Source organism: Eucalyptus grandis, chromosome 2 (assembly GCF_016545825.1).
Source record: "Eucalyptus grandis isolate ANBG69807.140 chromosome 2, ASM1654582v1, whole genome shotgun sequence".
Classification (NCBI taxonomy): Eukaryota; Viridiplantae; Streptophyta; class Magnoliopsida; order Myrtales; family Myrtaceae; genus Eucalyptus; species Eucalyptus grandis.
The window spans coordinates 471,057-543,145 of NC_052613.1; the positions used below are offsets into that span (position 1 = coordinate 471,057).

General features: G+C 39.7%; 5 protein-coding genes and 1 pseudogene across 5 annotated transcripts; all 6 read left to right on the forward strand.

Annotated features, from left to right (window-relative positions):
• The first annotated feature begins 20,277 nt into the window (after window positions 1–20,277).
• Window positions 20,278–25,625, forward strand: LOC120289510 (annotated as a pseudogene).
• A 9,577-nt stretch (window positions 25,626–35,202) lies between these two features.
• On the forward strand, window positions 35,203–37,672 carry LOC104434221 (acetolactate synthase 3, chloroplastic). The gene is made up of 2 exons (XM_039305875.1): window positions 35,203–35,850; window positions 36,047–37,672. Exons 1-2 carry the CDS (start codon window positions 35,203–35,205, stop codon window positions 37,472–37,474), a joined length of 2,076 nt encoding a protein of 691 aa, XP_039161809.1. The 3' UTR covers window positions 37,475–37,672.
• Window positions 37,673–42,681: 5,009 nt separating this feature from the next.
• LOC104416874 (deoxycytidylate deaminase) lies at window positions 42,682–45,561 on the forward strand. Its single transcript, XM_010028214.3, has 9 exons — window positions 42,682–42,999; window positions 43,130–43,205; window positions 43,329–43,368; window positions 43,826–43,884; window positions 43,980–44,017; window positions 44,258–44,321; window positions 44,484–44,537; window positions 44,964–45,065; window positions 45,369–45,561. The coding sequence occupies exons 1-9, from the start codon at window positions 42,779–42,781 to the stop codon at window positions 45,429–45,431; spliced, it is 717 nt and encodes a 238-aa protein (XP_010026516.2). The 5' UTR covers window positions 42,682–42,778; the 3' UTR covers window positions 45,432–45,561.
• Window positions 45,562–47,118: 1,557 nt separating this feature from the next.
• On the forward strand, window positions 47,119–51,895 carry LOC104416891. Its single transcript, XM_010028227.3, has 6 exons — window positions 47,119–47,365; window positions 48,054–48,099; window positions 48,648–48,774; window positions 48,955–49,025; window positions 51,307–51,410; window positions 51,597–51,895. Exons 1-6 carry the CDS (start codon window positions 47,255–47,257, stop codon window positions 51,768–51,770), a joined length of 633 nt encoding a protein of 210 aa, XP_010026529.2. The 5' UTR covers window positions 47,119–47,254; the 3' UTR covers window positions 51,771–51,895.
• A 4,428-nt stretch (window positions 51,896–56,323) lies between these two features.
• LOC104434222 (cytochrome P450 94B3) lies at window positions 56,324–58,171 on the forward strand. Its single transcript, XM_010047195.3, has one exon. The coding sequence runs from the start codon at window positions 56,407–56,409 to the stop codon at window positions 57,961–57,963; it is 1,557 nt and encodes a 518-aa protein (XP_010045497.2). The 5' UTR covers window positions 56,324–56,406; the 3' UTR covers window positions 57,964–58,171.
• A 9,177-nt stretch (window positions 58,172–67,348) lies between these two features.
• LOC104434223 (cytochrome P450 94B3) lies at window positions 67,349–68,907 on the forward strand. The gene is given in 2 exon segments (XM_010047196.3): window positions 67,349–68,410; window positions 68,413–68,907. Coding segments are annotated over 2 exon segments (1,557 nt in total).
• The last annotated feature ends 3,182 nt before the right edge of the window (window positions 68,908–72,089 follow it).

Sequence of the window (72,089 nt, forward strand, 5' to 3'; positions counted from 1 at the left end):
GATTATACTGAGCATTAAAAAGCAGCCTAACAGTCAAAGTGGTAAAACATATATGTCATGAAATAGGATCTTCAACTATATTCATTATGTCAAAGAAATCAAACATTTGTTAAACTATTATCAAGATGTTAAGCAACTCATGCTTGACAGTTCAATAATAAAAGTAAAACCACTAAACCAACCACATTCGATAAAGTTTAAGAACCCGCTCCTTCTATCAAGAATTCAAACTCATTAGATACGGTAAAATGATAAAGGACTAGATGAGTAGAAAGATATAGTGCCATATTCTGAAAGAAAAGAATATCAAATCATATTATGTGGAAAGCATGATTTTGTCCAAAATGATTCCATGGAACCTCTAGGTTTCGAGAGGAAGAAGAGAGAGAAAGAGAATATCAAGTACCTATAACTCATTCAAGAAATAACAACACTGGCATAAAATGAAGAGAAACAACATCTCAGAATGACAGGCACAAGAAAAGGGAAAATATATGAAGGAGCCACAGTTTCAAAGCATAACAATGAATTGGAATGGTGGAAACTCATTTCACTTTATATGTAAAAGCTTATCACCTTCTTCTCTTGTTCGATTTGGAAAGTTGTTCATTCTCTGAATAGTTATACTTTAGCTACACATTATTCTTTGATGCCAAATGATGGTAGATTTTCTTAATCATTGATCTTAAAGAATGTGCAAGTTCTCAATCAATTCTTGGTCTCAGCTACAATATTTATTGCTTATCAACTTACAATATAGCAGCGAACTCTGCATAGTATGAATATCAATTAAGGGAAATGAGTTCCGTAGGTATTGATGATGTTTACCGTTATAGCACTAACGGTATGATTACTTATAAAAGTTAATAACGGTTTTGCCATTTCAAATAACTACCATTCGTTTTTATTGTAACGAATAACGATTTATGCATTGATCAATGTAAAATGCAATACACCCAAACAGTCACGAATATATTATCTATTCTTCCAATACATATTAGAAAAACCTATTGGCAATTTCAATTTTGTCATCCTTAAAAATCATATTCTTGTACACATACATATACAATCTGTATACCCATAAAACAGATCTGGATACAAAAAAATGTTAACATATATATTGAAATAATTATAAATGTAATTCGTTCTTTGTCAACAAAATATTTAGAATAGTTTAGACATTTTTCATGGTAAAATTCAACTAACAATTACTCGTTAGTTTCACTAAGTGTACAAACAATTAGATCTGCACACCTTTTGATAAGAAAATTAGATTTTAACATGACAAGATGTCCTAATCTATATAAAATTTGTCAAATCAATGCACAGATCTAGATGATAGATCATTTGTACCAACTCAACTCTAACCTCAATGTAAACCAAAAGAGAACCCGAGAGAGCATTGGAATTCTTTATCTTTCACCATTCATCACTTTTGATTTTTCTATTGCAAAAAATGCCTTAGAAAAAAAATCCATTTCTTTGTGGTTGAAGCACAAAATATATGGCCAATGACCCAGACGAAGGTTGATCGAGACTTACCTCACTCATTTTTGGGGGAGGAGCACCTGTTGAAGGAGATGACAGCACAAGTTGAGAAGATTCGTCCTGCGATTTCTCTTTGGAGAGGGAGGAAGAGTTTGCATCATAGGGTTTGCCGCTTCAAAGATCCCTTCGAGAGCTTACGCTTATTAGAAGCCGAAAGATATGTGGTATGTCAATTGAAAGAGAGAAGATGGTGTCTAAAGAGAAGAAAATGGTGCATATTTGAAACAACACGGTGAAATAAAGCCAAATAATTTTGCCCATTTATTGTCTTGGACCGATACGCGTACATCATTGCAAGTCTCTTGTATTTTGATAACCTAGGTTGGTAATGAAAAGAGCTAATTAGCCTTCCATTTTTTTGTTGTTGTAAAAGCTAAAAAGAATCTAACACAATTAGAATATATATATTTTTCCATAAATGTAAAAAGCCCATAAAATCATTGAGTACTGAACCTTAGGTATGTTAATATTACAAAGGAAACTTGAAATAAGTTGTGGCAAGTGAAATTTAGAAAAACAAATGATGCACTTTTTGCGCAATATACAATTACCTAAGACTAGTAGAGGATTCTGCTTTTATACTAAAAAAAGGAAAATAATGAATTCCAATCAAACTTAAGGAATGTTAGCTAGCACCAATACCATTTAGGCGGACAACTTATATGTCAAATAGGATGATGTGTGATTAGAAATACTATAAACAGGATAACAATCAAGGGATTAACAATTTTATAGATGTACCTATTAAAATATAAAAATGGGTTTTAGGAAATGAATTGATCCTTATCTCTTAGGTAAATTCAATCCAAAAATTAAATGCTCATTACCCTATAGCATTAAATGCCAGATTTTGAGTATTAGACTACCCTGAATGGGTTTTGTTTATTTTGAGGCATCATTTAATACAACCTGATTACATTAACCATATTGAATTATCGATTTAGCTTGATTATTTCATTCACTTAGCCATAACATCTTATAATAAAATGCAAATAACTCCCCCTGTAGCGCAAGAAAAGGAACAGGCGCTTGCTTCTGCAAGATCTGGCATATACATATCTAGAAATGCTAATAAGTAGGCATGCTGTTAATATGTACCTAGGAGGAACAAATAAATTGTTATACGGACATTTTCAGTCAAATTAATTACTACAAATGTTTGCTAATCACCATATCCATGTACATCAGGTAAGGCTCCATCAATTGAATGACATGTGTAGCACCCAAGTTTCTTTACGTATGCGACCTTATGATCTAAATGCGGGATTTGTCATATCTAAATCAAGAGCTTAACAATTCAATCACTCTTTGGGGATTGAATAAATAATCTTCAACTTTTTCCAAAACAATCTTACTCATCTAGTTAGATACCTAAAATATCCAATAACTCATGTGCTGATCCATGTATCACATCGCTTAATTAGTCTAAGGGTATTGACGGGCCTGTTCCATTAGGTTCCCACTTATACTTGACCCTTGTAGGACATGAATGTATATGTTTTTTTTTTTGTGATTCAATCTGAGGCTCCTTGCATAAAATCCGAGCTTAAAAAACGGGTGGAGTTGATTTTTTTTTTTTTCTGTTGCATAGTCATCCTAAATTATCTCGGCCCAAATTTTAGCATGGTTAATGCATATTTAGCTACACCGCACCATGGACCAATTTATGTGCTGAATTTTCACTTAGGAAACATACCATTTTAAGGAGTCTTCACAAACCCGCATAGATCCATGCCATTTAAGGAATTTTTATAAACAAATGTGCAGGCAGAAAAGACATATAAATATATACATGCATATAAATTTATAAGTTGCCAACAATAAAAGGAAAACAATAAAGATAGTACTTCTACTTTCTTCATTAATCGGCTGACAAAAAGGCCTAATGTCCGATTCCTCATTCTCACTACTTAGCTTCAAATATTTCTTTCTTCTTCACTTTCTTTAAAGACAAATCAAATAAATAAATTAGATATTAAGAGCTCATGTTTACATTTAAGCTATAAAGTTTGTTTCAAAAGAAAAAACCTTGTGCCACCCATCCGCTACCACAAATATTGTTGAGATTGTTATACGATTCCTCCAAAAAAATGTTCAATGGCGATTTTCTCTACAACAAATATTTTGAACGACTTGCATGGAGGAAATGTTTCTTTCTTTCTAGAAGATCTCTTTTTTTCCATGAACCTTTCTTTGCAGTAGCAAGACCTACTCCTAAATTATCACCCCAATGAAGTTACACACTAAAGCGCAAAGTAAAAATAACTTTAATTCACATTTACTTATTTAGAGTTTTTATAACTTACATGTAGAGAATTACTCCAAATCAAAACCTCCATTATAAACTCAACAATCTCGACAGTAGAGAACGAAACATCCTTCTTGACTGTCCATGATGATAATTTTGCAAAGATAATAGATTTTGATTGTCTTCATTACCATCTAACAATTTTAATCATGTGCAAAGCTTTACTCATCCATAGTTGTAAAAAAAAAATTTCATTGCACTTAATAATAAAATAGCCAATAAGGTGAAACTAAGTTTTTATTACTCCTTTCGCTAATATACATCACTATGATCCATTTCATCTTCTTGTAATATTTATAGAAATCAAATTAGTTGAATTTGCATGACTTCTTTCAAATTGTCGATCTTATTAAGGAAAACAGTAGCAATGGAGTTTCTTGAATATACAGTTACCATGTCCAATTTTTTTATTTACACGTTGCTTGCATGCAAGATGCTACCCTCAGAGCCTCTCTTCCAATGAAGATTGATGGTGGATGTTCTACAATCAATAAATAATAGTCACACCATATAAGTGAAAACTATTAGACAATTAGATGTACATAATGCAATATTTATTTGCATTCAACATAAAAGTAAAAAGAAGAAATTCAAGAAGCCACATTATCCAAGTCTGCTAGACAATTTTGGGGAATACGAAAGATATTGTTTCTTCCCTAGAAGTGTAGTTTTGGCCCTTAGTCTTGACTTCCACTAATAAAGATGGGTTTGTCTCTCGCTTAAAATTTGATCATTTGTCATTTGTAGTGAGCATTGGTTACAAATTCTTACTTATAAAAATTATGCATTAATAAGAATAAAATATGAAATTTTGACTGTTAATCACCATACACTTTAACTCAAGAAATGTTTTCCGGAATGCATATATGGACAAAGGTACAAATAAATCATTGAAAAAAATATTACCTTAAAGTTTGAGGCATTTCTCCTTGCATTATTTTGAGGTAATCGATATAATATTGGATCCAAGTCTAGCATACGATCTAAAATACTTTTTCTCAATTGAAAAAAAGTTTTTGCAATCGCAAAATTATCAATGCTAATATACCTTATAATTAAAGCATGGATTATTCTAAATTATTGTCAAAATCAAAAGAATTAGAATATATGTATTCTATTTATATATCGCTTGTGTAGTGTAACACCTTATAGATGAAGTTTAGTAGTACTTTTATATATACATTCAAGCTTATTAAATATGCTTCAAGAATCGAAACAACGAAATCGAGTGCCTCACAATGCAATTTTGTGGATCATTCATCTTATGTGTTTCTATCAATCTTCTCATGAAAATACCAAAATCCGAAAACTAAGGGTTGAACCTCACAAAAGTGAATTAATCTATAATGGTAAAATTTTATTTATGTCATGATCTATCTCACGAAATATTACAAAACAATTACATCAATTACATCTATCGAGGTAAACTTGACAAAGAGTTAATTTGCATTACATTGACTATCATTCTTAGTGATGTAAACTATACTATACAATGGTAAATTGAGTTTATGTCATGATCTACCTCACCAAGTTTCAAATGACATAAACTGGTATTGGCTTTATATGTCTTAAGAAACATAATAGCAACTTAACTTACAATTACTTGTGCATTAAGTGATGTATACAATCGATCATGATGTCCTTCATTAGGAATGTCTAGCTTCTTCAAACCACACGGTTCATTCACTGCCGTTAAAACATGAGAGTTGTCTAGAGTTGAGGTGACCTATTGATCTACAAAGATGAAAGAGAGAGAGAAGGAAAGACAAGAGTAAAGAGAATAATTATACATAGACGATCATATTCATCATTAAATGCTTCCAACTGATTAGAAAAAGAGAAAACATGTATGCCACCAAATAGGATCTTCAACTATATTCATGATATCAAAGAAATGAACATTTTGTACATATTGATAGTGCTCACCATAATAACATTAACGGTTTGATTACCTATAAAAGTTAATAATGATTTTACCATTTCATACAACCCCGTTAGTTTATTGTCCAACAAATCACTATTCATGCATTGATCTATGTAAAAGCAATACATCCAAACCCTCAACCCTCGAACAATGTTATCTCTATTTCCAATGTTTATTAGAAACCTATAAGCAATTTAAATTTTGTCGTCCTCGAAAATCATATTCTTGTACCCATACATTTATTATTCTACATGCCCATTCATACAAAGATATAAACATATATAAATACATATGTAATTTGCTATTTGTCAACAAAAGATTTAAGAATATTTCAGACATATTATACAATGTAAAATTCAATCAACAATAATTCGTAGTTTCACAAAGTGTATAAACAATTAAATCTACACACACTTAGACAACAAAAATATATTTAACATGATAGATGTTCCAACTGTATAACATTTGTAGAATCAATATGTAGATCTAAATGATGGATCATTTCAAGAATGCAACCCTTAACCCTAATGTAAACCAAACAAGAACCCTAGAGAGCATTAAATGTTTATCTTGTCTTTCATCATTTATCACTTTTGATTTTTTTTTAGATAACCTCGTAGGAAATCCATTTCTTTGTACCTTTTTTTCGGGTCAAATTTTTTGTACTTGAATTGCAAAATACATGGCTGTTAACCCCGCATGAAGCATGAAGGTCAATCGAGACTTACCTCACTCATTTTCAAAGGACCTACACTTGTCAAGGGAGAAGATTACACAGGCTAAGACAATCCATCATGCACCTCTCTTAGTGAGAGAGGAAGGTTAGGGTTTGCCATTTCAAAGGTCACTTTGAGAGCTGATACTTATCGCAAGGCAAAAGATGTGGTACACTAATTGAAATGGAGAAGATGTGTGCTCGATGCAAACACCATGAGTGCCAAAACTTAGTACATGGGGACATTTAAGTGTCAAAAAGTCCAAAAGATACAATTAAATGCCAAAATCGGAGAAAAAATGAATACTTAAATGTCAACTAAGAAATTCGATCAAATTGTTGACATGGCATTTTTTCGGCAAGATAAATGCAAAACGACGTCGTTTTTGGTGTTTAATGTGGCTGAATCAGTCCAAAGCAAACGCCATTTTGGTGCCAATGTTGTCTTAAAATTTAATATTAATATAAATATTAATTAAAATAAATTTAAAGAAGAAAAGATCTACAGCAGCATTCAACAAGGGCTTGCATGGCCCTCAAGTTGCCATTGACGACAATGGGGCAAGGTTTGGCCAGATCACCACCCCTAGGCAATGGCTAGTGACCTTGGCTGTAACCATTGCACTGTACGACCATCCCCAATGCTAAGTGGATAAGGGGTTAAGACCCTCATTGAACGTGTTTGCCATTTTATATTATTATATTATCTTTATTTTTATTTAAATAATTTAGTTTTTAACTTATTTTTAATTAATATTAAATTCATAAATTCTAGAGTAAAACTATTTCGTTTTGCACCTATCAGAGTTGGCTTTCAATGAGCTGCATAGACCACATATATTATTAAAAAAAAAAATTCCACGTCAAATTTCTTGCTACTCAATTGACTTAACACTAGTGTCTTAATTTTAAAAAAGTGGTACTTAAGTATGTTGATACCGATTTTTAATGACACATTATTAAAAAAAGTAAAAAATCAAGATTTAGATTTTTGATCATGATGAAGCCCTATCTCTCACCAAAAAGTGTCATTTTCATTTATTTCTTTTTTCATTGTCGCTTTTAAGTAGATTTTAGCTCATTTTCAAGAAAACCGTAATGCTAAACTAGTTAATCCTGCTGACTTTTTTACCAATTTTTTTTCACTAACTTTAATTTCACTTTTATCAAATCAATTTCTTGAAAATTCAAAGATTTGACAAAAATCGACATTTTAGAAAAGTCAACTAAATGATTGACTATTGGTCAAACTTTTCACCTAAAATAAAATAAAAATGCACAAATACATTTCTTTTAATGCCAATTTGACTTTGTGTCAAAAAAATTCACAAAATTCGATTAAGAACCTTGATATTTGAATTTTTCAGTTTTAGGTTCTAAATTGACAAAAATAAAATTACTTTTATTCTAGTCATAATTAGGTGCGCTCTTTTCGATATCTCTGCTTGGGACTGTTTGAAACTGTGTGCACATCCAATTTCACGATTTATTGAATTGAAATGCGAATTGTCGTTTTGAGCCCTAATTAGGGGACCGAAATCAATTTCTTCATGACTTATGAACGGACGACGCATTTCACTCATTTTTAGATAAGTCCAATTCCGGGGTCAATTTTTGAGATTCACTTGGGCACATTCTAGTTTGGTCGATTTGACTTATTCAATGGTTAGAAAACTAGCTAAGATGCTTCAATTGATATAATTTGACTTGGCCCATTCTAGACTAGATGTAATTGAAATAATTGAGCTTCAATTTGGCCAATTGAGGTTCAATTAAAAATATGAGTTTAGCTTGTGACCTCACTTCAATAGGAATTCGATGGATTTAAATATTTTGCATAAATAGTCGATTTGAGATAGCCCATTGATCTCATTTGATCCGATTCATGTAGAAATATTTGATTTTGTTTAAATTGGGTAAAACCAGAAAATCAATAAAATTCAAACAAAAAATTCAACCCTGGCCAACCTAATGTTGACCATCGTTGACCGTCATTGACCAGATTGGACAAGTGTTGACCGCAATTCTTCTAGGTCTTGGCCTAAACCACCCTAAGCTAACCCACTTCATGGTCAATGCATTTATGCCCTTAATTTTCAAGTTTCAAATTTTCCCGCATTTATGAAATTTGCAAATTTGCCCCCAAGTTTGATTAAATTACAAAAGGACCCCAACTAATCCCTTACCTCAAGATTAGATCATCACCGTCCATTGAGAATGCCTCGTGACCATTCAATTTAGACATGTGATGGATTTGGGTGTCACTTTCATAGAGCTATTAAATTTATTAAGAAGAAATATAGCATCATAACCTCTTGATCGATCCAAGGGCTAAGATGGCCTCTCTCATGCACAAATAATATCATTTCTCCTAAAAATTTGAGAGGGCATTTTTTCAGATCTGTTTTCTCTCACTAAAAACTCTCTCTCTCCCCATCGACTTTCTCCCTCTCATCTTTTGCACGCATTTTTTTCCTTTGGCGCACCACCCTCGCCGGTGCATTCAACCTCTCGCCGGCGATCTCTTCCTAGTGCTGCTAACCACCACAACGTCCTCCGCCCTTCCTCGAGTTCCAAGTAGTCGCTAGTGGCTCATGCCCAATCTAATGGATGTTTTGTCCAGCAGCAAATTAGAGCAAATTTGGCATTGTCTTGAGCATCTCCAGCGATCTCGGCCCTCTAAGACAAGTCATTACATTCCCAGTGTCACGGTGGCTCTGATAGTTCACGGAGTTCGTTTCATGCGAAAACATTAAGAGGTAGCAGCTATTGGCCTCGAGCTCAATGAAGCAAGGTCTCAATAGGAGATCGGGGCTAGAGTTCATCTTAAGGATTGATTTGTGAGGTCTATGATGACTTGATGATATTTAGGATATATTGGGAAGGAAGTAGATGGCTGCGATGATGATAATATGTTTGATTGCTTGGATATCATTATTCTGCAATTTTGGATCCATGCCGATCTCTTTGTGCATATGCTTGGAAACGAGCTAGTAGATGTGCTTTTTTTGTGCTCGATGCCTTTTGTGAGAGTCAAAGATGACTTGATTAGCTTTCCAATGAGCTATAGCACATCCCGATCTGATGTCGTTTATATGAAATCTGTTTGCTTGGATTTCTAATTTTTCTATTTTTATTATTGATTTTTGGTTGAGTTGGAATAACTTTTCTTCATTAAAGTTCTCGTGACAGGTGTTGTGCATGTCCTGTATTTTTTTTTCAAAATTTTTAGACATGTTTAGCTAGGTCAAAATTGCCTAAATCAGAACATAGGTCATATCTTGCATTTGTCTGAGATTTGTTTTGATGAAATTGAGTCCATAAATGCACATATTTGGTCACAAATCCTTCATAAAAGTTGGAATACATGATATATATATATATATTATATGTTCAATTGATGCATGACATTGGCAAAGTGAGTTAATTGTGTGCACTAAAATAAAGGTAATTTGTAGCAATGCAAAGGACATATAGTTTGTTTGTTTTTCCATTTTTGCCATGACTCATCATCTTAATTGAGTTTCGACATCTTAATGAGAAATCTTCATCATCGTATGCTCTGTATGTGAGATTTTGGTAGGATTTATAATGTTTTGAGGATGGCTAAAATCATGTTTATTCTATAAACTTAATGCTGAAATAAACATTGTCATATACACATTTTCCATGCTTGTTTGAGTCATCTAGGATCAAATCTTTACATCATGCCCCTGATGATTGAACTGCATGTTGCAAGGTTTGCATACATGTTTAAGTCATGTCATTTGAGTTGCATCTTGCACATTAAATTTGTCTCACAAAAAGTGTTCATCACACTTAGAATTCTCAAGCATACCATTAGGAATCATGAATCATCTCATAATGTCATTTAAATTGTAAGACATTTTGCATACCGATTTAGGATTAGATGACTATCCAAACTTTCCATGCATCCAATCCTATGTCCCATGTGATATTTTCATGCCGTTTGTGCATTCTTTGAGTAATTTTAAGGTTTTCTAATAAATGATTATGTTTGTTTTCTTTGTTACTGATGCGCACACTTTTAGAGATCTTAATTTTAGGATACCAAATTGACCTAGTTTGGACTTGAGCTCTTCTAGGAAGACATAGGACACACTAAGAAGTTTCTAATGCCATTGCTTTCATGCCATTTGCTTATCGTTCGACTATTTTCCATTTTTCAAAGCCAAAATACAATCCAGCAATGGATCAAATTGACCATGTTCTAACCCATGTTTGGACAGACCGTTGATATTTTTGTTTCATTTTTTTTATTTGGAATTTGAACTTGACCTCTTAATGAAAATTTCTTGTTATCATGTTAACTATGATGTAAATTTGATGATTTTTAGACATGTTTTGATAGAAAAATCCTTATGACATTAGCTGAATGTCCAGTTGTTTTGACAAATTTCTGATGTGTTGTTGCTTGTTGTTTGATTTTTGTAAAATCATGTGTAGATTGTTTAAGAATTATTTTTTCATGAAAGTTGTTCATCATCACGTCGTCCATGTTAAGGGATTTTTTTTCATTGCAAATTGTCATTAGGTATTGCCTAATTTTGTTGTCCTTACACCATTGTTCAGAAATTTCTTTGATATAAACATGATTGTGATTGTTTAGTTATACATTTTAGGTTAGTTTGTGCATAAATTTAGAACATGCCATCTTCATGAAAATTGTTCTAAATGTTTTGATCTTTGTTGGCAGATTCTACTCGGTCCAAATTTGGTAATATCATTTGTAGAATTAGGTAATTATCATATCTAAATTTGATTTAGATATTTTATTGCCTAAAACATGCTTTTCAATATCTTATGTGTATATTTGAATTATATGTGTATTCCCAATTATGATTTATTATCCAATCCGCAACCACACGCCAATTTTTTATTTCATTTATAAGGCTTTAGATGAAATAATTAATCACACGAGAATAAAGTTGATATCTTGATCTTTAAGACTTAAGATCAATTTATCGATCTTATTAGCAAAATAATCAAGTTTGATTAGATATCATTTCCAAATTCGAATGATGGATAATATCTTTAATAACCGTGAATGATTTGGTGTTTATCTTTTAATTGATTTATTTATCCCAAAAATACAAAAAAAAAAAAAGATTGCATTTGCATATCATGTAAATTGGAGTTGATTTCCTAGATAGAATTGCATGATAGAATAGTTAGATTCTTCATTAAATGCATGTTTAGATGGTATCTAGGTTAGATAATTTCTTTAAATCAAATTGCATGTTGAGATAAATTTCTAAGCTAAGATAGGATTCGGATTAGTCTATTTCCTAACTTAATATGGATAATATTTCACTTTAGTTAGATTTTTATTTTTAGCAATTTTTAATTTAGAATTTTAATAAAAATACAAAAAATCATGTGCATGTCATATAGAATTAGGTTCATAAAATGCATATCATTTAGTGATTGTTGCTGGGTCCATTCAATTAGAAATTGGCCGTCATTAGAATTAGGTCATTTGATCAAATTGTATTGCACATTAGCTTAGATTTCATTGAACAAGATAAAATCCTAAAAAATTGAGTCACTGCGTATTAATTAGAAATCATATCTAGAGCTGTTGATATGAATTTCAAGCTAACATTGTAGATACTTTCGTTGCTACAAGGTAAGTCTTGCAATTTATTCACTGCTTTATCTGGGTGTTGAATTGGTGGTTTGCGTACTCACATGATCACCTCACATGTTAGAGAAGCAAATTAAAATCAATTCAAGTTGCCTGCAAAATATTTTTTCAAAATAAAAAAGAAATGTACCAAAAGGGAGTTAGAGAAATCTAACGTAATCAAGTCTCCAAACTCACAATCTCTAGTTCGCATGAGTAAAGTAAATCTCTCGTTATTTTACTTGGGTTTCTAATCAACCCACCAAAAATAAATTAGTGGCGACTCCTAATTTAAAAATCATTTGCACATTAAGAAGTTGAACCTAAGTTGAAAATTGATATGGGCTTAGGAGAGCCCGAGCTAAGTTTAGACTTAGTAGTCTATTAGCCTAATTCTAAGTGGTATAGCAGCAAGCAGAACTAGAAGAATCAAAGGAAACAAATGATCAACAGAATGTCAAAACAAATTACAATTGGAAGCATAAATCAAGTCATCACAAAGAACTCATTATTGGCAAATTAGATGAAGGAATCCGCACCAGATCCAAAGGAAAAGAAGAATCCACCAATAGCACTTATTTCTGAAATAGAACCAAAAGAAGTAGAAGAAGAATCGTTTGACAAAAGCTGGTTAGAAATTATGCAGGAAGAACTCAGATAGCATTAATGATGTATGAGAGCTAATTCCTAAGCCAAAAGGCAAATCTGTAATTGGAACAAAGTGGGTATTTAGAAACAAGATAGATGAAAAAGGTAAAGTAATCAGAAACAAAGCAAGGCTTGTGGCAAAATGATACACACAAGAAGAAGAGATAGACTACAATGAGACTTATGCACCTGTAGCAAGGTTAGAAGCAATTAGATTATTACTTGTTTTTGCCTGTTTTCAAAATTTCAGGTTATTCCAAATGGATGTCAAAAGCGCTTTCCTCAATGGACTCATACAAGCAGAAATCTATGTGGAATAATTACCAGGATTTGAAGATCTAAGAAAACCAAACTCTATCTACAGACTAAAGAATGCATTGTATGGTCAAGCACCTCGAGCTTAGTATGAAAGGTTGAGTAAGTTTTTAACAGATAATGGCTTTGAGAAATGAAAAGTTGATACAACTTTGTTTATAAAAAGAGAAGAAAAAGATTTTTTGCTCATACAAATTTATGTTGATGATATAGTCTTTGGATCTCCTAATGAAAATCTTTGCAAGAAATTTTCAAAATCTATGCAAAAAGAATTTGAAATGAACATGATGGGTGAATTGACATTCTTTCTAAGATTGCAAGTTAGACAATCAAATGAATGAATATTCATTCATCAGGAGAAATATGCGAAAAATATTATCAAGAAGTTTGAAATGGAGAATTGCAAGAAAACAGAAACTCTCATGTCAAGCTCATCAAAACTTGACAATGATGAAGGAGGAAATAAAGTAGATCAAAAGCTATACATAAGCATGATTGGTTCTCTTCTTTATCTCACTGTCTCTAGACCTAACATTCTATTTAGTGTGTGTATATGTGCTAGATTTCAATCAGATCCAAAAGAATCACATCTAAGTGTTGTTAAACGCATCATCAAATATATTGTGACTTTTCCAAAGTTAGGTCTGTGGTATCCAAAAAAATGAGACTTTACTTTACTTTGTTATTCCAATGCTGATCTAGCCAGTTTTAGAGTCGACAAAAAGAGTACATTTGGTACATGTCAATTGTTGGGATAAATGCTGATATCATGGTTCTCAAGAAAACAAAGTATAGTGGCACTATCTACAATAGAAGCAGAATATGTTGCTCTTGAAAGTTACTACTCACAAATTCTGTGCATTAGACAACAACTAAGAGATTTCGGAATAGAAGAATCCTGCACAAAAATTAGATGCGACAATACAAGTGCTATCAACCTTACCAGAAATCCAATTCTTCACTCAAGAGCAAAGCATATCAAGATTCATCACCATTTTATAAGAGATCATGTACAAAATGGCGAGATTAATGTTCAATTTATTGATTCAAAGAATCAACTGGCAGATGTATTTACAAAACCATTCGTGAAAAGCTTATTTGAATCAATTCGTAACAAGCTGAATATCATCTCACCTCTCGACTAAAGTTTACGGTTGATCAGACTCAACATTTCAATTTAAGGAAGTTACTTCAGTATGGAAATCTCTACAATCCAAGTATTTTATTTTTGGCATGTAAAAACTGAATAGGTATGATTATCTTTGAATCATTACTTGTCTCTTCTTTTTTTTTAGAAATTACAATTTTATTGTTGATTTTTCGTATTACATTTCAAATTTTTGACAATTACCTTTTTAAATTGTTTTCCAAAAAGGCATTTTTCTTTGTGATGATTCCTTTGCCCCATTTCAATTTCTTTAAATCCTTTAGACTATTTCCTTTGAGCACAATGTCTTCAAAACCCTAATTCTTGAACTCTTTCTCTCTCGACTTTTCTCACAAAACTTCTCTGCAAACTTCTTTCTCTCTTCCAGCTTGAACATGTCGTCGAAGTCCTCCAAATGTGCATCAATGTTGTTCCACAGGAAATCTTCTTGTATCGCAAGTCGTGGACCTCGTAATCTGCCTGAAGGACAAACTCATTTTGATCTGACTGGAGAAGATTCTCCCAAGAGTTCTCCTCGTCACTCTGCAGATGAGGAAGTTGCACAAGAGGCGACTCCTATTTTAGTTATGAGGCTTGAGGTGCTTTTCAAACATTATACATTTTTAAAACATGGTGGAAGTTCTATGGACTTTATCTCTAGCTTTCTGAAAGACCATGGATACGAAAATGAAACTCTGTGGTTTAGAACGATGGAAAGGTTAGGATTGGCGCCAAAAGGAATAACAGAGAAGGAATTTTTGAATTTTCCTTTGATCCTCACTTTGAATCAGAAAATCAGCCTAGAGAATAAAGATGATGAAAAGAATCTTTATAAATTTCCAACTAAGGATGGGTGTGATGGCTGAGATTACTGGAGAAAGAAAGAACGAAACTTTTTCGTTCAAAAGAGCATAAAAGGGTTTATGCTCAAATGTTCAATAGAGGAGTGATAAACCTACCCATAATAGATTTTGATTTTCTAGATTCTATAAAGGTTAACTTGAGGGAGGAGTTAGCAAATCTTCAACTTGAAAAATTTTGTGTATAGACATCTAAAGCATATCCTAAATTAACGGCATATTTTTTGTCACGCCCCGATCCTCCGAGCGTACACCCATCCTTACTTGGTCGATTAATAACGGCGTTTCAGGACGCGTCGCCGACCCATTCTTTTTAAAGTGCATGTGGAAACAGATAATAATCCCCAAACAACAATCAGATGTGATAGAAACGTAGAGCCTCAAATTTTTCAAACCAAAACAAACCCTCTTATAAATAAATGGGTTCATATACAAGATCAGGCTGTTTACAAAAATGTTGGCTTAACAAAAAGGGGACTGTCCTAACACCCACTAGTCAGACCCATTTGTCGATTCTTCAGCCTCTACCTTCCAAACCCCAGGCTTCCGGTCCTCCACGACTGCCATCTAGGGACCTAAAATTGTTATCCCACAATGGAATAAGATGATGTCTCAACAAGTTCTACTCTCTAAGACTCAATTATGAAGAAAATACACTCAAAGGGCTACCTAAGCACAATTACGAGTCAAAAGGCTTACCTTGGCCTCAATTTCTTCTTGTAAGTCAATTTAATTCATAACTACTGACAAACCACATCATCCAGATCAATTCGAATCAACTCAGCGATCAATCGACTCAGTCGATTACATGTCATCGAGACCATTCCTCGGTCATATCACTTACTCAACCCCAACGCTGAATTATGGCTCAGTGAGCACGGCCTACTAAATTTTTGGCGATAATGTTGAATTACGGCTTAGCGAGCACAATCAATTCCAAATTCAGTGGTAGATTATGGTCCAGTGGACACAACCATACTTTGGTGGAAATGCTAAATTACAGCTCAGCAGCACAACCGATTCCAAGTTCGATGGTAATGCTAAATTACAGTTCAACTACACGATCGATTCCAAATTTGGTGGCAATATTGGTCTAACTCACAACAACATGCCCAACAACTCTCAAGTGCCCCACAATCACACAAAGCGACATTCAATCGAACAATCAACAACAAATTGCATAAACCGCCCAATTCACAAATACCACATGCAATTTCACCACTCAACATCTAATGACCAAACCAACTTTTAGTTGCATAATTCAACTAATTCACAATTACCACGCAATTACACAAATCATCACTCAGCTTCACAAAACAACATTCAATTACAAAAACTAAACTCATCACCGTGATCAACTCGAAATTCTATCGAGCAGTTCTCCGGGTATAATTTTCAAAAAATATTAATTAATAATTAAATAAATTCCAAAAATTATTTTAATTTAAATAATTAATTAAATTCTAAGCATGATTAACATTAATCTAATTAGACTAATTAATTCAACCCTTAATCTAATCATGCACATAATTTAATTAACATTTAACTAAGCAAATCTAACCACCTAAACATACTTAGACTAATTTAAACACCCCTTAAACGTCATTAACCTACTAAGCGAGAATTAGTTAGCTAAACTCACCAAATTTGCGAACTGGTGAGTCCACGGCGACCACGACGCGGAGGTGAGCAACAATCCTCCAAGCGGCGACACCAATGAAGTCCAGAAGGGCTCGGAGACGGGCCATGAAGCTTTAAGACCTTTGCTGGTTTCTGCCTCTATTCTTGTTGGACTACAAAGAGAAAACCAGTGGCTTCAACGGCAAAAACGGGTCGATCGAAGCTCTGACAAGCGTGTGGTCGGCAACCGATGGCTCCTAGAGGTCTTGAGGGTCTTATTGGAGGTTGGGATGGGCAAAAGAAGGAATTGAATGGGAGAAAAATGAAGAAAAACGCGAAACAATGTAGGTAGGCAACAGACCGACGGACCAGCAATCAATTTCTTCTTGCCAGCGTATCGAACGGCCAGCGACTCCGTTCTGGGTGAGGTCAGGCTCCTTGGAACGGTTTGGATGTGCTGGTCACGGTGATGGGTGGATCGTTGGCTAATTTGACTGGGAAGTCCACTTTCAACTTAGATCTTTGGCGAAAAGTCAGTTAGAGTAGAAACTGGAAGAGAGGAAAACAAAGAGGAAAATGGGGTCCGACGGTGGCTTTGCGTGCGTGCGATGAAGCTACGATTTCTCTAGTTTCTAAGGTCTCTCAAGCCTCAACAATGGAGAAAGCAAGGGGACAAAGGAGGAAGAAGCTTCAGCTGAAGAGGGGGACCCCCAAAGGCCTTCCTAGGCTTCCAACACTTGCCCATTGCACTTGAGAGTTGCCCCCACCACTTCAGCCCTATCCTCAGCCCTTTCTCTCTCCTCAAAGCTTCCTCAACACATCATTGAAGTAGTCCAAATATTTCCCCTATGGCATATGAATTTGTGACTTTTGTTCCTTAAATTCCATCAAATCTTTTCAATACTCCCTCAATTGAGTCCAATTGAGCTCCATTTGATTTACATGAATCCAAGCAAAGTGTCATTATCTCAACCCACATTTTTCCTCACCATCCCAAAAGCGCGATCGAAAACAAGCCTACGAACTTCTCGATCCAAACTACCCTTACTTTGAATTTTTCGACAAAAATCTAAGTTTGTAGAAAAATTTTCTAAAGATGAGTCAACGTTCCTAAAATGAATTGTGATATGACATAACTTTCAATTTCTGAAATTGAGTTCAAATTCACGGTTAATTTTAATCTGGTGCGATTTAAGCGCGTCCTAACCTACCGGTTAGCTTTTAGGAACTTTTCGTGCAATTGACATATGGTTAATTATTTTCAAGTCACAAAGTACATTTTCGACACATTGGCGACTCTCGGTTGTCGTGAAAATCTCGATATTTCAAATACGAACACAGGGTACTAAAGTGACAGAGAAATCAGTCTAGTGCTGATCGATAAGAATTTTGTAATTAAGTGGAATCACTCACACTTAATCACATGGTTCTGTCGAATTGACCTATCTCCGGTCTCTAATCGATATGTGTCGTAATGACCCTTACAGATTGGCACGGTCGAACAATTGATTCCCGGTTGAATTCTCAAGTCTATTGTGTTTAAATTCCTTAACAGCTTCACCTGATAGGCTAGTTATCTCGTGAGTAGCCAACTCAAAGAAAATAGTTATAGGCGCGAAGATGAAATGCCCGACTTATTCAATTGAAAATAGAATTGGCAAATTCAGGATGTCACATTTTTACGCGAATCTATCATTTCTGGATTAAACTCATATTCAGTTTACTATATGTGATAGAGTGTTTCATGTAGATGTAGATATTTTGGCTGACATTTTGGGTGTAGAACGGAGTGGTTTTCTACTCATAACCGTATCTATCATTCAAGCTACTAGATTTCTCGTGAAAGACAGATTGCTGAGTGGGAGTATTACTTACTCTCATATGCCAGCGCCAAACATTATGTTGCATAAGATAGTGATCAATGGCATTAGACCCGAGGCTGCCTCCAAGATTGATGTTTCGAGATTTAAGGCAAATATAATGTGGGCAATTTGCAATGGAGTTCATTTTTCCCTTCCACATACTATTTTTTTGCATATGTATAGAACCATGATGAAGGAAAAAGGGCAATTGCCCTACTCTGCCTTGATAACTCGATTATTCAAACACTTTCAGATTCAATTACCTTCTCAACTTTGATTAAGGGCTCTCACTCCTATGGAAATATGAATGAAGATGATTTCCAAAATGAGGCTAAATGATCCATCTAAGGCTCTGAACCTTTTGAAGAATGAATCATCTAGCAGAATCAAAGAATGACCTGTTGCTGCAAAGAAGCGCAAGGGAAAGGATGTTGTCTGGAAGACATCAAAGAAAAAGAAATCTATTTTTCTGCAAGATGAAGAGGAGGAAGATGAAGATCTGACAATATCTGCCATCACTTTGCGCAATCTTCAAGGTTATGTTGATTATGAAGAGATAGAAGAAAAATAAGGTGAAAAGGAAGAAGAAAGTCAACACCAGTTTTGGGTAGACAGTTTGGCTCTTTTTCTCTTTTGCATTTCCTGATGACATTGTGACGTCGATCGTGTTTGAGACTTTTTGACGGAGACTTGTAGCTTGTATTCTTATTCTCTAATTTGCTATGCAAACATAAAGCTGAAAAAGTGGGAACATTTTACTTGGTTTTGTGTGGTCAACTGGACAAATATTATGTGGAGGCTGAGTGTCCACATTGTCTTTTCCTACTCTCTCAATGTACTTACATTTTGTTGAACTAGCATCTTTGAAAGATTGCCCTTTTCTTCATTTGTCATTATATTCGATGCGATAGTACATCTTTCGTTATTTGGTCGACTCAAGACCCACAAAATCTTAGGGTTTGCATCTTTCCAGCGTCCACTCACTGTTACTTATATCCAAGAAAAACGGTTCTTGTGCCATTGTATAACATGCTTCAAGTTAGACATACTCTCCAATCTCTGGATGTTATCAGTATAGGAGTTTTAACAAATCAAAGAGAACCAAAAAACTGAATGAAACCTATTGAAATGGACTGGTGTGTGAGGACTGATGTATCTACCAGCACCATTGCCTAGTGGCGGTTCAATTACACCATGTCTCAAGTGGTTCTAAGGTATGATACCACCTTTTCCTGTCCCTTTACTGTCTATCAGATAGATTACTGCTAATATGTCATTCCTTATCTCAGACCATTTTTCATGGGCCAGGTCTTGGACCAAGCTTAGGACTAGAAATGATGGAGGTATTTTACCCATAAGTCACAGTGTGCCATTAGATGTTTGATTTAGAGCATCACCCAATTCAACCATAGGCCAACGGTAGCTTAGGAGAGCACTTATGGGCTCTCATGTGGACCATGAGCTCTTGCCTGGACTTGGATCCATCATGGGTCAGGTCTCGCACCGTACTCGAAAAATGTCCACCCGACCTGCATAGGGTGGAGACCGGGTAAAAGCACTGACCATTTGACCAGATCAGTGTGGCATCATTCGACAGCCCAACTTGAAGTCAATCAAACACGTCTCCCCTGCATCATCTCTCTCTCTCTCTCTCTCTCTCTCTCTCTCGTCGGGAACAGAAGAATGGACGCCGTGGATTCGGTGGTCGATCCTCTCCGAGACTTCGCCAAGGACAACATCCACCTCGTCAAGCATTGCCACAAGCCCGACCGCAAAGGTGACCGCTTCTCGTTTGTGCATGCAAAATGCATTCTGTAAAAGAACTGAGGAATTTTGGAATGAGAATTATGTAGTTCATTGACACAAAAATGCAACATATATATAAGAAGATACAGCTATCAAACAATCTCCTAATTAGGCTAAACTACCAAAAATACAAGGACAGCGCAATAAAAAAGATATGTACACAAAACTTCCTAAGTAAACGGTCTAAATAAAAACATATCACAACTGCCTTTCCAATATATTTCAATACCCCCCTCAAGTTGGAGCATGGAGATCTCGAATGCCCAACTTGCGAAGAAGAAAGTTAAATTGATCCTTTCCCAATGTCTTTGTGAAGATATCAGCTAGCTGCATTGAACTACATACATAATTTGTTTGAATGTTACCATTAAGCATCTCATTACAAATAAAATAACAATCTACTTCAATATGCTTGGTATGCTCATGATAAATAGGATTGGCGGCTATATGTAAAGCTGCCCGACTATGCAATACAACTACATAGGTTGAGAACGTTCCACACCAAGAAAATCCAATAATCCTTTCAACTACTTAAGTTCACAGACTATAGTACTTATAGACCAGTATTCAGCTTCAACGGATGAGCAAGACACTGTCTGTTGCTTCTTAGTCTTCCACAAGATAGGTGATTCTCCCAAAAAAACAAAGTAACCGGTCAAAGATCGTCTCATCAAAGGACAACTAGCCCAATCAAAATCGCAGTAAGCATACAATTTGAGGTCACAATTGGTACGCAACATAATACCCTAACCTATATTTCCTTTCAAATAACGCATAACTCTCACAGTTGCCTCCCAATGAGCTTTCTTTGGCCGCTGCATGAACTGTGCAAGAATATGTACACATTAAGACAATTCATGTCGTGTTATTGTTAGATAAATAAACCGACCCACTAGGCGCCTATACTGAGTAGGGTTGTCTACATCATCACTCTTAGTGAGGACCAACTTGTGATTTTGTTCAAAAAGGGTTTTAGTCAGCTTGGAACCGAGCAATCCGACCTCAGAAATCATATCCAACACATACTTACATTGACACAAGAAAATACCATCTGAGTTTCTCGCCACTTCATCCCCAAGAAAAATTTCAGCTTCCCCAAGTCTTTCATATGAAAACGACGACTTAAATAGTTCTTGAACTTTTGCACAGCGGAAATATCATTATTGGAGATAATGAGATCATCAACATAAATAAGCACATTCAATTGAGCAGTCCCAACTCAAAAAGTGAACAAGGGGTAATCTGAATACGATTGTTGAAATCCATAAGCTTTCAAAGATGCTGCCAATTTCGCAAACCAACATCTAGGTGCTTGCCGCAAACTGTATAGAGATTTCCAAAGTCTTCATACCTTCCTTGACGATTGAGAGGCAAATCCAGGCGACATCTTCATGTAAACCTCTTCCTTTAAATCGCCATGTAAGAAAACATTTTGAACATCCATCTGATGAAGTTCCCAATTCTTTGCAACCGCAACGACAAGAAAGGTGCATACAGTGCACATTTTTGTTGTAGGAGCAAAAATCTCCTGATAATCTATGCCTTCAACTTGTTTATTTCCTAGTATCAGTAACCGCACCTTGTATCAATCAACGCTTCCATCAAAATTGTACTTAATTTTATACACCCACTTCCCAATTGCTTTCTTCCCAGGTGGCAAATTTCCGATTGTCCATGTGCCATTATCTTCTAAAGCCTGTATTTCTTTAATCATGGTCTCTCTCCACCGTTCATCTTTAATTGCTTATGCATAAGAGTTTGGTTCATGTTCTATAGTAATTGCTGCCAAGAAACACCGGTGTTGCGCAGAAAATTTTTTATAACTCACATAACGTGCTATAGAATAAGGCATACCTAAGGAATCAGATCGGGCAAATAAGCATGTGGAGGGGCTTATTTTGATGGCATTTGTCACATAATCTTTCAAACAAATAGACGGTTGCTTGACCCTTTGTCCCCTGCCTAGTTGCCCTTCATCAACTTCACTTCTTTCCACATCCTCATTGTTTGTGTGGATCAATTCCTCCATTTCATGATTCACCTCATTTTCTCTATCTACACTTTCGGCATGCTCCTCTCTCAAGTCACTTTTTAAATCATCAACTTCATCACCCAACTCCATAACTCTATTTTTAATGAGTTCATCACTTACTGTTTTCTCATCAGCATATGGAAATTCTGTTTTGCAAACACTACATCTCTCGATACAAAGTATCACCAGCTTCTAAATCATACAATCTCCACCCATTCTTTCCCAATGGATAACCAACAAAAACACATTGACGACTTCTACTAGCAAATTTATATTTATCCCGATTCTAATTATGCGCATAGCACAAACAACCAAAAATCCGAATATGTTTGTAAGAAGGAGGTTGGCCAAAAATAATCTCATATGGGGTTTTTCCATTCAATAATATAATGGAGTCCTGTTAATCAAATATCCAGCTACAAGTACACATTTTCCCCAAAATTCTATAGGCAAATTTGCTTGGAAATGCAAAGCTCTTGCAACATTAAGGATATGGCGATGCTTTCTTTCTACTCGGCCATTTTGTTGAGGTGTTCCAACACAAGAAGTCTGCAATATCCCATGTTCATCAAAATATTCTTTCAAACACAAAAATTTACTTTCATTATCACTTCTAACAATTTTCACATTTTTCTCAAATTGGCATCTAACCATCGCAATAAACTTCCTAAGAACACAAGCCACTTCATTTTTTTCCATTCAGCAAATGTATCCACACAGCACAAGAGTAATCATCAACAATTATCAAGAAATAAATTGCTCCACATGAAGCTAGCACTCTATAAGGTCCCCACAAATCACAATGTATTAATTCAAAACAATCTTTAGCTTTATTGTCACTAGAAAAAGAAGATCTCTCTTGTTTGTTTTGCTCTAAAACAAACCTCACAAGTTTTATTGGTTTTCCTAACCATTTTGCCAGCTTCTGGAATTAACTCCACTACCTTGGAAGAAGGATGACCCATTCTTTTATGCCAAAGCTCAAAGGATTCCATATCAGCCACCATGCAAGCATGTACTTAAGTCACTCCCTTGAGAAAGTAAAGCCCCTCGCATTGCTCACCCGCGCCAATCAAGTTCCTCGAATTTAAGTCCTGTATAGCACATATTTTGTTAGTTAGTTGAATAACCAAATTTGAATCATTAAGAAGTTGTGATACATAAATCAGATTACATTTCAAATTGGGCACAAAAAGAACCCGTCACAATTTCAAGTCTCCTCCAAGAAACACAGTTCCTTCTTTCATTGCCATGGTCTTTTCTCCATCAGGTAACTCAACTAAGCATGGCACAATGTCACGCAATTCTCTCAAAACTGCCAACATTCCTATCATACGGTGGGAAGCTCCTATGTCAATAATCCAGGAAAAACACTTTGTTTACTAGTCAGCCTCTCATGGGGACCATTCTGATGAGAACTTAACATTCCCAATAAAGTTGCCCAGTGCTCATCATTCAATCCACTAAGACCCTTTCGATCTGAATCCGTCACAACTCCTCGCCCACCATCAACTCTAGTTACCTGTGAGACGTTGGCATGAGCACCACCTCCCTTTGTACGTCCACCTCTATTACTACGCTTTTGACCACTACCTTGTCTAGCAAAGGTTCCACGTGGTCTATTACCCCACCATTCTGGATATCCTATTAGCTGGAAACAACTTTCAGCATCATGTCCCTCTCGGTTGCAATTAGAACAAAACAAGATTTTATCTTTATCCCCCCTTGAATTTTGACCACCTGCTTGGATTGCAAAACTCATGGGATTGTCTCTTTCATCCTTGGTTCGTGTCATAGTTCGCACTTGCTTTTGCTGAACAACCATAGCATAGACACGATTTAGATTAGGCAAAGGTTCAGTGCTCAAAATATTAGCGCACACTGTTCCATATCCTTCTTCATCTAAGCCCATCAAAAACTGATGAACACTCTCTTCTTCACGCTTTCTTTCCAATTCAATGGTTATATTGCATCTATAACCTATACAAATACACATCGGTATATGATCATAGTTATTTATTTCATCCCACAAGATTTTAAGTTTACTGAAATAGGATGGGTTGACCATCCTAACTACAATTGGCCAAATCCGATCTCAGTTGCTGCATCCGTGGACCATTCCCAGTTGAGAATCTTTGTTTGATATCCTCCCACAAATCTTTCACGTTCTCCATGTGAGAGATAGTTGAGTGAAGTGTTGGTTCAATGGTATTAAACACCTAAGAAACCAACATGGAATCAATCTTCAAGTTCCAACGAATTATCTGCTGGTTGCTTGACAGATCCATCAATAAAACCATATTTCTTCTTGGCTCGTAATGCAGTCCGCATAGCTCGCGCCCATTCTTCATAATTCTCACCCTTCAACCGAACTTGGATAATCAAGTTACCCGGGTTGTCATTCGAATTTAGTGTGTAAGGGCTAGAGGCTTTCTTGTCTGTTCCAAAACTCTCCTCACTTTTTTTTCCATTAGCCATGGCTCTGATACCATGTAAAAGAACTAAGGAATTTTGGAATGAGAGTTCTGTAGTTCATTGCCACATAAACGCAACATATATACAAGAAGATATAGCTATCAAACAATCTCCTAGTTAGGCTAAACTACCAAAAATACAAGGACAACATAATAAAAAAGATATGTTTACAAAACTTCCTAAGTAAACGGCCTAAATAAAAGGCCTAAATAAAAACATATCACAACTATCTTTCCAATATATTTCAATGCATTCTTGCCACGTCATCTCCCAAACTTTCTTGATCGATCGGTTTCGGTTCCGTCTTTCCCCTGTAGAGTTCACCAAGGTCACCTTTTTGCACCGCCATTGGATTCGTGGTCGTGGGTTTTGTTGGGTTCTTCGTGAAGCTCATCTTCATCCCCATCAACAACATCATCGTCGGGTCCGGTTAGGAGGTAATTGCACGCCCTGCTTCTTGTTTTGTGTGTGTGTGTGTTTTCTTGCTTTTGTAGATCTCCCAATGCTCGACCGCGGCTCTTTGCTATCGGGTTGTCTTCTGTCTAGATTCTCAATCTCTAAGGTAGATCTTGTGCCCTTCTGTTCTTATGAAAGAAAGGTGCTTCCTTTGGCTAGCGCGGAGGCTCTTTGTGAAAGCTGCATATAGTTCTTTAGGGTAACGGATTCATCACTTGAACTTGTTGTGGATGTTTATCCTGTCGTTTGTAAAGATCTGCATATTGTTTGATGTGGCCACCTACATATGAATTATTTTAAATTTAAAATGTATCAGTAGGCCTAGCCTACAAATCTATTTGAACTATCAACGAATTCCTAGAATTTTAGGCATGATGGGATTGTAATTCTTTCTACTTCTTGAGGTATAATGACAGACCGAGAGGCTCGACTAGAAGGAATCGGCAGAGAAATTTTGTGTTATAAATGGTAATCTTTTTGTTCTGATATCTGAATTGGATCCACAATTTTCCTATTTGCCCTCCGAAGAGTCCTCCAAATATTATTTTGGTCTTGGATTAGTGATCCATTTTGATATCTTTTTGGAGGAATATGAATAGGGAAGAGAGGATAGGCTCATTACATTAAAAAAAAACAATAAAAAAAAGATATGAGAATTTTACATAAGTGATTGAGCGTGAGAGCCAAATGAATTGAAGGATTCATGTTTGGTTCAGGAAGGGATTGTGGAAGTTTTGAAATGAATGGAAAGATAATCTACTTTCATTAAGTGATTTATTAGATAATTGAAAAAAGAGGATCTTGAATACTATTCGAAATTAAGAAGAATTATGTGGCAGGGCCATTGAATAGCTGGAAAAAGCTTGGGCCCGTTTTTGGAAAGTGGAAATGGAAGCGGAGCAGTTTTGAGTGAATGGATGCGAGGATGGGAATTTATGATATGAAAAGACAATTTCTATTTCTAATAAATATGGAAAAAAAATGTAGAACCTAGAAAAGAAAGAAAAATTTATTGGAATTACTAGTCTTAGAATCGAGTTGGACGAAAATAGAAGGTGCACAGGTTGTGAACTTCTTTTCCCAGAGAAGAAGCAATGAAAGTATCTAGGGAATAAGCATCGACTAACTCTGTGCCAGCAACTGTGGTAATATAGAGGATGCAAGCGTCTTCCGGGATGATTGGGCGTAAAGCATATGTATGTGGTGCGACGCTATCACTAATTCAGAGCGAACCTTCGTGATGGGAGAGATGGAAAGCTGCTGATCGATTGGACATGCATTCATTATTGAGAGTCTATCAGAAGGATTCATTTGCAGATTGTAAATAGATCGATTTTAGTTTCAGGGGCCCTCTTTCAGTTACCGCTTTTCGGCTTTGCAAAGCCATTGTGATAATTGGGTTTTATTTTAAATCAAACTTATCTTACTGTTTTTCTGTTGTTTTTAACCTTCTTGAAACTACTGTTCAATCCATGAAGTTACCAAACACATGCTTTTTAGTGGTGGCAAAATTTTTCTAGGTGCAGTTCTCACTTTTAATGATTCTTAACACAGCAGACATGCAATTCGTAGTCCTAGATGTATACAAATAAATGTTACCTCTGCCCTATAGAAAGCACGATGGCCCTTTTGTGTACCTTCTGTCGTGATACTGGAAAAGATCTAGCCTTACGGAAATGCCGGAGTCATTGATGCTAATCCTTTTCTGCACTATTGTGAGTTACTTTTTCACTGAATCCATGGCAGTGTCCCAATTAGATATCAAATTAAGTTTCCCGACTGATGTTTCGTGTGGGTTCCGCATGTATCTGATTATAATTGAATTCAATGCGAAACTTGAAAGCTTGTTACTTCTCCTAGTAAGATCAATAACGAGTAAATCTATTAACCTACCTATTCAATGCATCTTCAGAAATGTCCACACTGTAGTAGCATGCTCTGAGAAGGGAGATGATTTTATTTAGTTATTTGCCAAGTGGATTGTGTTTTGAATTTTCTGGTGCATAGATGTAACGTTGGTTCAAAAAGCTCTCCACTATAATTGACTGATAACCTGGTTTTCTTAGAGATCATTATTGACGGTTAATTTGATTTCAAGTATGATATTCTTTAAGTTGAATATATGAGTTTCCTTTCAAGAGAACTGGAAACTGAAACGAACAGCTCTCTTTGCTTATAAATTGGATGATGCTTTTCTGCATTGGCTTCCCAATTGTTGGATGGGTCATTTAGGATGACACCATATCCGTTGAGTATATAATCAGTGTTTGGTTGATAGTCACGAGCAGTTCTAAGAATTCTTGGTGGTTACCTCGGAAAATATGATGATATGAACATTGTATCTCATTTTCGGCAACGTAAATCTTTTTTTTTTTTTTTTTTACTGCAGAAGCTTTTAAGTGGATTATTCGGTGGCTTTTATCCCTATTCAGCCGATACCTTCTATTCTGTATGGTGTCGGATAGGTGCTGAGTATGTGCACTGCTCATATAGGAGAGACGCTTTATGACTGTTTTCTCTTGGCGAAAGACTCGCATTGCTTGCATAGTCTCTGGTTTCTCATTCTGAAAGCATGGGTGGTCGGGTCACCGGCATCAGAATTGTCTATCTTCTGTCTTTTGATCGGAAAAACTTTATAATTATCGGCTGCAGGCGGACCTCGTAAGAAAGAAAGATGGGGATATCTGCAGAAGAACAAGTCGGGAGCAATTTTGGTTTCTTTTCAGAGTAGCATGTTAACAATGGATAGTGTAATGGTTTAAACTTCTAGGAACTGTCACCTACATGTTGAGAAAAAAAAAAAAAAAACATGTTTCGGTCGCTGCTTACATTTCTATTAATCAGTGAGTACTTTTTAAGAAGGTTGTGTTCTATCTCCACAATTCAATCGACGGGGACTTGCAGACTAAGTAGTACCGACCTACGAAGAACAGACACATTATCGGAGCTTCCGTGCCGTGTCTATCTTACCGACCTCCGAAGTGTTGGAGAAATCTTTATTTTGAAGCTGACAAAACATTTCTATCAGTCTAGTCTGGATATCGACAGTTTAAAGTCTCAAGACTTTGTAATCTCAAGACTCAAGACTCAAGACTCAAGACTATTCTCACTGACAGTCTTTCTAATCCAATGATGAAGGAAATCCAAAGCCGAAGTATATGGTTGAGGATTCGATCCTATCCTCTGGAAAAGATCCCTTGGTTGGATAATCATTTCGGATTCTTTGATTCTTATCTAAGATCAATTGAAGATCCGATGATCGACGAAACATTCTTGGAATGTTCTATTCTTGGAAACCAAGATCCTGATTGTATGGGCGAACAGGGATTGATGGGCTATCATCGATTCCTTAAATAGCTCGAATGATCTTCTTAATTGATTCCGTCCAACGGGTAGATTGGAGGAATTCCTTTGGTAAGTGCCAACGGCTATGATGGTATAAAGGAGTATAAAAGGAAGACATTCTAGTTGTTTTAAGTGTGTGATTGATAGAAAAATTCCAGTCTCGAAGAACCTTGATTGTTAGTCGATACGCTTCGAGCAAAATTGTCTACACAGAGTGTGTATACTTGGTGACACCTTGAGCGAGTGTAGTAGATCATCTACATCGAGAAATCAAGGAAGATCAACACCGTAACATCTCTTTGTTCATAGTGGAATCCAGCCAATTGGCTGTCGGTGCGAAGAGTGGACGTAGGCTTGAATCAAGCCGAACCACTATAAACCGCGTGTTCAATTCTCTCTTTCCTTTACTCAGTCTTACGATTGATTTTTTAATTATTGCAAATCCTTCATCTGTCTAAGTATTGTGCAATCTTCAAGAAAAATTTTATAAACCTATTCACCCCCCTCTAGGTACTCATACTAGCAATATCACGAAGCACAGACATGTTACTGGAGTTTCCGTGTGTCCGTCTTTGAATTTGACTGGACGTCTCTTCTCTTCACCATGCGATCGCACGCGAGGGTCCCACGAATCCTCGCCCGATCATGTCAGGAGATAGTTGAATTTTCTCTCTTCCCTTGTTCTGTCAATCACCCCACCCCCGCACTTCCCCGCCCCCTCGGTTTCTTCCCCCACCCCAAAAAGCACCCGTCATTTCCCCGATATTTCTCTCTCCCACCCCACGCCACCCCCATCCACCCCCTCTCCACCCCGATTTATTTTCGCCATCCCCATCACCCTCCCTCTCTTCTTCCTAAAACCCTCCTTAACCGCGGCCTCTTCCTCCTCCTCACCACACAATCCTCTCAGCTCTCTCTCACTCGCCGCCTCGCCTCTGGCCCTTCTTCCTTTGCAGCTGTAGTCTCGCCATCGGCCCTCCATCGTAGTGTTGTAGTCATGGCTCTCTAAATTGCCTCGGTCTATGCTCTTCCTCTAGCCCTCCCTTGCTATCGTGGCCTCGCCTCCACTCTCCATCGTCTTCTTCAGCAATCCTCACTCTTGGACATGCATATCGGAACGTGTCGAGAAAAGTTGACCAAGTGTCGGAATTTTCCAACACGTGTTAACCGTGTGTGTCGAACGTGTCCGAGCGGGACACGACACGGAAGCTCCGGTAACATGTCCATGCTTCGTAATTCTAATTTGAGTGACATGGATGAGTGAGTGAGTGCGAGCATTCTCGCGCTGGTCCTGGTGAAAAGTAGTGGACTTTAGTAACGTTGATAAAGCCATTTTAGCTCTCTGTCCACTTGTAATGTGACATCCAGAATTTTCAGTATTGTTTTCTATTAAATTAATCGGGCATTTCATTGACGTGTCTATAGGGTTGTTCTCAGAGCTGATCACTCTCGAGATAACTAGACTAGCTGGGTAAGCCATTAAAGAATATTAAGGCAATAGACTTGAGAATTCGACCAGGAAGCGGCTTCTCGACCGTGTCCATCTTTAGAGGTCATTACTGCACAGTTAAAGATCGAACTGAGATCAGAGATAGGTCGGTTCGACTGAGATGTGTGGCCGATCGTGGGTGACTCCACTAAATTGGAAAATTCTCGTCGACCGGCACTAATTTGATTTTCGTCGTTTTTTGGTACCCTGTGTTGGTAATCGAGCCCTCGAGATTTTCACGACAATTGAGAGTCGCCAATGTGTCGAGTGGGTTCATTGTGGCTCGAAGAAAATCGACCACGAGTCAATTGCCCTAAAAAGTTCTGAAAACTACCCGGTAGTCTAGGTCACACTAAAAGCACGCCGGAGTGAAATTAACCGTCGATTTGAGTCAGATTTCAGAAATCGAAAGTTCAGTGATGTCACAAGCTATTTTAGGAGCATCGACTCAGTCTCAGAAGATTTTCGGAGGTCCCGAGATTTTTACGGAAATTGGGTTCGGACGTCGTGGAAGTTTGGCCGAAGTTCGGATTGGCTAAATTAATGGGAAATTTGACTTTCGGGTTGAGCCGTTGTGTGTCGGGGAATTATAGAAAATCATTTGGGATTTTTCTACATCAAAATTTGACCTCAATTTGGAGAGTTTGGAATTGAAATTTAGTTTGCACTTAGTTAAAAACCGAATCTTAAGATGGGGGTGTGTAACATTGGTATCAATTCGGATTTTTGGTGGATTCTTGAGTGAGGAAAAATGCCGAAGTAATTGATGGATGACCAATTGATTTTGTGAGGGCCAATTGAAATGAAATTTGGATGGGATGAATGTCCAATTGAAGCTGAGATTTTTAAAATTCGTAGCCCCCACCTAGCCACAACATTTGGACCATTTTGGCTTCTAGAAGAGTTCTTGAGAGGTCCATTGTGAGCCAAGGAAATTATGCTTGGCTGAGAATTGTTTTTGGAGATATTCTTGCAAAATATCAAGCTAAGGCCCACCTCTCCCTCATCCTCTCCAAATTGTTGCCGTGAGATGCTTCCCTTCCATCATTCCCATTTCATGCGACTGCTCCCTCCATCTCTACCTCTCGTCCGCGTGAATTCCATCGTAAGAAGATAGAGGCAGCAGCCACGCCAACTGCACATCTTCAGTTCAACGGACGGAGGTCAGCAAGCGGTGAAGCCCCCATCCCCATGGACGTCACCCGACCGCACGCCACCGCTCCATCTCCACGCTGCCACCCGCCGCTCCTCCTTTTTGCTTCGGTCAACAAGCAAACCACCGAATCCCCGGTGGACCGACTCCCACGAAGACTCAAATTGAAGCTACCGCCGTTCATTGCTTCTCCAGCGAAGATCCCCGCAGCAGTTCCACCGAATTCTCCCCACAAGCTGCCAAGCGTCTTCTATTTCTTCGGTCAAGCCTTTCTTCAATTTTTCTGCCGTTGAAACCCACCGAAATCCCACCATCGTTCCTCTCTCTTCTGCCACGAATCAAACCCCACCGAGATTTCCATCCTGTTGACTATAGAAACCCCATCATCCGAAGACCAAAGCTGTGTTGTCCGCTTCTTCCGCTCGGCCACTCGTCCACGTAAATTAAGCAGCGATTGAAGCCGCTTCCCATCCCCACGGATGTTCATCGCGCCTTGCACGAAGCCGAGCCACAAGCTCGGCCTTCAGCCCAGCAAAATTCGGTCCAATTGAGGGCCATTTCAAGCCCAACGAAGCCAGCAATCTTGGCCCAAATTTTCAGTCTTCATGCCAGCGAATTTTAGTCTAGCTGGGCCCAATCACCCAGCAGCTCAGCTTGCAAAATTCCAGCCCAAGTGATCAGCATCGCTTGGCCCAAGTTCAAGCCCAGTCCGAGTCCATGTGAGTTAATTGGCCAAGCCCAATTTCCAGCAAAGAAATTTGAAGCCCAAGTGAAGTCAGTCCAGAAATTTCAGCAGGCCCAATTCAATTTGGGTCTGGCCCAAAAGCAAGAAACAAATCTCAGTTGGGCTGAGATTTGTTGGGGCCAAGTCCAAGGCCCGGTCCAAGTACGCCGGTGTCGTCGAAAATCCGATTTCGGCCGCCGTCGCGTCGCCGTCGCGGTGTTCCGATACCGCTTTTGATCAAGTGAGTTTTACTCACTAAAGCTTTATTAGTTTGCTAATTATGCCTTAGGGTTGGTTAGATTTAATTAATTGCAATTAGGTGGTTAGATTAGGTTAGAACAATTAAATTAGTGACTTGAGGATGCATGTTAGGTGGTTAGACTTAGCTATTAGCAAGTAGAAATGTTTGGTTATTTATTGAATGCATCTCGGGATTTTTCCCGACCCGTTTGGCTCCAATAAGGCAATATAAGCCTAAATTGGATTTTTAATGTTTATTTATTTATTTTCGAAATTTATTTATTTAATTAATTATTTGTCCGGAAATTCAACCGGGATGGCCGATGACCGGAATTTCGTGCCGATTGTCGTGGTGCAGTCCGTTTATTTATTTGAGCTCTACGTTGTGTGGAATTGAATTTATTGTGGAATTTTAGGAATTGTCCTAAATTGTTTGTTATTGAGTATTTGATTGGTAATGGCTAAGCTTGGATATATAGCGCCAGTACGTTGATGGGCTATATAGTAGGGAGAATGGTGAGACCAATCAGGTACGATATTATTGGACATACGTGGTTCGGTGATTGGAAGTATCACCGGCGAAAACGGCGCCTTAAAGAACGCACGTAAATGACTTATAGACACACGTGGTTCGGTGATTATGGGAATATCACTGGTGAAAACGGCGCCTTAAAGAACGCACGATGTTGTCTATAGCCGATGTCACCTTGGCGAAAACGGCGCCCTTGAGAAGACACGTGGTTCGGTGATCAAGGTTATCACTGGTGAAAACGGCGCCTTAAAGAACGCACGGTGTCGGTGATCGGTATGTCATTGGCGAAAACGACGCCCGAGAAACACATGTGATTTGGTGAATGAGTACACCACTGAGAAAGCGTGGTACGAGTGGGAATGACCGAGAGAGGGTCTAATTGACATGTAATCGACTTAGTCGATTGGCCAATGTTTGATCGTATGTCGTGAATTGTTTGAATATCTGTGTTTAACCTTGAATTGCAGGTTGGAACTGAGGCTAAGGTAAGTCCTCTGACTCGTGTTGTGCTTAGGCAACCGGATGGCGTATTAGTTTATTAATCGAGTCTTAGTGGGTAGGACTCGCTGAGACGTGGTCTCATTGGTTATTGAATAACCATTTCAGGACCCTGAGGAAAAGCTGAGGAAGGAGAAGCTGAGGAAGGAGAAAGTATTTTGAAGTAGAAGATGATCCAGAGAGGGATCTTGAATATAACCCGGATGTGGATTGAGATCCCATCCCTTTTGTGCACCTTGTCTTAGTGTAGATAGGTGTGAGACTTTTATGCTGTAAATAATATTGTAATTATACCATGAGTGGTGATGTTAATGAAAGTGTGGTTGTGAATTTCAATATGAAAAATATGGCCTACTTTCCTATCCCATTGTTTTATTGTCTAGGGATTTATAACTGCTTCCGCATGTGCTTAATAAAAAGAAAGGGTCGGCGATACATAGTCCTGGGATATCGCATTCTAAAATCGACCAAGTAGAAGGATGTGCACGCATCCGAGGATCGGGGCGTGACATGTAAGAAGCTCGAAGTTTGCTTCCCTCCTACAAGTTTCGAGACCCTTTACTTTTTGACTGTCGAAACCCAAATTTGGGACCTTATCCATCCGGTGGACGCCAAAGTTGCGTCGGCGTCCACCGGACCGTACCCTTTGTTAAAAGAAATAGACGAACCAAGGGAGAATCGAGGGAGAGGAAGAAAATGGTGGAGCGGCGAGTGGGTTCTCCATGTTTTTCATTAAAATGGCAAGAAACCAATGTCGTCTTTCGCTCGGTTTGGACAGGGGGATTGCATGGAAAGTCTTGCCCTTCTCGTCGTCTTATCTCTGTCGTTCGGGTCTACTCCCTCCCTCATTTTGGTTCTGTTCTTATCACTCGAGTCTGCGAGAGGGGGCTAAGCCCAGATCCACCAACAACCGTAGCAGCAGCCCCTATCTATCCAAATCCCAAATAAATTTTCCACTTTTAAAATGTTTAGGGGCCGCGGAGTTCATTTGTTACTTTAAAGGCCATCGAGAAATGATGCGAGAGATGCCAAGTTCCGTACAGAATCACATCTTTTTGCAATAATAATAATAATAATAATAATAATAATAATATCGGACCTGAGCAGGTCATAAAACTGCTCAATGGAGATAAAGGCGGGAGAACCGCCCTGGGGTGAGAGACCTCGTACTTACCTCCCCGTCCTCTTGGTTAGTTGGAAAAATATAGACTAGGAATTTGGGGGTCCATAGGCAATGAAGGTAGATAACCAATCTTAGAAACACTGTGTCTGTGGAAAACACAAGCTACGACTGGACTGGCATGGGGTAACCAATCCCTGTCCTCGCCCGGCGTGATATGGAGTAGGCGAGAATCTTACGGCTGATTGACCATGCCTTCGGCACAGTTCAATAACCAACTGGGTCAAACAGTCCCCCGGTTATTGAACTATGCCGCAACTTTGGCGACGATTCATACACACACGCCCGTTCTCCTTTTTGGGAATGCTCTGCAGGTATTATCCTCATTATGATGCATCAATCAAGATTCGAGTCGCGAATCAGTTCATGTCATTTTGGACATTCGTAGTGGAGAGGAGACCCACCTTGTAGGCTTGACCGAAAATGGCGATGATACTAAGTTTTTTTTTTTTTTTTTTTTGAACGGAGGCAATGATACTAAGTTAAAAACAGGAATTTGCGAGGAAAACTTGATACCTTTTCACAAATCCTACTAGGGACCACCGGAAAAAGAAAAACAGAGAGGGAGAGAGAGAGGCACCCAAAATTAGCAGTTACCAAACACAAAAAGTAGGGGCAATTCCATAATTCCGGTGAGGGCGACATGCAGCAGAGGCGGGAAATTTAAAGGAGGACCGAATGGTCACCGACTCACCACTCGCCGCCGCCTCCTCCTCGTCCTCTGTCTCCCTCCCCTGTCTTCTTCCTCCCTTCCTCCGGAATAGCAGGTCCACAAGAACAATGGCGACCACCGCAGCCCCCACCCCCTCCGCCGCCTTCCTCTCCTCCAAATCTCTCCCCTTTCTCCCAAAGTTCTCTCCTTTCCCCTCCAAACCCACCGCCAGGCCCTCCCCTGCCGCCCTCCGCATCTCCAGTTCCCTCGGCCACGCCTCCAAAGCCGCCACCGCCGCCGCCGCTACCGCCCCAGTCACCGCACCCTCCTCCCCGGAGACCGAGGCCTTCGCCTCGCGATTCGGCCCCGACGAGCCCCGCATGGGCAGCGACGTCATCGTGGAGGCCCTGGAGCGGCAGGGGGTGACCAACGTCTTCGCCTACCCCGGCGGCGCCACCTTGGAGGTCCACCAGGCCCTCACTCGCTCTGCCATCATCAAGAACCTCCTCCCCCGCCACGAGCAGGGTGGCATTTTCGCCGCCGAGGGGTACGCGCGTGCCTCCGGCCGCCCCGGCGTCTGCATCACCACCTCTGGCCCTGGGGCCACCAACATCATCAGCGGCCTCGCCGACGCCATGCTCGACAGCATCCCCATTGTCGCCATCACCGGCCAGGTTCCGTCGATGACCCGTGCTTTGTTTGCTGCTGTTCTAGTCCCACATATCTGCACTGTTTTATTCGATAGCTTTAGTCCATTAGCTCGTGCCTTTGAGATCTGGACTTATTGGGTGCAAAGCTTTGAAACTACGGCTTTTCAGTTTCATTCATTGCCCACCGTCTTGACGAAAGAATTAAAAAGTCGATCTTTAGGTGCCGCGAAGAATGATTGGCACGGATGCGTTTCAAGAGACCCCTATTGTTGAGGTCACCCGGTCCATAACGAAGCACAACTATCCGGTTCTTGACGTGGAAGATATACCGATGATCATCAGCGAGGCGTTCTATCTAGCGACTTCAGGGAGGCCAGGTCCGGTTCTCATTGATATACCTAAGGATATACAACAGCAGCTTGTGGTTCCAAAGTGGGACATGCCTGTGAGGTTGCCAGGATACACGTCGAGGTTGCCTAAGCCGCCTCAGGAGGCGCTCCTGGAACAGATTGTGAGGTTGATCGCCGAATCAAAGAAGCCAGTCTTGTATGTGGGCGGTGGGTGTTTGAATTCGAGTGAGGAGTTGATCAGGTTTGTAGAACTTACAGGGATCCCTGTGGCGAGTACTTTGATGGGTCTAGGGTCGTTCCCGTGCACGGATGATTTGTCGCTTCATATGCTTGGGATGCATGGGACTGTATATGCAAACTATGCAGTGGACAAAAGTGATCTGTTGCTCGCCTTTGGAGTTCGGTTTGATGATCGTGTGACGGGCAAGCTGGAAGCTTTTGCTAGCCGAGCTAAGATCGTTCACATTGATATCGACTCGGCCGAGATCGGAAAGAACAAGCAACCTCACATATCTGTTTGTGGGGATATGAAATTGGCCCTGCAAGGGATTAACAGGTTGTTAGAAGGGACAGCATCAAAGCTTAAATTTGACTTTTCTGCTTGGCGGGTGGAGCTTGATGAGCAGAAACAGAAGTACCCATTAAGTTTCAAGACATTTGGGGATTGCATACCTCCTCAGTACGCGATTCAGGTTCTTGATGAGTTGACCGATGGAAACGCAATCATAAGTACAGGTGTCGGGCAGCATCAAATGTGGGCTGCACAGTTTTACAATTATAGGAGGCCTCGGCAGTGGTTGACATCCGGAGGATTAGGGGCTATGGGTTTTGGGTTGCCAGCTGCTATTGGAGCTGCTGTTGCAAAGCCTGATGCCATTGTCGTGGACATTGATGGAGATGGGAGCTTTATCATGAATGTCCAGGAGTTGGCTACTATCAGAGTGGAGAACCTTCCGGTTAAAATTCTTCTATTGAACAATCAATACCTGGGCATGGTTGTCCAATGGGAGGATCGCTTCTACAAGGCCAATAGGGCAGACTCTTACTTAGGAGATCCGTCGAGAGAGTCTGAGATATTCCCAGACGTGTTGAAGTTTGCTGAAGCTTGTGGAATACCTGGTGCTCGGGTGACCAAGAAAGCAGATGTTAGAGCTGCAATTCAGACAATGCTGGATACTCCTGGGCCATACCTGCTAGACGTGATTTTTCCCCATCAAGAGCACGTCTTGCCTATGATTCCAATTGGTGGGGCTTTTAAAGATGTGATAGTCGAGGGTGATGGACGATCAACATACTGATGTCCCGAATGATCTTGTATGTTGCTGCGGCCTTATCATGAGAGTTGTGGCACTTCCTTCCCTTTTAGTTTTTAACTCGTGCTAATGCATGGGAAGATCTTTAGTTGTTTCACTTGTAATGGCACAAAGTAGTTTGTAGTTAGGTCATATCAGAGCATGTGAAGGTTGATTTAGTTATCATCACTGGTTCACTGAGAAGGACAAATAAATTGTGGTTTAGTGATCGTGTTCCATTTTTTATGGTGAAAATCTCATAATACTATGTCTTGTTTATGTTGAATTTGTTCTGGTTTAAATCTTGTAGTTACAGCCTGGTACGGTAATGTTGAAGTGACGATTTCGTACCAAGATGAATGCCTTGTTAGTTGCAATCGGAGTCGGGTTACATGTTATTGGATGTTTTGTGTGTGGCATGAGGGCACTGCAGCTTCTTTAGTTTCCTTTTGAAAGTCGAGTCACTGCTTGCATTGCTTCCATCAGGGCTTTGCATTCTATTGATACTTCCATTGCCCTCTCCAAGGGTGATTAGTTTGCTCATCGAGAATGGACATCTTTACTTGGGTGCGTGAAATATCTACGTTTATGACAACCGAACGTGTTAAACCTTTAAACGGGTTGTTCTGGTGATGATTTACCTACTCCGACTCTCATGCTACTGATGTTCTGCAAGTGGTAGATTGATGGGCAAGTGTTCTTCCAATGCTTTTAATTCTCTCCATGTAATACTAGTTTGGAAAGTACACCATGTGTCATTCACTTTTTCAGGTATGGTAGCGCATGCTTTGTTCAATTACCGAGTTGATAAGCATCGGGACACAAGCTCAGGGTCCTTGCGCTTGCTGGGATCGCACGAGTGGGTTGTCCTTCACGGTTGGCGCGAGTGCAGGGTTTGAGCACTTTGAAGTAGGTCTGCTTCAAGATTTTGAGTTGAAGTTTCAGGGGTCGTCATTCTCGTTTTATATGCTAGGATGGAGAAGAGGCATGTACAATTCAGTCCATTGCCAATTGAATTCCAGTTTCGGAAATTAGTGCCATATGTCATTCCTCAACCGGAATGATCTCTTCTCATGTCTTGTTGCAAAAGGCGAGCGATCGAACAATAATATAGACAAAAGAAGAAAAATAAATTGAACACCGGATTTACGTAATTCGGTCATAAAAATCTACGTCTACGGGGAGATTAACAGCAAATTTCACTATAAATTAAGTAATACAAGGAGATTACATGAGTCAATCGAACACCCTCTCGGTGTTTCTCAAGTCCCAATTATACCCAATAACGCACGTAGTGTTTAGCCCCAAAATTCCTCAAAAAATAATTTCTCAATTTCACGAAAAAATTATACGCAAATCTTACGATTTAATTAGCTACAAACATTAAATCTTATTGGATGTAATTCACGAACAAGAACGACAAAAAAAATCTCTCCCAAGCACTCGACGACAAGATGGCGCTTCAAGACCAATTTTTCATGATTAAGCTTCTTTCTACCCACGGCCACAAGTCTATATATATATATATAAGTTAAACCCTTATTATTTTGCCAACTTCTCATAGAATTCTATTTCCTATCTTAAACGATTTTATCCAAAACATATCTCTATATATTTTAAACAAAATCCAAATCCAAGTGAAAATTGGATTTTCCTATTTCAGCAGCTAGACTCTCCAACTCAGATTCAAATTTGGGAAGTTGATCTTCGGATCTTCTTTGTTCGATTTGAAACGTCCGCAATATATCCAATTCGGAATATATAGAATCTCACATTTGGCTCAAACTTGAGACATATTTTAACAATCTCCACATTTGTTCGATATTTGAGCCAACTTGCAATCGCTTCGCCGAAATTCAAACTCTACTACTACTCTCTCATAGGCCCCGATAGGCTCAATCGCCACAAATATTATCCAAGTCTAAGCCTTGCTTGAATTTCACCATAACCAAGGACCTCATCAAAATACCAACTCCATATGCACCTTTAACTACTCTACAAGAATTTTCCGACACAACATCCTCAATCGTAGATAAAGTAAAACCATTGTTGCATCCATATGTACCTTATTAATTTCAGTAGTTATTGCAACCATTAGCTCTATAAGCTCCACCTCGCTACAAGCACTATCTGTATCGATTACTTTGCTAATACCCGTATACCTCAAGAGTTTATGGTCGCAACTTCACCTCAAGTTGAAGACCATTCAAATCCGTTTGAACATTACTACAAACATTTCTAGCCAGAAGTATCGGAAACTCATTAAGGGTAATTTCTCTACTGTTAACAAATAAATTTATATCTAGGCACCACAACCAATCGCCCCGCTCATCTTATGCATAATTATGGAATATGCACATTGCTCTCCAATTGAGCATACCATCACTCACTCCAAAATAACATGGACAACCAAAAATTTTAATAATAAAATAAATAGTAACATTACCTAACCACGCTTCTTCAGAAATCTGCCATTCAATAGTAGTTGATGGGGATCTATTCACCAGGCATCAATTAGGATTCTTCTTGCAACACTAGCACTAGAGATCATTTTTTCGAACCGTCCCTAGTAATATTCTACTAATCAATTATGCGAATTGTTGTGATTTACTGGCACTAAAGTGGTGCTTCACTATGCCCTCTTTCATGCATAATTTATTTGCCAACTCCGAGTAGAACTACATGCTATTGTCAATTCGCACATGCTTGATCGACTTACCAGTCTCTGTCTCGATCAAAGCTTTCAACCATGTGATCCTAATATTAGCATCAAACTTGTGCATTGACACAAACACCCAGGTCTTTCCTCAAGCAATCAAAAGACTCTTAAACAGATGCATCCGACATCTCCGTAGCAAAATTTGTCACTGTCTCACTTTGAAGTTTATACAAGCCTCCATGTTTGAATCATTTCATTATCACCAAGGCACCTTGAACAACTTTTAGAACTCCACCTTCTGAAGAATACTTGTAACTAGCTGAATTAAGTTATTTTTCAATTTTGGAACGTGTCTTACTCTAGTTAATATCCTCACGATGACATCATGCATTCTAATTTTAACATCACCAACACCTACAACATCACACTCAGCGTTGTTCCCTAACCAGATTTTACCAGTACCCGTGCACTGATAAGTGATAAACCAGTTTCCATTTGGTGTGACATGAAAAGAACAATCATAATCAATAATCCATCCATTAAACGATGAATAATCAATGACAGATAAGAAATAATCGACATTATTTGCTATAGCTGCAACATTATCTACAGAATTTACTATAATTTATTTACCCTTTTCATTCTTCAGCATAAGGCAATTTCTTCTAAAATGCCCCCTCTTGCCATAGCTCGAACAGACAACATCAACGGTCTTAGATTGACTATGCTTGTTCATATTAGTATTACTCTTACCCACACGTATTCTAGATCTTCCTTTATTTTCACCTACTAAAGCAGCAGATACAAGTTCGTCAGATTCTTTTCTATGAACATCCTCACTCAAAATTAAATCTCAAACCCCATCAAACGTCAAACTTGTTGACCTAAAGGAATTAGTAACAGTAGTATTCTAACTATCAAGCAATGAGGATAATAGAATCAAAGCATGTACCTCATCTTTAAAGTCAATTTTAACTGAACTCAATTGACTAACAATCACATTAAATTCATTGATATGATTTGCAACTGACGCACCTTTACTCATCTTCAAATTAAATAGACGTCGCATCAAATAGATCTCGTTGATCACAGAGGGTTTCTCGTACATATCTGATAAGGCTTGCATCAAATCAACAGTGGTCTTCTCCTTCAAGATGTTAAACGTGACGTAATGTGCCAAAGTCAGCCAAATAACACTTATAGCTCGTCTATCCAGCAAATCTCAATCAACTTGCTTCATCAACTCTGGTTTCTTCCCAAATAAGGGCAAGTGCAATTTTATCTAATAAAGATAATCTTTAATCTACATTTTCCAGAAACTAAAATAATTCACATCAAATTTGTCGATTCTCATTTTACTTCATCTGTTGCCATCAATTCACTTTAATTTAGCCAAACTTAGCTCTGATACCAATTGTTGCGAAAAGTGAGTGATCGAACAATAATATAAACAGAACAAGAAAAATAAATTGGACATCGAATTTACATGATTCAGTCGTAAAAACCTATGTTCATGGGGAGAGCATAATCGAATTTCACTATAGATCAATCAATACAAGAAGATTATACACTCGAGTCACTCAAACACTATATTGGTGTTTCCCAAGCCCCAATTATACCTAATAACGTACGCAGTGTTTAGTCCCGAAATTTCTCAAAAAATAATCTCTTAATCTCACGAAGGAATTATACGCAAATCTTACCACAAGATTTAATTGGCTATAAATACTAAATCTTCTTGGGTGTAATTCATGAACAAGAACAATAAAAAAATCTCTCTTAAGCACTCGACGACGAGATGGCGCTTCAAGACCAATTCTTCATGATCAACCTTCTTTTCATCAATGACCACAAGTCTATATATATATATAAGTGAAATTCTTATTTTTTTGTTAACTTCTCATAAGATTTTGTTTCCCATCTTAAACGATTTTATCCAAAATATATCTCTATATATTTTAAACAAAATCCAAATCCAAGTGAAAGTTGGACTTTTCTATTTCAGTGGCCAAACTCTCCAACACAGATTAAAATTTAGGAAGTTTATATTTGAATTTTCTTTACTCGATTTTGAATATCCTTAATATATCCATTTCTGAATATTTGAAATCTCGTATTTGGCTCAAACTCGAGACATATTTTAACATGTCTAACGATCTCTCCAAATAACTCGAGTAAGTGGTATTGAGTATTAACTCAAAAGACGATATGGAGGATCATATTCAAACACTCAAAAATAGAAATCTTTGCAAAGAAGATCAGACGCGCAAAAACATAAGAGAGTCACAAATGATTCCTACGATTGATAAATTGAGGATCGGAAGTCTGGATGAATTTGAGTAAAAGCCATTGTGAAGAATGATTTCTTTACTCTTCTGGACAAAATGAAGAAAGGAAGACAGCGGAAGAGGTGTGGAGAGTGGGATTTGAACCCACGCCCTTTCGGACCAAAACCTGAATCTGGCGCCTCAGACCAACTCGGCCATCTCACGGAACAAGAAGCCAGAAGACATAGTACTAGTAGTTAAACAAGTGACATTCTGCCAACCACTCCTGCTCCTGTTCGGTTTCCCGCTAATTTTTCCTCCCATCGCCATCCCCAATCTCTCCATCTCGCCGTCGTAGATTCTTCCCTCCCCTCTCGGATTCCGATGAACGGCCGGGAGGTGAGCCTAGTGACCTCCGCCACTCTCTTCGGGGCGCTCGCCTCCGCCGTCGCTCTCGGCTTCCTCTTCACCTTCGACCCCCTGAAGAAGACGAAGAACAAGAACAAGTACAGCAGCAGCAGCAGCAGCAGTAATCAGCACGAACGCTCCTCCTCTCCTCCTCCCCTCAGCAAGCCCTGTCCTTTCGATCCCTCCAAGCGCCATGGGTTACGTTCTTCACCACCTTCTTCCAAATTCCTCTTTTTTCCAGCTGTCTAGGGTTCCTGAGAGTCCCCTCTCTCTCCCCCTCTCTTTCTTGAATTCGTTGTTGTTGTTGTTCTTCTTCTTCCTCCTTAGGTACCTGTCTTGGGATGACTACTTCATGGCCATCGCCTTCCTGTCCGCCGAAAGATCCAAGGACCCCAACAGGCAGGTCATGCTTCGCATCTCTCGGCTTTGCTCTGACTGCCGTGTCCCTTCTCCGCTTTTGCCGATTTCGTTCTAATTTCAATAGCTAGTGTTGAATTCTTCTTGGTTGTTTGTGTCCATGCTGCAGGTTGGCGCGTGCTTGGTGAGTCAGAATGGGATTATACTTGGTTAGTCCGTCTACTATGTCATAAGCTTCCTGTCTTTTTGGTAGAATCACTCCGATTCTACTATGTCATAAGCTTCCCGTCTTTTTGGTAGAATCACTCCGATTCACTTAATATAGCTGATTCAATTAGAATTCCATCTGTTTCTGGAACAAAGTATAAATGTCGCCATACCAACATTGAGTGATTTACATGGTTGTGAGAAATGCACGACCTTCCTTTTTCACTGTCTAGTGTAAATTACGAAGAAGGATGTAACAGTATATGTGAGTGACATGTAAAGTTATTTGACTCGATTCTGTTCAATTCTCCCCCTGCTTTTCTACTTCATACTGTGGTATTGCATATATAGTTATGGATTCTTGGGAACTCTGTTCTGGCTTTGTGCATAACCAGCATCTCTGATAGGATAGCCCCAGAAAACTGTTGCCACGAGTTCCTCACGACTGTCCTCCGACAGGGATTGGCTACAATGGATTTCCCAGAGGTTGTTCTGATGACAAGCTTCCTTGGGCCAAGGTATCTGCATGAAACAAAGAATTTCTCTGATATTGTCAATGTATGAATGGTCTCAATCTGTCCCCTCCTTTATTATGCCCTCTTTTTCCTCACAGAAATCCAAATCTGGAGATCCTTTGGAGACAAAATACCCGTAAGTGTTGGGCAGTTCTCCTCCTACCTTCACTTGTCTACTTATATTGACAGCGATTCTCAAGGGCGGATCATGTGCTAAATATAGTTTTCTGCCCAAATGTTGAATAAACAGAAACGATTATCCAGCTCAAAACTTGTGCTTGATCAGACCTTTGACCAGGAGTTATCCAACACCCTTCTGATGACTTTGTAGACATGTCTTGGTTTTCACTACGACCCTCTTTGTCATCTTTTGTAGATATGTGTGTCATGCTGAGGTCAATGCTATCCTCAACACAAACCACGCTTCTGCTGCTGGACAGGTTATCACATTTTCTGAATTATTGTAATGTTATGTGTGGGCAATTATTCTCAGGAAGATTGATCAACTAGAACTTCCATATTTTTCTTTTACAATCCTTGTGACCATGTCTGAAATTTTGTGCTGAAAATGGCTAAGGTGGTTTTTGACTGTTGACTTGTAGAAGCTTTATGTGACGATGTTTCCTTGCAATGAATGTGCAAAGATTATTATTCAGGTAATTACCATATTCAAGCTAGTACGTCTCACTGTAATGTTCCTCAACTTTTTATCTTACTTCTGAAGAAAGTTTATTGGTGCCAAATTAGTGTTAGACCGTAGCCGTATTTCATGCTCTTCACATGCAGCTTTGATGTCAGAAGCTACAGTAGAATGTCCAATGATAATCTCTTTTAGGGTGACAAATTGGACAAGGTTTTGCTCGGATTCAATTTGCTTTCTGGGAGCTAAATGCTCCTCTTTTAGGCTAAATGATTTCTTGAAAGGTTTTTGAAGTAGCCCGACCTATGTAATCAACCTTCCTTTTAATGAGAGCAGACTTCTTGCATATGAATCTATCATTAGCAATTTCCCATCCCTGGCCTTCTAGGAGATTTTGGGATATCTGAAAGTGAAGTTCCATGGATCTTTTCCAATGTTGCAGTCAGGAGTTTCTGAAGTTATATATTTCGTGGAGAAGAGGCTCAACAATTCACAGGTCGAATATATTGCATCTCACAAACTTCTGTCAATGGCTGGTGTGAGAGTAAGCCTCCTTGGAAACCTTGTTTATTTTCCTTTTCCTCCACTTATAGTTTGCTTTCATTGTGATTTAACTGATACTCGATCTCATGGAGGAGCGCTAGTGGTGTTAGAGGGCTCGTGGGGCAAATTGCTTGGCTTTCATGTTAAATACCCACCATAGCCATACACATCCACACCTCTGAATGGATCAATAATGCAGATGATTATTTTCTACTTAATGTTCGTCAAATCTTGAGCAATGACTTTGGTTATTTCAATATATCGTGTTGACCAAATATATTTTGCCATCTTCTCTTTACTGCAGGTAAGAAAACATAGGCCACAAAAGGAACAAATTTTGATCAATTTTGAGGAGGCCATCGTGTAGCATTACCCTACATCTGCTAATTAATTTTCATAATTTGTTTGGTGTGCCAGTATTTCAGTAATTGTACCGCTTCATTGCAATACATATGGCTTATGCATGCAATATGGTCAAATTTTCGGCCCTTTCGTCATCTTCATTCTGGATCCTGATTTATATTGAGATGAAGTTAAAAGGGTTTTGTTTTCTTCTATCAAGTTTCTGGTAGAAATGAAGTGTTTCAGTTAAAAGGCTTCGCTCCTATTCTATTGAAGGGTGGCAGGTCCTTTCCTATTATCCGAATATGGAATTGGGCTGCAATAGGTGCATGCAAGAATATTCATCTACATAACTTGGAAGAAGTCTAACATCAAAAATACAAACGGTTTTGATCCGTTGATGCAATTTAAGAAGAACAAGTATGTTTGTTTGTTCTGAGAATACCTCTTCCATGTGTTTCACGAATGAAATCTAGATAGCTTTGTTTGCACTAAAGCCAACTGGTTCTGAGGGAGTGCATCTCTGCTGCTACAAGCAATGGAAAAGCGCCCGCAACATGTTTCAGGTAAGAATATTTGACAGCCTGCTTTGTTCTAAAGCCAACTTCTCCTAAGGGAGTGTTATCATTTTCCATCGCTCTCTGATGACGCACTACCCAACAACAGGTAAACGCAGATGGCAATAATTCACGACCAAAGTTCGTTAGATACAACCGGGGTGAAGTACTAGATTGATCAGTCTAGATATCATTGGATGCGCGTAATTAGCAATTCTCTTTGGCTAACACTGCAAGCGAGCTCTTCTGGGAAAAGCTCATTAGCACCCTTTGTTCCGAAAATAATCCCGTTCTATAAGCAAAGTGCCGATGATGTAGCTTGCCTTCATTGTGTTTTGGTGGTTTGAAGTTTGGAAAGGAGACCGAAGGAAATGAAGGGAAACCAAACGATACGAAAGTTGTAATGTCCCTCCCTTATTTATATGGACATCAAAGAGGGTCGATAAAAGAGTTAATTGACAATCTTAAATCTTGTCCTACCTTATCATTCATCTTATCTATTTATCATTAAGGGCAATTTTCAAATCGGTAAGAGAATGAGGACGATTGCCATCGAGAACGTCGTCATCCAAATGATGACTGTTTTGACCAAATTAGGAGAGATGCTATGCATACATCTCGGCATTCGATAAAATAAGATGTTTGCTCGTTCAATACCTTCCCAATATATTCACTAACTTGAACCATTTACAATAATTCAAAAGTAATGTAAATGACGATAAAAATGAGCACGAGAGTAAGGATGCTCAAAATTATTAATGACATGGTATAAGATTTGAGATGGTGACAAGAAACATCATATTGAATATAAACCCAATCGATAGATGAATAATTAAAGGAGGAAATTGGATAGACTTATCATGCAAATGCCAATTCAATATTCAATAATTTTATGCTCTACCAATTCAGTTCCTTAAACCTTTGAGTAAAATTCTAACACGGTCTTTCTGATCAATTTTCTTCTAATTCATCAATGCGACATTCAATTATCATCAACAGTCTTATATGATATAATGTCATATCACTGATTTCTAGGAAAAATTGGCCGGAAGGACCGTGTCTAGGACTAAATTAGCATAACATTAAAATGCTGAGCACTAAATTGGCTAGGACTGGCTGCATAAATTTTCAGGTGATCAGCCACCCTTTGGTAATATTTCTCGGGATCAAAGGAGCAGTTTTGGTCTTGTGTTTCCTTGCTCCTCATTGACTCGCGTCGCCTCTCTCTCTCTCTCTTCTCTCAATTCTGTAGCGCGCATCCGGCGGCGAGGGGGCGGGCCCTCCGGCGGCCATGGAAGGCAGCTCCAGCCACCTCTCCCCTCCGAATCCGACGGCGTCCAAGCTCCTCTCCAACCTCCCCTCCCGCGGCCTCTTCTCCTCCACCGTCCTCTCCTCCAATCCGGTGATCCCTTCCTCTCTCTCTCTCTCTCTCTCTCTCTCTCTCTTCACTGACCGTCTATTGTTTTCGCCGGAACCCTAGTCTTTCGGTTCAACCCTCGTGTTTTTTCCCGCGCTGCTAGCTCCCTTTGCGATCAAGTCGGTGTTTTGAGAAGTTCCGGTAGAGCGGAATCTTTCATCCGGCATTTTAGCTTTACTGGAATTTTTACTGCCTGCGGACTGGACCCGTTTCGATGCTTGTTTCCGACTCCCGGGGAAGGGAGTTGGGTACTGGGCATTGCTCCAGTAGACCCCTCAAATTTGTTCTTCTTTCGTGACTTGCGTTCTCGTGCACTGCGTGCGTTGGGGGATTTCGGTGGGATGGAATTTCGATTCCAAATTGGGATTTTGGTGGAAGGGGATTTTGCGTTCTTTTTATTGCGCTTGCTTGCTAGAAAACGGTGCTTTGGGAGTTCTCCAGGTCTATGTTAGGCGCATTTGACCCGGAAGTGATCCTTGGCTTTAAAGGTTTAATTATCGTGATAGTCTCGAATCTGAGCATGTTTTGCATCCCGGTTAATTGTTCCTGAAAGTGTCTTCCCCCGAGTAAAGATGATTTCTTTCGCCCATCCAGGTTGATTTGCCCTCTCCCCGAGCATCCAGGGAATAATTGGTTTGTCTTTGAACTGAAATTTCGAGAATTTTTTGTGCAGGGTGGGATGCGAGTTTACGTTTGTGAGCATGACACTTCACCACCAGGTTTTCACCTGACTTCCGCATATTCTTAGATTTCTGCTAGCGTTCATCAGGTAGTTGATTGTTTGGAAAAGGGGGGAAAGAAAAGAGAAGATAGTGTCTTGTTCAATCTTATTAGAAGCTCTACTGAAAACTTAGTGGGCTGTACTCTTTGCATTACCAACACTTATACTTAGATATGGAGCATCATGGTTGCTACAGCTACTAATGTTTGTGTTTGATGCTTTTCTTTAATAGTGAAATTCAAAGAAAATATTTCCTTCTGGAATTTTGGTGGGTTGTACTCTGTCCACTTCCAATGCTTGTTTCATGATCCTAGTAATTGTGTAGTGTAGATTCCGCTGCTCTCTTATCATGCATACTGATGTTCATCTTCCAAGAAATGGAGAGGAGGGGAAAACTTAGGTGAATTTGCTAATGGCCTCGTTTACTATGTAACGGCATCTGTTTGTGTTCACTCATGTTTACTATTACATGTCATCCATCCAGTTGTTGTCAAAGCACTTAATTAGCTCTGGAATGTAAGGAACTGACCTCCCTTTCACATACAGAGGGGCAAGTAATAAAGACAAACCAACAAAATATACTGATAAGAGCACTCACGATCAGGAAACAGAGGGGAGAGCCTAGCTCGAGGACTGCAAAGGGTGTGGCAATAGCTGAAGGTTCTAGGAAGAGGTATTCAATATTCAATTGTCAGATATGTGGCTTTGCTTGCATTTGTAGCAACTGTAAACAGTCTGATTAGTGATGGGTTTCAAATTTACTTTAAAACAACTATTTTCTAGGGACCAGATTTTTACCAGTTATCTTTCTTCTTGTTTCATGATTATGGGGGCAATCATTTTGCTTTTGCAGAGCATCTGAGAGACTTTTGGACAGTGGGACGTCATCTAAGAGACCTGCTGGTCAAGCTGGTTCTCGACAAGGTAAGACATTGCCTTTTTCATCTTTTATGGTTGTCGTACAATTTGCGCACCATATTCTTTACAACCAAAAATGTGAGAGAAATTTATTCACTGATTGGATGAGAATGGATGAAGGGCATCTATTTCTTCTTACGCTTGCAGTGATTTCCTTATCTTTGTTTGAAATGAGAAAATCTTTCATGGTTTGATTTTTTGCATAATAATGGCAAAACTTTTCATTGATCATATCAATATATTGTCATTGAAGGGTTTTCTTCTAAGTTATGGTGTTGGTTAGGGGTGAGCATGGTTCTAGGATAGAATCCGGAACCCGATAACCGAACCGGTGGAACCTAGAGGTTCTAGATTTCAAGGTATGCAGAGTAGGTTCCAAGTTCTTAGTTGGAGGAACCTAGAACTTGGAACCCGAAACCTATAACCTACAACCTAGAATAAGTTTTAATTTTTTTCTTGATCCATGTCTCTATGCGATCTTTCGATATTCTATGTTGTTTAAAGATGAGTGTATAATCTAAAAACACTAGTTCAAGTTTCCATTTTACGACTAAAATTTTTACTTTATTAATGTTTATATTTTTCATATATTTAAATATAAATTATGATTAGTAAATTGTAATCATTCATATAATAATAAAAGTGGGACCTAGGTAGATTTTGGAACCTATGATATGATAAGTTCCTAGTTCTAAGGTAAGAAAGGTAGGTTTCAAGTTCCAAAAAATGAGGAATCTGCTTCAATGGATAGGTTCCAATTGGAACTTGTACAGAACTTAGAATCGCTCATTCTTATTTCTATCTAGTTGAATTCCTTCTATTGATAGTTTTCTTCATTTTGTATTTTGTTTTATGAACGACAAACTTGTTTATTATTATTGTGTTCATTTTTGTTTTGTTTTGTTTAACTAAAAAAAAAAAAACTATTGGATCCTGGAACCTACGTTGGAACCTGTGACAAGGTAGGTTTCAAGTACTAGGTTCCGATAGGTAGGTTTTAAGTTTCAAAAAATGAAAAGCTAGTATTTAAAGATAGGTTTCAGGTTCTAGGCGGAACCTGGAATTGCTCACCCTTAGTGTTGGTGTTGGTGTTGTTGGTGTTGGCTATTTTATAGTCTTATTTGAGGTTATTGAAGAAGTGGCCTTTTCTAGCAATTGTAGGGATTAACTGGTATATGCAATATTCTTCTTATATTGACCATATGATCGCTATAAACGACAATTTATGGACATCTACAACTGGATATATTATGTCCCCGTTTGATTCAAATTTAGGTAAATGTCTTTGGGAAAATGCAAGTACTTTTGTGTTGAAGCAGTTTTTCGAAATGCAAATAGTGTTTGGTAAATAAATTTTAAAGTACATTGTAAAATAAATTTGACTTAAATATCATTTGGTAAAAACTAAATTTTACAAAGGACTTTTGCTAAAAAAAAATTTAAAAAATGAAATATTTTTATTTTTGTCTAGCCACTAGCGGCCATTCCGGCCATCCTCCGGTGGCCAAATTTGATCGCCGAACAATCTCGCCTGAGGTCATTGGACCTCAGACAATGCCTAGTCCCGTGACCTACCTAGGCGATCGTCGCTTAAGTCATAACCTTGGGTGACACTTGGGTTTCCAGCAACCTCAGGCGATTGCCGCCTGGGTCGTATGAACCGAGACAACCACTGCCTAGGTCACAAACCCTAGGCGTTGCTTGAGGTCCGGGGACCTCAGGTGGTCGCCAGTGGTCATGACCCCAGGCAGCAGTCGCTAGGGTTAGGCGACCCCTTGGCTGGCGGTGGTTGGCCTCCATTCGTTTCTCCAAAAAATATGAATAGTACCCTTGAACAGTAACAAGATGTATTTTGAAAATGCAACTTCTCAAAGGACCTCTGGAGTTGTTTTGGCTTAAAGGCCCTTAAAGCCATTTGGAGATGCAATTACATTTTGCCGAAGTTCTCCAAAAAATTGAACCAAACATGTTTGCATTTGGCCAAATCCCTTTAGAGCCCAAAAGTCCTCTCCAAATGTTGAACTAAACGGAGCCTATTTATATTCTATCTTGTCTTGCAAAAGTAGCTTCTATTTTCATTCCTTTTTTTTTTTCTTGGAAAGGGGGGAGGGGAAGGCGTGGTGGGGGGCAGGGATGAGAAATTTAGCATATTGATTCTGGAGAGAGAGGGAGCACTGAGATGAAGAACTGATAAAGAAGGAAATTTATTTTCCCTATACATCTTAGTCACTTTTAATAAGTATTGCCGTTTGGCTGGTTCATAGTTTTAAAAGGATCTGAATTGCAGAGGGTTCAAGCAATCATTTACTGGACAGGGACTTGCACAGTTTGACTGTGGAGAGGCTTCGTGCGCTTCTGAAGGAAAGGGGTCTTTCTACCAAAGGCAAGAAGGTGAGCATAGCCTTGATTTATTCGAGGTCTCCTCATTAATACACCTTTGAGTTGGCAGCTTAATTTGACTGATTGTCTCATTTTATTTATTGGACCGATCTTTCCATCCTTTGTCATGGTTGTGCATTTGTTACTGGTATTACGAATTCATCTGCATATACTGATAATTTTTCTTCACATGTCCAGGATGACTTGATCACGCGCTTAAAGGTGCAATTGGCTAAGGATCCCGTGGAGAAAGGTCGAGTAAAGCGCCCTTATTGTACCGAACTTATAGAAAGGATGAGAAGGTTAAGTGGTTGTCATAGTGGATTGGAATATTGTAGGGGGCGGGACGGTGGGGAACCAAACTCACACTGACTTGAAGGGAGAGAGAGAGTTACTAGTTGGTGTGTTGAGCTATACAGTTTGATTAATTGTGTTCTTGATGGGTCTGTGCTGAACGTTCTAAATTTGTTTTTTGGGGAATGTGGGTTTTCTTAAAACTTGGCATCATGAGTTGGATCATCATAGCAAATGAAACTCGGGATATATGGAGACGAGCATGGGCCTGAAAAGCCTGATTGCCCAATGGGGTCAGTCCGATTGCCGATATTGGCGAAAACACGTGTCAAGCTATCCTATCAGGGGCGGTTGGGGATTGCTAGTTGATCGCAGCCGCTATGGAGACAGACAGATATGTGGTTTGTGATGGGCGGTGGTGGGGTGATAGGGATCTAACCTCTTCTTTTCAAGGTCGATAATGGGATAGGGACGGGCACCAGCAGCCGCGCCGCTAATGGAGTGACCGTGATTGAATTGAGTGGGATGGGGGAATGGCGGGGCTTGGCGGTGAGACTGCTTTTTGTGGTCCTAGGTCGTACGAGGACCTTACGCAGATTTGGAAGATCGACCCCTTTCTTTCCTCTCTTTCGCTGCGGCTTCCCCTTCGTTTTGCACGCGACGCATAGGGTAAAAACCCAACGAAAAGAACAGGAGAATGACAAGGACGATGGCGATGGATGATATGACCATACCCATTGACTTCAACATCAAAATCACATCGAGAATCAGAATATACCAATGAATGCTCAGAGAGAGAGAGAGAGAGAGAGATTCAAGTTAAAAGTAGCCGCGATTCAAGGACGAACAACGCAAAGATTCAGACCTTAGAATATGAAAGAGCAAGTTAAGGCAGACGTATGCATATTTCCAAACGTGGGATTTCCTCGTAATACGTTTATTAAGCTTCGTCGGGCCGCTGGCTTTCCAGCCTCTTCCGCCACTTCTTATCCACGACCGACGCAACAAAAGATAATTAAGTCACGACCAAGCAGATCCGCCATCGCCATTACCAAATGTCCAGACACCCCTGATTAAGGGTGGAGGAGTAAGGAGGAAGGTCCCCCGTTCGGACGCAAAGGGAAACGTGATTTCAACTCTTAACGTGCTCTAAATCGACGCCATAAATTGAGAGGAAAAGCGATCGACCCATCAACGGCAGCGGCAGCACTTGGCTCCAGGAGAATCTTGCCTCTTGTCTCTTTTAAAGACTAGTTTTCCTTACGGAAATGAGACGTCCACGTCGTGTGTGTCCTTCGGATTTCTGTCCTTCGAGTGCTTTTGGCCTAACCTTTTCTCCGAGCCGCTTCGTTTTAGTCACGCAACAATGCAAATTATTCCAGCCGTTTTGGACACATGAACACAAGGCGAGCCCACTTCCCTTTATTTCTTTGTCATATTGCATTCGGATGTAATGCAACACATACTGACCATAGGTCCCCTATCATTTCGGTACGTTAAAATGGCTACACAAGTGAAGGATCTCCTCCTCTTTTTTCTTCTTCTAATCATGCCGACAATGTATCCCCCTTGTTAATTGCTGGGTCCGGTTTTTGCACGAACTGATGGTACCACCTTTCGGTCACGTGAATTCATCTTATAAGGCGGTAAAAGCAAAGCGTCTTTCCATTATTGCAAGGCAGAATGATGATTTCTCTTGTTCGGGAAAACCTTTTCGACTGGAAGGGGCAGCCACGTGTCGCCTTATCAACAAGAGAAAAAGCCTGTTAAGATCACTAAAAGCGGTAGGCTGCATAAAGACACTTTCGAAATCTCGAAATGGTGTCTCAAAAAGTGACCCCTTCTGATTGGGAGCATTTGCATTTCCGAAGTATAATCGACGAGCCTTGAAAATTGAAAAGTGTGTTCTTATACAACAACTCACAGTGAAATCTTTAATATTGCTAGAAATGATTAGGAAAATAACTCTCCTATAAATTATTGTACAATAATTTAAATATCTCATTACTTTGATAGTCAATTTTTGAGATCTACAAATAATTCATGTGCTCTTTATAAGTGAACATATTAAAAATTATACATGCCATCTCTGTGCAACATATTTATTCTTATCTAACATTAACATCATATTCCATGGGAGGGAATTAAATTACTCCCTCCAAAGAGAAGGAATGCATTTCACATGTTCTACTAATCCCTGGTCCCCCGTCACATGCGAATACACAACCCTATTCTCTCTATTAAAGAATCACCAAACCTCACTTGATAAGAACGCCATGGATCGATCTGGAGTTAGACGATGGGGACACCGAGCTCATTGACTTTCCACGTGCATCGATCTGATCAAACGTTTGATTCTGTCCACCTTCCATTGTGTCCAACGTGGGAGGAAAGAGAAGAAGAAGGATACAACTCAATGATGCCTCCGTTCCCTTTCGCAATGGGCAAGCAAATTGCGCCCGGCGTCTGAGCAGAGCGGACGCCCGCCTTCAACGGCGGAACCCTCTTGTAAGCTACCGGCTCAGTCAACGCACCGACCCCGTTTCGTTCGTCCTCGTTACGTGCACGTTCGAGAGTCCCCTCGTGAGTCTACACCGTCGACATCGACTCGGCTCCAATAAGTGCCGACAGGCGACAGGGACTGACCTCGGAATCATCAAGTGGGGCATCGGGTTGTGCTCAATCTCCTCAAATCTCCTCCTCCTCCTCTCTCTCTCTCTCTCTCTCTCCAAATCAAGTAACTTGTATAGATAGGAATATATTCGTATACATGCTCCTTCAAGTCTAGAAACAACAATGCCAAACTAGCACTCTATATTAAAGTTAAGATGATCTATGATTGTCTTGTCACTCATGTACAAAAGGGTTCATAATATATAGTGATCAGATCTTCTGCAACATCTAATAAAGAACTACGTAATGATTAAACTTTACCATGTGCAATAAACAGAATAAATGAGAGACTAAATGATAGAGAAAATTGCATATAATAATTATAGTGGTTTAGCTTATGATAAAACTACGTCCATTATTTTACATTCGACTAGATTTTATTAATGAATCAATTAGAGGTTACTACAACTGAGTACCTTCAACTCGAATAAGTGTCATCCAAACTTCTTACAAGTTAAGCTCATGAAGAAGAGTATAAAAGACTCTTTGAACTTTGGAGTTTATAAGCTACCAATGTCTTATTCCCTTTAGCATCATGATATCCTTTTATACTCCTCATTTTCCAAAATAACCATTGGACATAAATTTTGAGGATCATTCATCTAATCCACCCGTTGGACATGGATGATTCAGGATGATCCAATTGCTTCTAAGTTGTTAAGAATAGAGTCTCCATTTATTATGTTGCCCATACAACGGAGATAAAATTTCCATAAGTTGATTACTTCATTTGGAAAGTATATCTCGTCTCCAGTGATTGTCACATGGATTACGAATCTTCAACAAAGAAAGATTATGTGGATGTTCATCCTTCTTGGACATCAATAAGTATAGAAAGAAATCCAGGCCACTTTCCTAGCCATTGCACTTCACATAATCTAAACTTATTGCGAAAATTTGAGATATTTCCATAATGTCTGATGATGTATATTGTCTTAACAGTCCTCATACAAATTATATTGTCGTCTTTGATTATCATGACTTCATCATAGACAACCAAAACTTCTTGATAAGTTTCTGAGTTTGATTCTTTGACTCTAATGAGTAAAGTTTGATAATACGTATCAAAGTTTTTACTTGAAAAAACACTTATGAAAATATTTTATCGATCTTCAAAATCATTTAGAGAAATTTTCTCAACACTTTTCAATGAAACAATCTCACCTATATAAAGATCTCATTGTCTATCATATATAAATTTGCTGTTTTCTACTAGACAAAGCTATATGTTTATGTATGTCGGCTAGGCGTGCAGTTAGCCTTTTCTTGCCGATAATAGACATATAGATCAGGACGCAACCACATATATGCATGTGATGATATATGCGTGGTCGCGTTTCACCAGGCCTGATTGTTTCGAACCCTTTGTGTTGTTTTTGATTTCATGGATACATGTGAATACTCACGAACATGATTGCCGAGAAAATATAATGCCTATCTTCTCCATAATTGCCTCTACCTTTAATGGAACTGCGCAATTGCAAAAGATGTTTCTGGCCCCACGTTTTCCTCTTTACTTTTGTCTTGGGCAAGCGCTGTGATTTAGGACTGTACTCACCGCCGCAAAACATGCGTGGCAATCGATTCATCTTTCTTACAACTCCGCAGGCTGTCCCGTCCTTTTTGAAGCTCGAGAACCACGTGAACCTCACGTTTTAATTCTCCTTTCTTCCTTTTTATTGCTCGTGTGCTGATCAACTCAAAAGACCTTGGCAGCGTGCCTCGCATTGTCCGCGGACGCCACTCCAGGTCCGCCCAACATCGCCGTCTATCGTTTGACCCCCCCATAATCTCACCAATAATTATCACTTCTTTGTAGAAATTGAGTATGATGACTTTAACCCTCCTTTTTTAGTCCTCTCTCTTTCTCTCTATTCTGCCATTCAACTCTCTCTTTCTCTCTCTATAGAAGATATACACGCATCTCCATCGCCTTGCATCACTCAACCACGAGAAGAAGTAGGTGCCTATATATACACCAGCTCTTAGGTTTTTCTTCTCCCGAGTCTCACCCTGCATATCAACTTTAATCTCCCACACCATGTCTGTTTTCCTGTTTTTAGGGTTTTCTGTGATCTTGCACGCCTTCCTCTCCCTCATTCACCAATGCATCAACAAGAAAACACCATCCTACGCTTCTCATCGTATCAGCCACGGCCCTCCTTCTCATCCCATCATAGGATGTCTCCTCTCTTTCTACCGGAACCGTTCCCGCCTTCTCGACTGGTACACCGACCTCCTCTCCCAATCCCCTACCCAGACCATTGTCATTCACCGGCTCGGCGCGTGCCGCACCGTCGTCACTGCCAACCCTGACAACGTCGAGCACGTCCTCAAGAACAACTTCCACAACTACCCCAAGGGCGTCCCCTTCACCTGCATCCTCGGCGACTTCCTCGGCTGTGGCATCTTCAACGTCGACGGTCCTCTCTGGAGCACCCAGCGCAAGCTCGCCAGCCACGAGTTCAGCACCCATTCATTGAGGGACTTCGTCGTGCGGACGCTTGAAGCTGAGGTCGAGAACCGGCTCTTGCCGCTTCTCCAAGACTATGCCGATACTGATCGAACCTTGGACCTTCAAGACTTGCTCAGGAGGTTCGCTTTCGACACCGTGTGCCAAGTTTCTTTAGGCACCGACCCGGATTGCCTCGACCTCTCGCGCCCGCTGCCTCCTCTAGTGACTGCCTTCGAAAACGCGTCAAGGATATGCGCAATGCGGGGCACCTCCCCAGTTTATCTGGTCTGGAAGATCAAGAGGGTGTTGAACATCGGGTCCGAAAATAAGCTTGCCGAAGCTGTGAAGCTCGTGCATGATGATATACTTGATATAATCCGGAGCAGGAAGAAGAAGCTGCTCCAAGAGAATGATGATCAGCAGATTAAATATGACGGCGACCTCTTGTCCCGGTTTCTTGCGGCCGGGCACAGTGAAGAGATGGTGCGGGACATGGCGATAAGCTTCGTCATGGCCGGAAGAGACACCACATCGGCGGCGATGACGTGGCTCTTCTGGCTGCTTGCTCAGAACTCGAATGCTGAGGAAGCGATCGTGAGCGAAGTCGACTCGATTCTTGACCGGAGCTATAACAAGTGCTTAGATTTCAAAGCCTTGAAGGAGATGAGGTTCCTGAAGGCATGCCTTTGTGAATCGATGCGGCTGTACCCGCCAGTTGCGTGGGACTCGAAGCATGCCGCAGTGGACGACGTGTTGCCGGACGGGACCCTGGTGAAGAAGGGCGATAGAGTGACATACTTTCCCTACGGGATGGGAAGGATGAAGGAACTGTGGGGGGAAGACAGGCTCGAGTTCAAACCGGACCGGTGGCTGGTGGAACCGGGAATGGATGGTGGCGCCGAGGGGGAGTTGAGAGCGGTGAGTCCATACAAATACCCGGTGTTTCAGGCCGGTCCGAGGGTGTGCCTCGGGAAGGAGATGGCCTTCATCCAGATGAAATACGTCGTGGCGTCGATCTTGCAGAGGTTCGAGATCAGACCGGTACTCGAGAACCGGCCGGTTTTCGTGCCACTGTTGACCGCCCACATGGCGGGGGGGCTGAAGGTCGTGGTCAAAAAAAGGAAGGTACTGGGAAGCTGCTGAGTTGTTGCGACGAAAGGAGTTGGAGAATACTACATAAGATAGGGGCGGTGGCGGGGCGAATGCTTATCGTTTTTGTAGTTTTGCAGGCTTAATTGATTCAATGGAAAGATTATAAAAGCCTTCTCATATCTTCCCCTCATCCCTTCGGTATATGTATATCTACGCAATAACATAACTAGTGAGAAAGACGGGACAGACATAAATTAATGGAGAATAAGGATTATTAGATTGTGGATGTTAATGGTTTGGTTCGTATTTTCATGATATCAGAACCGTGGACCGACTTGAAACAAAAATGCAGTTCGGTATGATGTCGGAGCATTCCTAGAAGACGTTGATTTTGCAAAAGAGTCGTCGATTGCATTGTTATTAATCATGAACTAAGTTGCCGATCTACAAGGCAACTATTGATCTCCAATCTACTTCAATCATTTAGGGTCTGGAGGGTAATCGAACAAGTAAATCTTGGAGACATGCGACGAATGTTTATTTCTTATATCTTTAAGGTCTAGTAAATATCATTTAAGTTTCCAGAGTCCTTTAATTGTTGTTATTTTCTAGTAAAACTAGTTTGTCTTCTCTATGAGTTGTTTTGTCTTTCCAATGAGTCTTGGTAATTACTCATGCTTGGAGGGTTGTTCCAAGCTCATCTATATAAGCATGCTATGATGAATAAGAAGGTAGACTTATTTTGATTCATAACTTAATTAGTCTTTGGCTCGAGAACAAGAAAGATTTCTTGTTTTGCTCCTATCTTTTAGGTGAATTCTTACAAGTGGTGGGTGATCTATTTATTTAAGTTCTCGCTTTTTTTCAGCGTTAGGTTGGGGTCAAGTTTCTAGCTTTCCCATGTTTATTTTTCCCTGCGCTATTTCAAGCATCTGCCCCCAATTGAGCATCAAGGTATTCCAAGCCTAATCTACTACATTTGATTTCACTATATATGTTCATTGGGAGCTAATTTCAAATGTATTGGACAAAGAAATTTAGCAACAAACTAAACAGACAAAATTGCATAGGAAGTTCAATTCACCAAAACTTTAACTGTGGAAGACATTCAATCAAATTAAGTCTAATACAATAGCTTAGCGTGGTAGTACAATTGCCTGCAAAGATATACAAACATATTGGAATGATGAATGACCAAAGATCTCCCCATCTTTTCATCTAACAAAACCAATATTTTCCAGACATTCAATCATATTCAAGCAATCCCCATCATGGCTAAAAGACCATATTAGCTAAATTTCTTGACCAATTAATTATTGATATCGGAAAATTTCCATGAGGAAAACATCAACATATACTTTCCCATTGATGCTCTTGTTTGCTAGGTACTGTATTTATGTTACGAACAGTAATTGTACAACTCTACTTACAATTTTCGTCCTCCACTCTAAAGAATGAAAGCATCCAACAGTGCAATTATTCGATAGTGAAGCTATAGGGAGAATGATTAAACTTGCTTGTTGATCTCTTACATCGGTAATGCTTTCTCTATGGTGAGACCTCATTTTTGTCAATTTTTTTTTTTTTTATTGAAACTTTAAATAATCTCTTTTGATGAATTATAGTGCTTTTTTAGGATTCTTGGGGATGCAGGTGAGAAGGAAGGGAGGAAAAAAAGTACCCAAACCGAAGCATGAAACTACCTGAATTCCTTTACTAATTACCCGAATCAAAAGGACATTAAATTTTGGGTTTGGTTCAATTCGGGTATATTTGACATCCCTAGTGTTGATTGCTAGGAATCCAGAGCCATTTCGATGGACAATTGGGATTTATCTTTTGAGGGAGACGCGATATTGATCAGTTGGACATGTAGACTAGTAGCTTCATGATGTAGCTATCCTAATGTACTAGTAGGACATGTGGACGATGGAAGCCATGGCCGAAACGTAAAGAAGGAAATGATTTGATATTCAAAAGCGCATGTGCACAATATGCCTAAAGATTCACCTAATTGCGGCTGGCACGATGTCGACCCCCCGGGTCTTCACTCCACCTGTCCATCGCTACTGCATACCATAGGCTACCGATGCCAACTGCCAAGTAAATATCTCGGATCGATCCAATGTTCACTGGCTGAATCTGTCTTCTCTTCAAAGAGTTCAACAAGCAAGAACAAGACACTGACGTTTCCCCTTGATGCAGTTTTTGACAGCAGTTGGAAGTCTCTAGGCAGCTCTTGAAACTTCAGATAGCCAGTTCATGAAAACTCTGAGACTCAAGTTAAAAGTTAATTCCATTCCTCATCCCTTTCTGCTGCGGTTTCTCCTCAACCATTCCATGCCATATTCACGCATCTTTAAACATCGATCAGAAAAGTCTTGCCGACGAATTCTTCGAGGACAGGTATATACCAGTCTCCTAGTAAACACCAATGATGATTCTTCCCATGGGCGTTTGCTGAAATCTGTATCTTCAAACTATTACTTGCTTTTACCTTTGAAATTCGATTTGGGTGTATATCCACCTTTGTTATTTACCATCACGACTATGCTTTGCTTCCCCGTGAGGGAAGTTCTCATAATCATGATCAGACAATGGCGCCTTAAGATGTTTGATTGCCTCTCTGAATGCCTGTCATTGGGCAAGGCATAATGCCACACTGCTTTTGCCGTGGTTTAGAGGGTAGACGTGCTTGATTGGACTATGACATGATTGAACGCCAGCAACGTATCGTTCTAATTGTCACAATTTCAATCCACAATAATGCACACGAAAGTGGTCCAGCATAGACAATTCACTTTAAGTTGCAACAGAGAATGATCAGTGCCAATCAATTAAGCTATTGCCAATCAACATAATCAATGGAAATTATTCCAAAGAAAGGACATCCAGTGAGGCATGCCTGTAACTTATCCAACCACCATAATACTGTGATTTCAATCACACGTAACCTAGACATCCTAGAACTGAAATTGCGTATGCCATTTATAATACAAATGTACTACCTTCCGACTTAGCTTGCTATTCTCAACAATAATTGCGGTCAAGTCTTCCCCGTCCACAATTTTCAGTTCTATAATCTAAGTCTGCTGCGAAAACAATCCAAGTCTTGAGGACAGAACCAGTCCTCTTTCACCTACAGTTCAAAACAAAAGCACAGTGAAAAAGTGTATCGCTTATGGTAATAAATAATGGGCCGCAAAATAGAGAAAACCTACAAAGTTAGGGTAGTTGTCATCTACACTGAAAGTCTCGGGAGCATTCTCAACAAATAGACTGGTAAAGTAAAGAATGACCGCACTCCTCATTTCTCCGTTGTGGTACCCAACTCATAGTTTACTATTCAACTACAAGAAAAGAAATGGAAGAAACGGATTAAACCGAGCAACCTAAGAGGCAAATGACACCTTAGGCACCAAGAGCAGAATCTGGTCTCTCCTTGGCTTGAGCTTTATGAATGTCCAAAACAAACCTGGGCGAAAACCAGGAATTTATGGTTGGGTTAAATCACATGCAGAAGCAGATTTTATACCAGAAGATGCCGAATTATCACGGCATCATACAAGAAAATGGCACACCAACCATACTTTCTTATCCCAGGTTCCTGTCTCTTAGGGTTTGCCATGCTCAGTGAATCAAGCATATATCATGCACGGTGTTCTGGTCTTCGATCTTGTTTCACCAAAGTGACATGGGATCAAGAGACTCCAATGACTCTAGGCAAGTAGACACGGAAAGATAGACGCTTTGGTGCAAAAAGGAAAAAATAAAGTCGGACATAAAATCTCAGAAAAGAAATGTACCCATCAACCAAAAATCGGTATATTTCTTGGAGAAGATGCACTCCTTGTCAATCCACTTCAGCACGTTTTCCCTCGATGATATTTCCAAATGTGGGAATTCCTCGTAATACGTTCGAGTCTAGTTTTATTGAATAAAGCTTTTTGGAGTAGCTGGCCCTCCGGCCTCTTCCAATGGAAAGAACGCCACTCCTCCTCATCTACGACCGAATCAACAAACGGGTATCACGACAAAAGCTAATTAAGTCACGACAAAGCCGATCCGCCATTACCATTACCAAATATCCAAAGGCCCTTAACTAAGGAGAAGGTCCCACGTTCGGACGCAAAGGGGAACGTGATTTCAACTCTTCGCGTGTTCTAAATCTACACCAAAAGAGAGAGGAAAAGCGATCGACCCAACACCACCAGCAGCAGCTGTAGGTCCAAGAGAATTTTTACCTTGTCTCTTTTAAAGAAATGTTTCCTTATGGAAATGAGACGTCCACGTCGTGTGTCCTTTGGAGTTGTCCTTCAATTGCTTTCGGCCTAACCCTAACTTTTCTCCTCAGCCGCTTCGTTTTCGCTCGCGCCGCAATGCAAACTATTCCGGCCTGTTTGGACACGTGAACATGAGGCGAGCCCACTTCCCTTGATCACTTTGTCATATCGCATTCGGATCTAATGCAACATATACTGACCAGGGGACCCGTATCATTTCGGTACGTTGAAATGGCTATACACGTGAAGGATTTCCTCCTCCTTTTCCTTCTTCTTCTTCTTCTAATCATGCCGACATTGTATCCCCCTTATCAATTGCTGGGGTCTGGTTTTTGCACGAACTGGCGAGACCACCTTTCGGTCACGTAGATTCATCTATAAGACGGTAAATGCAAGCATTTTTCCATCATTGCAAGGAAGAATGATAAGTTCGTTTTTTTTTGGAAAAACCTTTTGAATTGAAAGGGGCAGCCACATGTTGCCTTATCATCAAAAGACACTTTGAAATCTTAAAAAGAAGACGTCTCAAAAAGTGACCCCTTCCAATTGAGAACATCTGCATTTCCGCATTACAATCGACGAGCCTTGAAAATTGAAAAGTGTGTTCTTATACAGCACCTCGCAATGAAATCTTTAACAATGTTAGAGGTGATTAGGAAATTTGTCATATCTTTTCTATAAATCATGGTATGATGATTTGAATATCTCATTATTTCGATAGTCAAGTTTCGCGACTTATTAGTAATTCATGTGCTTTTTACAAGTGAATGCATTAAAAATTATAAATGCGATTTTTGCAGCATATTTATTCTTATCTAACATTAATGTATTCCATGGTATGGAAATAAATTACTCCTCCCAAGAGAAGGAAAGCATTTCAAATGCTCTCCTAATCTCCTGGTCCCGTCCATCACATGCGCGAATACACGACCCTATTCTCAATTAAAGAATCACCAAACCTCACTTGACAAGAACACCATGGATCGATCTGGAGGCGGGCGATAGGGACGCCAAGCTCATTGACTTTCCACGTGCATCGATCTGATCAAACGTCTGAATCTGTCTAGCTTCCATTGTGTCCAACGTGGGGGGAAAAAGAAGAGGAATGATATAGCTCGAAGACGCCTCCATTCCCTTTAGCACCCAGCACACAAATTGAGACCGTCGTCTGAGCAAAGCGGACGCCCGTCTTCAACGGCGGCACCCTCTTGAAAGCAAACGGCCCGATCGTCGATCAGTCGACGCACCGACCCATTTCGTTCGTCCTCGCCTCGTGCGCGTTCGAGAGGCCCCTCGTGAGTCTACATCGTCGACATCGACTCCGCTTGCCGACAAGCGACAGGGACTGATGTCAAAATCATCAAGTGGGGCTCTCCATCGCAGACGCATCGGGTTGTGCGCATCTCCTCAAATCTCCTCCTCCTCCTTCTCTCTCTCTCTCTCTCTCTCTCTCTCTCTCTCTCTCTCTCTCTCTCCAAATCAAATAAAGTATCTAGATTGGGATTTTCATGTGGTTGCCCTTTCAAGTCCAGAAACGACAATGCCAAACTAGTACTCTAGATCAAAATGAAGATGATCTGTGATGTCTTGTGACTCATGTACAAAAGGGTTCATAATATATAGTATAGGGCTATTAAGATTAGCTAGAGACCTCACATAGATTGACTCATCGGTGATTTTGATGAAAACATGAAAAAAGGATGATACTTTAAGTGCATTAGATGATTTAAATTTAACTTGGGCGGATCTAATTGCAAATCTCACGAAAGTTAAGTTATCAAAAGTGAATATTTACGTTGGTATGGAGCCATTTAATTTAGGGTAACTCCATGGAATCGATTATATATATATATTAGGTAAGGGTGCATTTGTTTCTTGGGAAAAAGAACATGTTGAATGAAATGGCTTTACTAGAAATCCATTTGAAGGAGAGTGATTGATTTTTACTTGTTTGGTTATGAGCATGTAAATAAAAGGAAGTAGCTTTCCACCATTTGGATTTTACCGCTGAGAATATGATATATATATATATATATATATATATATATATATATATATATATTGGTGAAGGGTAAGAATATATTGAGTTTAAACCAATATTATACAAAAGATCCGGCGCCACAAAATTTGCACTCAACAAGACAACAAGTCAGAGTGAGTGGAAGGGAGCCGCATGCAAAAAATGACCGCAAAAGCGGGCCTAAGCAAGCAAAAAATAGCCAAAACAATGGCCAAAGGAAAATAGAGAGAGCAGCAGTAGGCCTCACAAGGCCAGATGGACCACAATCTACTACCACATCCGCCAACGACAAAAGTGGAGCCATCAAGGAAGTAGTTGCGCAACAGAAGAGTATTTAAACAACAAACACCAAGCTAGGGCCCTGCAGAAAAAAGAAGAGTCCCCAGCTGAAAAAAATGATCGAATCAATACCCAAAATACGCTGCAGCCTCTGGTTTCTATAGGTATTATCCACACTCATAATAGGATATATTATATAATGTTATTTAACAATATCAAGAAAATTATAGATTATCCACAATTGTTAGTATAGTGAATCAACAAATTTCAAATAAAATGTTTTTAAAAGCAAATATGGAAAAAACTAAAGAACCTGCTAAGTCTATTAATCATAAACATGAACATACATGAAAGTATTCGATCTTTACATTCATTTTTCTATGGTTTCGAAATTAGTGTTGGGAAGAAGTGACGGGATAAGTCCAATTATTTTCGGATCTCACCAAATACCTTTTGTATTCTCCACGCCATGAAATAAAGTTTTAATAGGGAAATCACATGTTGGAAGTATTATTTTACAATAAATAGAGCACGAGTTGTTGATTTATCAAATAAGAAACAGAGAACGTGACATCGGGAAGTTGGTGACGACGAGAGAGAGATCTTTCTTCAACCTCTAACTTTTGTTGAAGTTCTCTGATGTCTTGTGCCGTGGAACAACGAGAAACTTACCTAATGAAAATGATTTTTTTTTTTTTCAAAAAGGAGAAACCTTATTCCAGACAAAGCTAAAATAAGGCCGGTTAAGATAGATGTAACCGCATTCAAAATTTCTATGCAAGGATGAGATAAAGGAAAATAGAATTTCTCATATTCATGATACATGACAGCACCAAGAAAGGACCACCACTGCAATAGTTAATTGTCGTCGCCTCTTATTACCACGTAGTTGTTGTTGGCCCCGACCATAGCTAATCGTCATCATCGGGCAATCCATCACATTCTTAAACTGGACCTACTCGAACAACATGCCCACTCTTAACAATTTTATGACATTTAGATATCTCTTAGGAATGTTTAGGGTATTTCTTCTGATTTTCTATATCTATTTTGATTATAAATTTGATTTGGTTTCTTCTATCTAAGCCTATATATAGGTTCTCCGAGGAAGCACTTAATCAAGTGCATTCTGTAATAGTCATGTTTCAACGCTAACCGCATTGATTGCATCACTTAGTCAAGCATTTTTTATGGAGGTTGATGCCAACCGCAAAGGTCATATCGCTTAGTAACTATTTTCCTAAGCCAGTCATATAGGCCGTTTGATGCTACAATGCCAGTCATATGGATCATGTCAGCTAGTTATTGTTTCGCAAGCCAACTGCATCAGTTGTTGATTGTTTCCCTTTCAATACTCAACTTTTCACTTCTTGTTTTGAGAAGCCGATGCCAATACTAAACTCACTATCATTAGATGAGCAACATACTAAAATATTCTCATCAACTGAAGCTTGGAGCCATCACAAGCGCTACTTCATCTCAAATCTATTAAACTCATTTTAATTGAAGATTTTGTGATATTGTTTGGATTATTTTTCAAACTCAAGTTGATTTGTTTGAACTCAACTTGCAATTGAGAGGATGTTAGTGATATTATGGTATTCAGATTTGTCTTAAAAATATCTACGATCCTCTAATTTTTTATATCTATTTTGATTTTGCATATCTAATTTGATTTCCTCCATCTAAGCTTATATATATATTCTCTCCATGTACTTTTCTATATATTGAAATATACTAATATTGCTAATAAAGTATGTAGTGGTGGTGTTAGCTTCTTGATTTGAACTTTTGAATATTACTAAAATTCAAATATTCCAACACCACTTTTGCTCAATATATGATCCGATGGTAAAGCTTATTTCATGGTCCCTTATCATATACAATTTAGGTGTTCTATACATATCACCTATAAAAAGAAACATTAGAAGTCCAGAAAATGTTCTTCAGAAATTCTTTTCAACGGAACAAACTTACCCATATTAAAATCTCACGTCGGCACTTATTATATACAGGTTTTCCGTTTTCTACTGGACAAAGCCGTAAGTTTACGTATGTTGCCTCCATCTTTTCACTGTTGCAAAAGATGTTTTTAGCCCCATGTTTTCTTCTTTTTCTTTTGACTTGGGGCAAGCGCTGTGATTTAGGACTGTACTCGCCCGCCGCAAAAGATGTCTGGCAATCGGCTCATCTTTCTTATAACTCGACAGGCTGTCCCGTCGTTTTTGAAGCTCGAGAACCACGTGTTTCTTCTTCTTCTTCTTCCTCTTTTTTTTTTTTTTTTATTGCTTGGGATATCTCCCACATTTCGAATCGACTTCGTCTTCCAAAAGAAGGCATGTGCTGATCAAAAAGTCCTTGGCAGCGGGCCACGCTTTGTCCGCGGACGCCACTCCTGATCCGCCCAACATCGCGGTCCGCCGGTTGACCCTCATGGAAATTTAGTACGATGATTTTTTTTTTTTTGTCAATTTTATTATATTCTTATTCTAACTCTCACTTTTAGATTTTTATCTTATCTCTTCTCAGGACGTGTCAAAATCCATACATGAAATTATATCGTCTCAATCCCAACTCTTCGAGGAAGTGAAGATTCGAATCTCTATCTCTCCCTTTTATGTTGGAAGAGTGCCATTAGTACGATTCTTCAACATTTCTATTTTTCATTCCTCTCTCTCTCCTCCCATTCAACTCTCTCCCTCTAGAAGATACACAGCCATCAAGAAAGTATTAGGTACACTGAAAGTGCCACGTCATTAGGGTACCTAATATTTTTCTCACCTATATATACATCAGCTCTTAGGTTCTTCCTCTCCCGAGCTCACCCCACACATCGACCATAATCCCTTACATCATGTCTGTTTTCCTGTTTTTAGGGTTTTCTGTGATCTCGTACGCCTTCCTCTCCCTCATTCACCAAAGCATCAGCAAGAAAACACCATCCTCCGCTTCTCATCGTATCAGCTACGGCCCTCCTTCTCATCCCATCATAGGATGTCTCCTCTCTTTCTACCGGAACCGTTCCCACCTTCTCGACTGGTACACCGACCTCCTCTCCGGATCCCCTACCCGGACCATCGTCATTCACCGGCTCGGCGCGTGCCGCACCGTCGTCACCGCCAACCCTGACAACGTCGAGCACGTCCTCAGGGCCAACTTCCACAACTACCCCAAGGGCGTCCCCTTCACCAGCATCCTCGGCGACTTACTTGGCTGCGGCATCTTCAACGTCGACGGTCCTCTCTGGAGCACTCAGCGCAAGCTCGCCAGCCACGAGTTCAGCACCAATTCGTTGAGGGACTTCGTCGTGCGGACGCTTGAAGCTGAGGTCGAGAACCGGCTCTTGCCGCTTCTCCAAGACTATGCCGATACTGATCGAACCCTGGACCTTCAAGACTTGCTCAGGAGGTTCGCTTTCGACACCGTGTGCCAAGTTTCTTTAGGCACCGACCCGGATTGCCTCGACCTCTCGCGCCCGCTGCCTCCTCTGGTGACTGCCTTCGAAAACGCGTCGAGGATATGCGCAATGCGAGCCACCTCCCCAGTGTATCTGGTCTGGAAAATCAAGAGAGCGTTGAACATCGGGTCCGAAAAGAAGCTTGCCGAAGCTGTCAAGCTCGTGCATGATGATATACTTGATATAATCCGGAACAGGAAGAAGAAGCTGCTCCAAGAGAATGACGATCAGCAGATAAAATACGACGGCGACCTCTTGTCTCGGTTTCTTGCGGCCGGGCACAGTGAAGAGATGGTGCGGGACATGGTGATAAGCTTCGTGATGGCCGGAAGAGACACCACATCGGCGGCGATGACGTGGCTCTTCTGGCTGCTTGCTCAGAACTCGAATGCCGAGGAAGAGATCGTGAGCGAAGTTGACTCGATTCTTGACCGGAGCTACAACAAGTGCTTGGACTTCGCGAAGCCTTGAAGGAGATGAAATTCCTGAAGGCATGCCTCTGTGAATCGATGCGGCTGTACCCGTCGGTCGCGTGGGACTCGAAGCACGCTGCGGCGGACGACGTGTTGCCGGACGGGACCCCGGTGAGGAAGGGCGATAGAGTGACGTACTTTCCCTACGGGATGGGGAGGATGGAGGAGCTGTGGGGCAAGGACAGGCTCGAGTTCAAACCGGACCGGTGGCTGGTGGGACCGGGAATGGAAGGTGGTGCGGAGGGGGAGTTGAGAGCGGTGAGTCCATACAAGTTCCCGGTGTTTCAGGCCGGTCCGAGAGTGTGCCTCGGGAAGGAGATGGCCTTCATCCAGATGAAGTACGTCGTGGCTTCGATCCTAAGGAGGTTCGAGATCAGACCGGTTCTCGAGAACCGGCCGGTTTACGTGCCTCTGTTGACCGCCCACATGGCGGGGGGGCTGAAGGTCGTGGTGAAGAAAAGAAAGCTAATGGGAAGCTGCTGAGTAGTTGCGACGAAAGGAGTTGGAGAGTAGTACATAAGATAGGGTCGGTGGCGGAGCGAATGCTTGTCGTTTTTGTAGTTCAACTGCCCCGAATGATTCATTAGAAAGATTATAAATAAATGCCTAATCATATCATCCCCTCAGTATCTGTATATCTATACAATAATATACTTACTCAGGACAGACATAAACTAATAAAAAATAGGGATTATTACATGGCAGATGTCAATGGTTCGGTTCAGGTTTGCATGATACCCAAACCGTTTAGAATCACACTTGTTTCAAGCTAAACCGTGGACCCATTGGAAACGAAAAATGCGGCTTGATTCGGGTCGGGGTTTCTGGGTTTCCTTTTTTTTTTTTTCTTTTTTTTTTCGGGCTATTTCATGCATTTGCCCTCATTGACCATCAAGTGATTCCAAACCTAGTATACTACATTTGATTTCCCTATATATGTTTATTTGGAGCTAATTTCAAACCTGTTGAGCAAAGAAATTTAGCAACAAGCTGAACTGTGGAAGTCCAGTTTCTTAAAACACCAAAACTTTAACTGTGGAAGACATTGAATCAGGTTAAGTCTTATACAATACCTTAACTTGGTAGTACAAGTGCTTACAATGATGTAGAAACATATTGGAATAATGAATGACCAAGATCTCCCCATCTTTTCGTTTAACAAGACCAAAATTCTCCAACAGATTCAATCATGTTCAACCAATCTCCATTATGGCCAAAAGACCATATTAGCTAAATCTCTTGAGGAAAATCTTTCAAACCCATTAAGTATTTGATATTGTAAATTTGCCAATCATGAGGAAAACATCAACATATGTTTTTTCAACGATGCTTCAGTTTGCAAGATACTCTATTTATGTTATGAACAGTAATTGTACAGCTCTGCTTACAGTTTTCATCCTCAACTTTAAAGATTGAAAGCATCCAACGGTGCAATTATTCAATAATGAAGCTATGGGGAGAATGATAAAACTTGCTTACTGATCTCTTACACCAGCAAACTTTCTCTACGATGAGACCTCATTAGTCAATTTTTTATTGAACCTTTAAATATTCTCTTTTGACGAACCATAGTGCTTTTTTAGGATTCTTGAGAATGCAGGTAAGAGGGAGATGAGGCGAAAAAAAAAAACCAAACCGAAGCGAAGCGAACAACCAAACTACCCAAATTCCTTTACTAATTACACGAAATGAAATGACCAAAACTTTTCGATTTGGTTCGGTTTGGGTATATTTAACACCCCTATGATCGCTAGGAATCCAGGACCATTTCGATGGACGGTTGGAATCTATCTTTTGAGGGAGATCGATATTAATCTGCTGTACATGTGGACTAGTAGCATCACAATAGGACATGTGGACGATGGAAGCCATGGCCGAAACATAAAGAAGGAAATGATTTGATATTCAAAAGCGCATGTGCACAATATGCCTAAAGATTCACCAAATTGCGGCTGGCACAATGTTCACACCCTCGGTCTTGAGTCCACGTGTCCTTCGCTATATGCCAATTGCAAAGCAATGTATCGAATCAATCCAATGTTCACTGGCTGAATCCGTCGCCTCTTAAAAGAGTTCAACCAGCAAGAACAAGACACTGTCCTTTCCCCTTGATGCAGTGTTGACAGCAGTTGGAAGTCTCTAGGCAGCTCTTGGAGCTTCAGTCAGTTCACGAAAACTCGAGACTCGAGTTAAAATGGATTTCAGTCCTCATCCCTTTCTGCTGCGGTTTCTCCTCAACCATTCCATGCCCCCATTCACGCATCTTCAAACAAAGATCAGAAAAGTCTTGCCAACGACTCAATCTTCTTTTCCTCAGTATTCTCTGAGAATAGGGATTTACCTGTCTCCCAAGTAACACCGATGATGATTCTTCCCATGGACGTTTGCTGAAATCTGCATCAATTATGGCTTGCGTTTACCCTTTGAAATTCAATTCGGTTGTAAATCCACCTTTGTAATTTACCATTACCGATATGCTTCTCTTCCCCACGAGGGAAGTTCTTAATCATGATAAGACAATGGCACCGTAAGACGTTTGAATGCCTTTCATTGCACAAGGCCACACTGCTTTTGCTGTGGTGTGGAGGATAGACATGCTTGATTGTAGGGTATCCGTCATCTGTACTAAAATTCTCAGGAGCATTCTCACCCAGTGGACTAGTAAAGTAAGAACATAATGACCGCACTCCTCCCCATATCTCTGTTGAGGTACCTAACTCATGGTTTACCATTCAATTACAAGAAAAGAAATGGAAGGAAATGGATTAAACCGAGCAGCCAAAGAGGCAAATGTCACCTTAGGCACCAAGGCAGAATCTGCGAACTTGCCGGTTTCTTTTCCGGTCTCTCCTTGGCTTCAGCTTTATAAATGTCCACTACAAACCTGGGTGACATCCAGGAATTTAAGGTTGTAAATCACATGCAGAAGCAGATTTTATACTAGATACTGCTGAACAGTCACGGCTTCATACGAGGAAATGGCACATAGATGATACTTTCTTATCTTAGGTTCCAGTCTCTTAGGGCGCGCACAATAAAATTTCTGAAATAGAAATAAATTTATGGCCATTAATTGATTTCTCAATTTTTATTCCATGGACAAGTTTCTCAACAAAGAAATGCATTTGATAATAATTTAGATTTTATATTCTAGAGTAAAAATTCATTTAATAATAGAGTAAAATTTCTATTTCTAGGAGCGGCGACGGCTAGCATTTGGTGGTCGGAGTTTGACGTCAAGTGATCGGCGTCCGATGTTCAGTGATCAATGGTGGGTGGTCGAAGTCTGACATCCGGCAGCTAACGTCTAAAGTCTGGCGTCCAAAGTCTAATGTTCGGAGGCCGGTGACCGGTGGCTAGCGGCGAGTGGCCAATGGTTGAAGTCCAATGACCGGTAGTAGGTGGCCAGGCTGGAGTCCTACGACCGGCAGCGAGGGGCCAACGGCCGGTAGCCAATTGCTAGAGTCCAACAGCCAGCGACAGGTGGCCAATTGCCAGAGTCTGGCAACCGACAACCGATGGTTGGTGGTAGGGGGCCAACGGTTGAAATCCAACGGCTGGCGATGGGTGGCTAACAGCTGGAGTTCGGCGACCTGTGATCGGCAGATTAGCGGTGGGTGGCCAACGGCTAAAGTCTATTGGTCAACATCCAATGGCCAATGGTG

Excerpts from the sequence above, each read along its gene's own strand:
- LOC104434221 (XM_039305875.1), top strand. The coding sequence starts at position 35,203 with ATGGTCACCGACTCACCACTCGCCGCCGCCTCCTCCTCGTCCTCTGTC. Across the intron at positions 35,851-36,046 it reads TTGTCGCCATCACCGGCCAG|GTGCCGCGAAGAATGATTGG; the intron begins GTTCCGTCGATG and ends GTCGATCTTTAG.
- LOC104416874 (XM_010028214.3), top strand. The coding sequence starts at position 42,779 with ATGAACGGCCGGGAGGTGAGCCTAGTGACCTCCGCCACTCTCTTCGGG. Across the intron at positions 43,885-43,979 it reads ACAAGCTTCCTTGGGCCAAG|AAATCCAAATCTGGAGATCC; the intron begins GTATCTGCATGA and ends TTTTCCTCACAG. Across the intron at positions 44,018-44,257 it reads CCTTTGGAGACAAAATACCC|ATATGTGTGTCATGCTGAGG; the intron begins GTAAGTGTTGGG and ends CATCTTTTGTAG.
- LOC104416891 (XM_010028227.3), top strand. The coding sequence starts at position 47,255 with ATGGAAGGCAGCTCCAGCCACCTCTCCCCTCCGAATCCGACGGCGTCC. Across the intron at positions 49,026-51,306 it reads TCAAGCTGGTTCTCGACAAG|AGGGTTCAAGCAATCATTTA; the intron begins GTAAGACATTGC and ends TCTGAATTGCAG. Across the intron at positions 51,411-51,596 it reads TTTCTACCAAAGGCAAGAAG|GATGACTTGATCACGCGCTT; the intron begins GTGAGCATAGCC and ends TCACATGTCCAG.
- LOC104434222 (XM_010047195.3), top strand. The coding sequence starts at position 56,407 with ATGTCTGTTTTCCTGTTTTTAGGGTTTTCTGTGATCTTGCACGCCTTC.